This window comes from Pelobates fuscus, chromosome 3, assembly GCF_036172605.1.
Source record: "Pelobates fuscus isolate aPelFus1 chromosome 3, aPelFus1.pri, whole genome shotgun sequence".
Classification (NCBI taxonomy): domain Eukaryota; kingdom Metazoa; phylum Chordata; class Amphibia; order Anura; family Pelobatidae; genus Pelobates; species Pelobates fuscus.
Window position 1 is genome coordinate 77003416 of NC_086319.1, and position 72089 is coordinate 77075504.

The 72089-nt window shown below is 43.1% G+C and overlaps 1 protein-coding gene across 2 annotated transcripts; it reads right to left on the reverse strand.

The window, feature by feature from the left end:
* Positions 1-10901: 10901 nt before the first annotated feature.
* KDM3B (lysine demethylase 3B) lies at positions 10902-45353 on the reverse strand. 2 transcript variants are annotated; one of them, XM_063447244.1, is made up of 24 exons: positions 44937-45353; positions 39686-39853; positions 37666-37779; positions 37481-37589; positions 36003-36127; positions 34814-34888; positions 33261-33830; positions 31604-32801; positions 26310-26511; positions 21202-21416; positions 20776-20928; positions 20066-20170; positions 19848-19975; positions 17999-18272; positions 17085-17335; positions 16173-16436; positions 15887-16058; positions 14780-14870; positions 13877-14007; positions 13551-13670; positions 13305-13444; positions 13022-13198; positions 11547-11681; positions 10902-11389 (listed from the first exon to the last, which is right to left on the reverse strand). In XM_063447244.1, the coding sequence occupies exons 1-24, from the start codon at positions 45099-45101 to the stop codon at positions 11309-11311; spliced, it is 5163 nt and encodes a 1720-aa protein (XP_063303314.1). In that variant the 5' UTR covers positions 45102-45353; the 3' UTR covers positions 10902-11308. The 2 variants fall into 2 exon arrangements, with proteins under 2 accessions (XP_063303314.1, XP_063303315.1); XM_063447245.1 differs by having other exon boundaries at positions 17999-18233; positions 44937-45352.
* Between the last annotated feature and the right edge of the window lie 26736 nt (positions 45354-72089).

Genomic DNA, 72089 nt, shown 5'->3' on the forward strand with positions numbered 1-72089 from the left:
TTTCCCAGCAGGATAATGCACTGTGCTACAATGCAAATACTGTTCAGGAATGGTTGAGGAACATGCCATAGAAATCAAGGTGTTGCCTTGACCTCAAAATTCCCCAGATCTCAATCTGATTCAGCATTTGCGGGATGTACTGGAACAACAAATCCGATCCATGGATGCCCCTTGCAAAACTTGCAAAAACTAAAGAAGCTATAATACCCAATTGCTTAGTAATGTGAGAAATGATCAATCATTACCATAAATAATTTTTAAATATTGCACTATATATTTAGATGTTCTATCTATAAGTGTTTATACAGACGTGATCAATTGAGTCGCACTCTAGTCAAACAGGCGCTTACGTTGTAATCTATTGAAAGCATAGTTGATTGTTTCACTATCTAGAGGCCACTAGACCATATCTAGACAGACATGAGCAATTGAGTCGCTCCCTAGTCGAACAGGCACATGTGTTGAAATTTTATGGGATAGTACAGCTGTTTGTTTTACTATCAAGCCCATATCCCTTATTTGGAGGAGGTGGGGAGGAGACAACTAGATCAAGTTACAATCTGTGAACGGCTCAAACCCACCCCCGATTGGATACTTTCCATATAGGGGGCTGTTTTGATATTTTTTCACGGACCATCTCTGGAAGACCAAACCTTCTTACTAGCATCCTGAATGTTTGAGGATGAAGGGACCATTCTGTCTGTGTCCAGCGTTGCCTGATTAGATCGTCCGCCACTATGTTATCTGATCTTTTTATGTAAGTTTCTGAAATTGACTCCAATTCTACTTGAGCCCAAGACATGATCTGTGCCTAGAGCCTTTGGAGGGATTTTACCTTGGTACCAGCCTGAAGGTTTAGGTAAGAGACAGTTGTGAGATTGTCTGATTGGATCCTCACCAATTTATTTTAAATCTCCATTCTGAAAGCTAGAAGGGCATTTCCAAACAGCTTTCATTTCCCTGAAGTTTGAAGACTGAGCTGCTTCTTTTAGAGGCAATGTACCTTGACGAAAAAGAGATCCCAGATGCGCACCCCAACTTGTGACTGATGCATCTGTAGTGATGATGATCCAGTTTCTTTGTTTGAATGAGAGATCTGCTTTTATGAATCTTGATTGTTTTCACCAGTTCAGTTGATCTTTTACCCTTGCTGAAATGTGGATTTCTTTGTCCAGATCTTCTCTTTTTGACCATTTTGTATATAAATTCTTTATTTTTGGTGCATATAGTAAGTTTAACATATTCGCTAGCATTGCCCCAACGGCTTTTGCCTGCGCATCAATCAACATATAATAAAATTTGTTAGGAATGCATAACAGTGCACATTTTATATTTTGAAGAAAAAGACAGTAGTATGATGTAGTAACTTTAACGCTTGAAGTGTGTTACAGTGGGCTATGACCTATAAACTAGGATCCATGTCTTGTGTAGCTTGCTCTTATGTCGCTTTGTCATCTGGGGTGTGAAACCCCCTAATGAAAGTCGTCTGTGTATCTTAGGAGCTCGTCAGGTCATGTATTTTCCTCTTGGACGCTTAGTTATAATATAGGTTGTGGTTGACATTAAAAAATAAGGGGAGAGGAGAGTACTGGATTAGGGGACCTTAACGTTTGGTCTGGGCTATTAGTTGTCATCTGGTAGTTGAAGGTCTTGCGTAGTCCCTAGTCTTAATCTGTGGCTGAGGTGTGATTCCCTATGTCACTGCTCCATGTCCATGTCGGTGGACAAAGGGGGTGATGTTGTCGATATCCCATGTCCCACTGGTATCTTGGACCTTCCGCTCCTGCGGGGTGTCTCTGATGCCAAGCGCTGTCAGGAATGTGTTGACCTCCGCCGCATCGGTGGCCTTGAATTGGGTATCTTCTTTAATTACTGTGAGTGATCGAGGGGCAGTCCATCTATATGTTATCCCTGCCTCTTGCAGCCTTTGGGTGATGGGTTTCATAGTCTTTCTCCACAGTAGAGTGGTGCGTTGAAGGTCTTGGAAAGAGTGAAATCTTGTGGGTCTCAAAGTCCATAGGCGATTTATTATGGATTGGTCTCATCAAGGCTTGTTTGTCTTTCTCGTTCCGCATCGCAGTATAATGTCCCTGGGTGCTGCGAGCGGCGCCCTAGGGGATTTTGCGATACGGTATGCGCCGTCATGTGTGAATTGCTTCGCCTGTTTTGCTGGGAGCAATGTAGTTATTAGGCGTCTTATGAGTTGCGTTAATTCTTCCGTGGTTACTGCTTCTGCGACCCCCCTGATCTTTACATTCTTCTGGCGGGATCTTTCATCCAGTAAGTCTAGTCTCAGAGACATGTGGGAGTGTTGCTCTTGTAGTTTTGTTACGGTGTCTCTCACTGCTGCCAGGTTGCTTTGCAGATCGGATATGTTTGTGTCAGACGCCTGGATGCGGGCAGTGACCTTCCTCCCAGCATCTGACATCATCAGAGGAGGCCCAGCCGCGCTGTTACCGGGCCCACTCTGATGATGATATTCATTTCCATCGGGTGACCCTAACAGCATGGGCCACCCGATGGACCCTTTCACGTGCGGCCCCGGCAATAATAACGTGCGGCCGGAGCCGCAACACATGGCTGGCAGGCACCTGGTCACACGGGTCTGCAGGGCAGCCAGGCCCCCTTTAGTGACGCGCCCGGTCACAGCTGCGACCGCGTTATGTACGCCACTGGGTCAACCGAAGATTCTTGCCCAGCTGTTCTTCTGAATCTGCCTTCAGGAGCCAATCGTCTAAGTAAGGGATGATGCTGTTAATAGCAGAAGGATTTTTGTGAAAATGCGTGGAGCTGATGAAAGGCCAAATGGTAACGCCCTGAACTGAAAATGGAACAGCTTCTGTTTACTTGATTTTACTGCAAACCGGAGATACCTTCTTGAGCTTACAGCCATATGAACATGTTGATAAGCGTCTTTGAGATCTATCTTTGCCATGTGTTCTCCACATGGAAGAATATGGGTTACTGAAAGAATATTTTCCATACGGAAACGTTGGTATGGAATGCAGGAGTTTACTACTTTGAGATCCAGGATAAGATAAAAACTTTTGTCTGGTTTTGGGACAAGAAATATGTCGAGATTATACACCTTGGGATTCTTGGTGTTTTGGTACCTTTTCTATAACTCCTTTGTTTAAAAGAGTCAGGGAGGCTGTGAGAAGGGCTTTTGATTTCCTTTTTGAATGATATGTTGAAACCAGGAATGCTGAAGGTGGGGTCTCTGAAAACTTTATGCTGTAGCCTTCCGCTATAGGACGCAATATCCATTTGTTGGAAGTGGGCTCTTTCCATCTCTGAAAGAAAAATCTTAGATGGGCCCCCCACTCTTCTAGCGTCAATATTGCTGAGGGAACTCAAAGCTAAGAAAGCATATATAGTGCTCATACAAGAAACGCACTTCCCCAGGTCGGCCCCGGTTAGACTACAAAACAGGACATACACTAGGACTTATGAAGCACGTGCACTGAGAAAGAGAGCAGGGGTGGCCATTGTTGTCCATAGACAGGGCCCGCTACAGGTTGACCCAAAGGGTAGGTATGTGTCCCTGACAGGCACCTTAAACACCACTAAGACATACATAACAAATATTTTGGGGGACGCTTCAACGCAGTGCAGTGCCCGGCAGCCAACAGGAGCGCGAAACCCAGATCCCAAGGCAGGGGCACACAAGATAAACGCCTCGCTAACACCGGACTACTGGATGCGTGGCGGCTCCAGCATCCGGACATGCGGGATCATACATTCTACTCTGCACCACATGACACATACTCCAGGATAGACAATTTACTGCTAAATGGGCACAGGATGACCAAGGTCCTACAGTTGGACATACGTGGTCAGACCACACCAACATCTCCATCACTCTCGGTGGGCTCAAATACTCGACAAACTAGTCGTGCAAACTGAAAACACCCTCCTTGACGACAAAGAAATCTGCTGCAAGACTGACTTAATCATCAAGGATTACTTCACACTAAACGACACACCAGAGGTTAGCCCAACAGCAGTATGGGCAGCCCATAAAACAGTGGTGTGAGGGCACTTTAATAAAGAGGCCACATACCAGAAAAAGCAAACAACAGAACTCTTAACAAATCTACAAACAGCACAAATCTAACCCCACACACTCCAAACTCACTGAAATAAATGCACTTAGACATTCTATTTAAGAACTATCACTGGAGGGAGTTGTTCGCTTCCTCACATGGTCCAAATGTTTGTTCTACGAGAAGTGGAACAAAAGGGACACCCTAAGAACTCTTAGGCCCAGGGGCGGCTACAAGCCAATCACGAAAATTCGCACCCAGTGTGGCGAACTAGCCAACACACCACAACATATCAACAAAGTTTCTTTTACGGAATTTTACACAGTCCCCCCCACCTAAATAGCGACAATGTACACTATGTCAGGGAAGTGCATGACTTCCTGAAAAACTTGACCTTGCCGGGAGTGACGGGGGAAGATGCGGAAGGCCTTAAGGCACCCATAACACAAACCAAAGTAGACGTGGCTATTACATCACTTAAGGGGAATAAAGCCCCTGGACCTGATGGCTACAATGTCAGATATTACAAAACATTCCATAAAGTACTAAGCTAGAAAATTAAGCAGACCTCCCAGGAGCTAAATAGGGAGGCTCTGCAGCAAGAATGTATCCAGTACAGAAACAAGGCAAGACTAGAGATAGACACCAAACATGAAAAACAAGACAAAACTAGGAGAACCCTGAACCGGAGAAGGATAGGAAGCTAAACCCAGAACATGTACACAAGACACGAGGGAAACATGAACATAACATGGGCATGACTGGACAGGACTGTACATGGACTGGGTATACAAACTAACAAAGACAAGATAAGATAGGCAAAACAAGAGGAGAAATAACTAAGCACTATATGTGAAAATCATGGGGATTTAGTCACATTATATGATCATACATTGCATAAGCCTGCCAACAACGCCAATGTACCCCATATCTGGCAGGTCCTACTCTGCCTAATGCAAGCCAAACCACCCAAAGAAAACACATATAGTACTTACCTGCAAGAAAGGGCAGAAGACTTGAGCAGCTGCCTGCAGGAACAATGAAACAAAAGGAATGATGGAAAACAACGGATGTGGCAACATAAAACAAACATTTAAAGGAAACCTGGAGACTGGGAATTCCAGGGACGGATTACAGAAATGAACCCAGAAAAACCCAGCATAAAGAAAACCAGACATAGAATAGAAAACCAAAAAAACAAGAAAAACTAAACAAGAATTGAAAAAAAGGAGTACTGGATACCAGAAGCCATCACCAGACTGATCCACAGCTAGGAATAGCATGTGACACTCGGACATGAAGATATTCGCTAAAGTACTGGCGGTTAGACTAATGCCTCGGGTCCACCCGGATCAGGTGGGCTTTATACCAGGCAGACAACTATATGAAAACACCCATTGAGGGGCAGTGTTGACCTGGCGTATGTCGATAATTGGGGAGACCCTTTCTGGCGATCTCTTTGGACGCTGAGAAGACCATTGACAGGGTGCAATGGCTGTATCTGTTTGTAGTACTCCAGACCTTCGGTTTTCCGTAACCATTTATTACAGCAATAAGGGCCCTTTACACAAACATTCAGGCACAAACCATCATTATTGGGGCACAACCATCCCGTTGGGGAATGGCACAAGACATGGCTGCCTGCTATCCCCTTAACTCTTTGCACTCACATTGGAACCGCTGCTCCATGCCATCAGAGCCCGCCCACAGATCCAGGGAGTAACGATAGCAGACAAACAATATAAAGTAGCGGCATACATTGATGATGTTCTACTCACCCTTTCAGATCCCATAAGATCTATGGAACACCTAACAACGCTGCTAACCCGCTATGGCGATCTCTCGGCCCGGGTTAGAGAGTTAACCTACAAAAATCTATGGCCATGCCATTTAACCTCTCGGCCCCGGACACGGCACAACTAAGAAGCGCTTTTTTTTTTTTTAAATTATTTATTTTTCTTTGTGCAGGGAATAACAAGACGTTTGTCAATGCCACAACAGCATAATCAAAAGATTTAAACACAGTTGTTTTACATTCATGGCATGTGAATATCAGCACATTTTTATATGTTATGTTAAAAACAAGCTTTTCTGGTAGCGATGCCTATGAATTCAACCCGTGGGCCTGTCTCTTGTCCAGACCCACAGATGGCCTGACCAGGCATGAACAAAAATGACTATTTAGCTGCCCGCAGAGCCCTAACACAAAAATGGATGTGCCGGAGGTGCCCCCTTTCTCACTGGTCCTAAACAAGATCAGAGACAATTGCCTAATGGATAGGCTGACCTCAAATTTCCACAACTCCTCTAAAACCTACAAGGTGTGGGATCTGTGGGAACAATATGACACAGACTACAGGGCGGGGGGCGCGCCTAGTGTACGGGGACAGCAATACCAAGAAGCATAGTTTTAATTTTTGTTTATGTTAATTATGTTTAACTAACAAACTGAAAACCATTGACGATGTGCACCCTTTATACGATGCCATAGATTTCGATGTGCCACTGCAACATTTCTTTTCTGTAAACCGATATTTTCCAATGTTTGGCTTTTGCGTAAGCCAATGTATACAGCGACCACTCTCCATGCAAAAATAAAGAATATTATTTTTATTTTTTTTAAAGAGTGCATCTCTTTTTTAGATTTTTCTAATATTTCTGCAGAACACTGGTTCCTGCGTCCGTCCAGAAGAGGTACAGCGCATTCCATGCAGCAGAGGTTTCGCTTTGCATGAAGCCTTTCTGGGAACGGGTGCTGACATTTTTTCCTTGTCTGGGGATGCAGGACTGGGCATATCTGCAATTTAACCCCTTAGTGACCTTGGACGTATCAGGTACGTCCAACAAAAAACGGTTCCAGCAGCTCTAATGGTATTGCAGCGATGCGTCGATGTTGAGGTGGCCGGAGAATACCGGATCATCTCTCCCACAGAATCGATAACTTCCGAGTTGCTCCACATGGAGCCCGGCAGAGAGGCAGAGCATCGGAAGCCATCAGGCAGGCTACCGAGGCTCTGCCTGTACTGAGTGCCTCGAGGGGTCGAGGCACTCAGTAAATATAAAAAATAAATTAATACATAAATTAATGTAATTTAAAAAAAAAATTGCCAGATTAAAAAGTGAAATCAAGTCATCAGGATCAAAAGTCCTGAAAAGGACTGAAACGTTGATCCTACTTGATCTCACTTTTTAATCTTGCTAATAAAGAAGATATTTTTTTTTGAAGACCGTGAGTGCGCCCATTCCTCTCATATTTTTGGATAACCAAAGTCCCAGGCTGAGTACCTGGCAAGTATAGGACACTATAGCCTGAGTGCAAAGATTTTCTTATATATATATATATATATATATATACACACACACACACACATATTATATACACACGTATTATATGTGTGTGCATAATATATAATATAAATTGAAGAAAAAAAAAATAAATTTATAAAAACCAAATAAAAACGCTAACTTTGGCATTTGGCCAGCATTTGTGACGAAGTGTCTACTACAAAAGACTGGAAATAGCCCATTTGAAACATCATGGTTTATCTACATTTAAAAATGGTATGCCATGATGGGGTTATTTCACATTCCTGGCTACCATATGGTCTTAAAAGGCAACACAGACCAGTGGGAATCCAAATTTTTGTAGTGTTGCGAAGAGGAAGGGCCATAACAGTCTGTCAAAGGCTTTTTCGGCATCGAGGGAGAGGATTAGGGTGGGAATCAGTCGATGTTTTGCGTACCAGATGAGGTCGAATGTGCGCCTCGTGTTATTGCCAGCCTGTCTATTCGGAATGAACCCTACTTGGTCTGGGTGGATAAGTTTTGATCGGGGGGGGGGGGGGGGGGTTGAGTCTTTCTGCCATGACTTTTGTGAATAGCTTAACGCCTACATTGAGTAGAGAGATAGGCCTGAAGTGGCCGGGGTTTAACGAAAAAGTGTGTTTTAAAAGAATTTCCATCATATTTTATACTTTTATAGTAAAATTATATATATGATATGATAAAAATAATGGTATCTTTAGAAAGACCATTTAATGGCGAGAAAAACAGTATATAATGTGTGTGGGTACAGTAAATGAGTTAGACGAAAATTACAGCTAAACACACCACAGAAATGTATAAAGAGACCTGGTCGTTAACGGTAAGAAAATTGAAAAGCATAAAAATCCTTTCCACTTATGTTCCGTAACGTGTAGTGGAACGGTAACCATGCAGCGACTTATGACAGGAAAAAAGTGATTTATCAGACCAGGTAACAATTTTTCCTTACTCCATAGGCAAGTTCTGATGCTCATAGTCCTCATTGAATGTGCTTTCGGTGGTGGACCAGGGTCATCATGGGACCTGACTGGCCTGGGGCTATGCAGCACCATATGCTGCAAAAAATGATGCAGTGTGTTCTGACACCTTTCTATCACGGACAGCATTCCCTCCCCACGTGCATTAATGAGCCTCGGGCGCCCATGACCCTGAACCCAGTTCACCAGTTGTCCTTCGGTGCACCAGTTTTGGTAGTACAATCCATTTCGGGATCATCCCACAACACTTGTTTTTGAGATGCTCTGACCCAGTTGTCTAGTTATCAGTATTTGGCCCTTGTCCAACAAACTCAGATTTTTTCTTTTGCCAATTTTTCCTACTGACAACTATTATTATTTATATAGCACCAACTAATTCCGCAGCATATTACAATATTATGAAGGGTGGGGAAATTTACAATAAATGAGACCATTACACAGTGACACATGAACAATAGGTAGATGAGGGCCCTGCTCAAACAAGCTTACAGTCTAGAAGAGGTGGGGTACTAATACATAACAGGGCAGCAAGGGTGACAGCCATCAAACAAGGTGGAAAAGTAGCATAACTGGAGGTGAGAGTGGATTACATTAAATTCAATAACTGACTGTTCACTTGTTGCTGAATGTATCCCACCCCTTGACAGGTGCCATTGTAATGATATAATCAATGTTCTTCACTTCCCCTGTCAGTCAGTGTTCATTCTGACAGCAAGTTTCTATTTTGTTTTATTCAGTCTTGACTAAAAAGCCATTTTAGTTTTAGTCGTATTTTAGTATCTGAATTGTTTTAGTCAACAACTAAAATCTAATGGGTTTAGTTAAAGCCTCTGTCAATTTTGCCCCTTCTCCAATCCCTCTGTATCCTCCCAGCACCTCTAGGTATCTTTCTCCCAAGCCCTGGTATGTCTCGTTTGCTCCTTCCACGTGTTGGGATGGTAAGTGGATGAATGAGTGATCTGTACAAGGGAATATGTTTTGCAGAGCATGAGGTGCAAAGTGGGGTAAGGGGGTGAGTTATTATATTTCTTTAAAGTTCGATTTTATTTGTATACTCCGTAGTACCCAGAAAGATTTAGGTTGTGGATTATGAGAGCACAAGTGGGGAGTCTCGTTTAATTAAAGATAAAAAAAAAAAAAATATATCAAAGGAAAAGTAGAGTCACAGTGTCTGGTGCAGATTCTGGATTACAAATGTGGGCAAGTATGGTCTGAAGCACAGGAACCGTTTGCCTACTTAATGGGTGCATTTTGCAAAGGTTAGGATTGTAGACCAGGTGGTAACGGCACACTTGACAGGCTACATAAAAATCCAATTTTGCATTAGCTCCATATTTTTTGCATTTGGCCAAGTGTACCTAAACTAGTAAGCTTTTGATATATTATATATTTTTTTTGTTTTTGTGAAGATCAGAAAAATATTGGCTTATTCATTTCAAATAAATCTGACTCATGTTGAAGGTACCGAGAATCCATTAAAATATAGATAGAAAATAGTTGAACTGCTTATTTTATTTTTTTATTAATAATTTGTCAACATGAGTACATCAAATCTAAAAATAAATGCCGAACTCTCACACTTCATATTCACCACCACACATTGGTTAAGACTAAATTAGAGAGACAAAAATGTAGAAGAAGAAAAAAAAATTTCAAAACACAGATTTATTGTACTTTAATAAGAACATGGAAACCCTAGTCAGCCCTTCACAAAATTAAAATACAGGAAGTAAAATGTAACAGAGTCTACAATAAGACATAAAAATCTCGAGTAACTGAACACAAAAACATACCTGCAAGTGGCACAACTGTACAGGTGGGGAAATGATCACCCCTCCAAACAGCATTCTAGAAAGTGTTTGAATTTGAAATAATGATATTAAACTTAAAAAAATTTGCTTTAGACAACATTAAAAGAAAAGTAAAGACTAATTAAAAAGGTACAAATATCCCTTTTCTTTCATGTGTAAAATTTGAAAATGAAATGGAAAACGTGCCAGACATATTTTTTGCCAAAGCGTCGCATTAGCAACTGTGAACCTACACTTTTAATACCAGTGTTCTGAATAAGTGCCTAATAATGGCTTACTCTGTCAACACGAACACTTGTTCTGTTGTAGGGATCATTGACCCTTCTAGATTCCTATAGCCCACACTCATACGACTGAATCTACTTAAAAGTTGATTTAAAAGGAAGACTAACTGTAATGTGTGCCTTTTTTTTTTATAATGCAGGAAAAACAGCTGTGATATTTCAAAATTGTTAAAAATGTCTAATTCCATGAAAGAGTAACTGCTTTACTACAAACCTATATTTTTAAATAAATACACAATTTTTTTTTCAACCCTTTAGCACCCCAAGGAAAAGCATCAAATCCCCCCCCCCCCCCCCACCCCTCCCCAATTTTATTTAGTCGTAGCATATTGAACTATGCCATTGGTATTTACTAGAGTTTTGGAAACTTCACCTGATCTGTATTGCAAATAACTACTAGAACAAAGAGTATTGTTTCCAATGAATTAGATATTTCGGTGTACTATCGTTTTTCTCAGCTTTTTTTTTTTTCATTTTACACTTTTACTATGTTAGTCCATCTTGAATTATTTTCTCAGAAGACTTTAAAAGACCAGAAAACAAAGCACGATAGAGGCAAAACATGTGCTCTTCTACATTTCTAGTTCTGCATTATACTAGAAGCACTCTTGGCCAGTGCTAGTGTGGTGAGATTTCGAGAGGGCAACAACAACAAAAAAGTTGCCTTCCAATAAAATCCATAAGTTGAACTTCTTACTGGTACTTTCGATATGAGGCTGTAAGAAAATCGTGGCTTGCTTGCTTGTTTAATGGATTCACGCAGTTTATCTAAGAAAGCTTCTAGTCGTAGCAAGCACAAGTCCAGCTTCTGAATGTGTCACCATGGTTTCATTTTGTTTTTTTCTAAGTCAATAAAGCCACATTTACTATGATCTAACCAATTTTGATTCGTGAGCTTTCAGCGTTCCGACTGCATCTTTCACTGCATGGTAAATAATATTCTTCACCTGCACAAATTATTTGAAACATGAAAACAAGTTATTACATGAGGAAGCTTGTTACATATACATATGTAGATAAGATAGATATATATGAAAACTCTTAAAAGAACATAAAGTGGACCTGTTCTTCATCACTTGTACTCATAGTTAATAGTTTAATTACCTGTAGTTTGTCCTCATGATTTGTGTGTGTGTTTGAAAGGTGCCTGAACTCCTGTGTCAAGCGGAAGCAGTGTTTCACATGTTCTGGGGAGACAAAGTCTTCTGCAACCTTTATACAACTGTGTAAATTGTGAACCTAAATAAAAAACAACAGGGTGAAATTATACACATTAACACACTACAACTTAACTTTACAATTCATTCAGCAATTGCAAAGGAACAAAGCACATTCATTTCTTACTTTTGTACAACTCAATCTATCTAGCAAGTGTAGGACCGGGAAAGACTTTACTTGTACTGTTTGTATGAGTATGTTATTTCATTGATTCCTCCTACTTCTTCTCTCTATGCCTTTCCTATTTTCCTCTCCATTACTTCCCTGTGGTTACCAGTTGTTACCTGCCTTATTTCCCTCTCTTCACTTCATAATACTAGATTGCAGTCCTATTGAGGATTATATTACTCTGAAAGAAAAACCTTGCATTGGTTTTGCATGTTACTCCAACCATTGATCTGTGTATTACTTTTGTAAAAAACAAAACAAAAAAACAACTTTAATTGGATACTGTGTATTTTATGTACATATTCATGGATCTTACAACAATAAGGAGCTTAAAGGACCACTCTAGGCACCCAGACCACTTCAGCTTAATGAGGTGGTCTGGGTGCCAGGTCCTTCTAGGGTTAACCCATTTTTTCATAAACATAGCAGTTTCAGAGAAACTGCTATGTTTATGAATGGGTTAAGCCTTCCCCCTATGTCCTCTAGTGGCTGTCTCATTGACAGCCGCTAGAGGCGCTTGCGTGCTTCTCACTGTGATTTTCACAGTGAGAGCACGCCAGCGTCCATAGGAAAGCATTATGAATGCTTTCCTATGTGACCGGCTGAATGCGCGCACAGCTCTTGCCGCGCGTGCGCATTCAGCCGACGGGGAGGAGAAGAGGCGGATCGGAGGAGGAGAGCTCTCCGCCCAGCGCTGGAAAAAGGTAAGATTTAACCCCTTTCCCCTTTCCCGAGCCGGGCGGGAGGGGGTCCCTGAGGGTGGGGGCACCCTCAGGGCACTAGAGTGGTCCTTTAAAAGGCACATGTGCCACTTCGAGAAAACTGTATTGTTCAAAAACTTTAGGTTTGTATGAGCCAGCTGCCTCACTCTGCAGGATGAAAAAAGCAGCTACATATAATTTGAGGAGGAAGTGGGAAGCACTGATCTAACCAGTCCTATCCCTAGGAAATGCATAGTTATGCAGTCTGAGGACGTTTATTACATACTTCTCAAAGTTTTTCTTGTTTTATTTTGGTTTGTATATTTGTTTAAATGTGTTTGCATGCGGATTTAAAAAAAAAAAAAAATTGGCCAAGTGATGCATGTCCCTTTAAGATATAGATTCAAAGTTTAATTGTAGTGTGAAGCTTGGTTTCGGTCATACAGGTACTGGCTGTAATAACTCTGTTAAATCGAGTTTAATGTTAAATACCTGGTGAGGTGCTCCAGCAGGAATAAATACTGCATCTCCAAGAAACTGTACAATAGCCCAGCCTTGCACGCCATATTCATCATATAGACGTTTACGTAATGCCTGGTCTAAATACCAACTTTGGTCATGGATAGGGTCGTGATCTGATGGATTTTCTTGCCCTTGTTCATCTCCAACCTTAAAATCAAGGAAAAGGAAATGCAAAATGATCCAAGGCTGTCCAAACAGATAAATCACATGTAGTGGCATTATTAAGAAATATAGGAATTAAAAAAAAGGAAACCTTTCTGAGTAGTTCACGGATCTTCTCTGCGTCCTTGGCTGCATAAATATGCCATAAAGCACCAGGCTTTTCCTTTCCTTCATGAATACGCTTTTTAGTTACTTCATCAGCATCTCCCTCTTCAATTGTTTTTATAACCTCTATAAAATAAAATAAAGAATATTTTAAATGCAAAAACGATTATACAAAAAGCCAACCCAAAACAAAAAAGAAACCATACCTAAAACAAGCAATGGATATGCTTACCATCATCATATGCATGTTCTCCTGTAGGAATGCCAACGTATACCATAACATTTACCGCATCAGAGACATCCAGATGGAGGTTTGTGGTACCAACTCTTCTATCTTCAGCAGTAATTAAACCTGTCAGAACATGACAGTAAACATATCAGACAGCAATACTTGCATATAGAACAAAAGCACAAGGGAATATATAAATAGATGTCATTACAATAAAACGTAAAAGAAAAAATATTTAAAAAGTAGAGCTTTCAGTTACTACATTATAGTGATGCAGAGTTAAAATAAAAGATTGGTGATGCAGGGAACTATGAGAACCTGTTACGTACCATAGGCATTGTACATTTTAGGCCCCAGGTCTGGTCGCACAAAGTAGCTAGGCAGTCTAGAAGCCAAATTCAGTCTTCCATCTCTTTTTGTATATTCTGGGAGAGGAAGATTCTCCATCAAGTCTTCAAATCTTAAATATAAAACATGGATCCATAAGTTTTTTTATCTTACCTCAGAGGTGGTATGATTCAATGCATCCACTTGATTCCTTTATTTTATTTCCCTTTTAATTCAATCATTGTTCCATCTGTAGATTAGGGGTCATCAAACTAGTCACTAAGATAACTAATCATCTAGGATTGAGAGATTACTAAACTCCTTTTAAATGTGGAAAACACAGACACACACACACAAAACAAAAAAAAAAAGCAAACAGATGGTTCGTTTGGCACAAACAGGCCTCTGGTGCTGTCAAATGAAGAGGAATTTCAACCCCTTGTCATCTGTACACATAATGCATTAACTATTCAAACGATCTGACAAAAACTAAAATGGACTACACCAAAACATGCAGTGACCTGTGCAAAAAGGTATTTATGCTGCTTGAAGTGTTAACGTAACCTGGAATCTTGAAAAAAAATGACTTTTATATAAACTATGACTTTATATAATAAAGAAGTAGCATACACATTTTTTTTTTGTTTTTTTACAAGCAGTTCTTTCTCCTAGAACAGGGGTAGGCAACCTACGGCACTCCAGATGCTGTGGACTTAATTTCCCCTGATGTTTTCCCAGCATTATGACTAAAATAGTTTTATGGGAGATGTAGTCCACAACATCTTGTGTGCCAAAGTTTGCCTACTCCTGTTCTAGAATATTCTATGTAACTCCAGATGTGCATATCTTCTATTTTAAACACCAATAAATGTAACAAGAGGAACACAGGGGTTCGCTAATCTTACCGCGTTGGCATCATGTCTCTAAAATCTTCCCCAGGAGGCCAGTCCTTCAATTTAAGAACCATTGGAGAGCCCTCATCTGACTTCAATCTCTCTGTGGAATAAAATGGTTCTGTTAGCATTTTAAACAGAGCTTTATTGCTTACATAGAATTTAAGTGTACTAATGCTATGTATCTATTTTATTCAAATTAAGTTCAACACTGAAATGAGCACAAAAGGAAACAATACCAAGTAATATGTAAATGCCAAGAACCACTTCAGCCTACAATAAAACATGCAAGTTTGAGGCTCTTGTACGTTGTATGTCCTTGCCTCCGTAAAAAAAACAAAAAAAAAAAACAGAAAAATGCAAGTTCTATTCTCCAGTTGCCACAAATACTTTCATATGTAAGGGATATTCTGGGCACCAACACAATTTTAAGGCATTTGGGTCAGGTAGATTTTGGCCTTGTAAACCTTTTTTTTTTTTTTTTTTTTTGCATATGCAAATCTGTGTTAGTTTTGAAAATACATACATGTCCCATAAATCCAAAAAAAAAAAAAAAAAGACTTCCTTAGTGTCAGTGCTCAACTGAACTGCTGGAAGCCAAGCAGCATGCATTAGAAGATGAAGTCACCAAGGCAGACAGATAGTAGGTAAATAACTATATATATATATATATATATATATATATATATATATATATATATATATATATGTATGTATGTTTCAGTAGGTTTTCTGATCGTCTACAATTTGGCAATAGATTACACGCATAATAGAGAAATTATAAGTGTGAACATGGGTGAAACATTAATCCTCAAGGAAGGTTTACTGGACAAAACAAGCAGTGGGAGGAAATCCCATGGGTAATAAAATTTACAATAACATGGTAAGCTTCTAGAGAACGTCTTTTTCACTTTGTTTTTTGCCCCACAAAGACTTGCAAAACATATAGCATAATAGCAAGGCCAAATCTTTAAAAATGCTCTGGTTGAGTTGGTGCCTGTACTGTCCCTTTTAAACCCTATATCTTCAATAAATGTATTCCAACAAATGCCTTGAATTGTTTCATCTCAATTATCAGCAATGTAAACCAAGAGAAATTAGAAAAAGAAATGTGCTTACTTTCAATGACTTCAAATCCATCCCAGAAATCACGAACTTTCACATCGGAAATAATTGCACAGTTCCGGCAATTTACTAAATCCACATCTTGGTCTCCAAATTCTAAACTAAAAGCTTCAGGTTTCCAGAGCTCAGACTTTAACTTTTTTTGGACTCCAGAAACCAGCACAGGCTAAGAAAAACAAAATGAATAATAAGCAAGCAAAATAAACAAATAATTCTCCCTTCAGAAAAACAATGTATTAATAGACAAAATTTCTCAAGTGACTCGAGTCCTATGACTTACCTGACCTTGCTTCCAACATTCTCTAAATATCTTCCAGTTATTTTTGTTGCTGGGATCATGAAGACATAGAAGTCTTCCATCGCAGAGCCAGGAATGTGAGGTGTGTGGGTCGAGAACGTTTAAACCCATCACCATCTCTTTTCCCTCTTTAAGGGCTTCCGAAGATGTGCTTGCTCTTTTAGCAGCATCTGAAGTCTTTTTATTTTCTACCACAGAAGCAATAATGTGGTCCAGGAAATTTGGTAAGCTGGATTTCCCCTTTGCCTAAAATTTTTATATTTTTAAAAAATAGACAAACATTAAATCAATGTGTAAAATAACACTGACAATATAGGAATGAGCACATGGTAAAATAAATAAACTTGGATGTGACATTTAAACTGGCACTGTTTTGTTTGTTTGTTCTAAATAACAGTCTCTAATTTAATGCATGACAATGTCACATGAAATATAAGGCTATTTTATGTTCTACGGAGACTGATTTTTGCAATTAAAATTCACATTTAAATGAATACTCCACACACATAAAGCACTTCAGCTTCTGAATGAAACAAGAATTAAAGTCTGTGCTTTGGGGAAAAAGAGGAGGTACTTGCAAAGGCTGCAAACAATGCTCCCCTCCCCCAAACATACACTCAAAGAAAACACACACACTATAATAAAAAAAATGTATGCATGTTTGGAGTATGTCACCTAAACTTAAAAAACTGATCTGGAGAATGTTTCCAATTAGGCCTCTAAAACTCAATTTAAATTTGTGACAATTCAAACTTTGGTGAATAACCCTAAATATGTCTAAGAATTGAGACCAGTTTCAGGTGTACCTATGGAAACCAACAGCTAGAGATTTTTTACAAGGAATACATTAGTTGTCAGACATCAGTAATGCATATCACTTCTCGTACTACTCACGGTAGATGTGTTAAAGACAGGTGGAAATGGAATGCCTGCTTCTGTGTTTCCATGGGCAAGTTTTCCTGGGCCAGAGTGAAGAAGATCTCTTAGACTGGAACCCTCTGCCTTAGTGTTTCCAGCAGCTGGGCCCAGTAAAAGGCTATTAAAAAGCTTGGGTGAGGATGTCGTTTTTGCACTTGCATTAAAAGCATCAATGCCAAAAGATGAACTTGGCTCTTTGTTGAGTACTGTTTTCAAAGGACTAACGTCTGGAACAGATAAAAAAAAAGTATTGCAATTTCAAATTTTACTGATTTTATTCAAACCAAGTGTTCACTTTTTAGTTTTTTCACTATGGAATAAAACACACCATATTCAATACCAATAATATAAATGTTTTTCCCCAAAATATTATGGTATTATTACTCAAATAAATAAGGGGAAAAATATAAAGGAGCCATTTAAATAGCGTACAAGCAGGCATTCACTATTAATTGTAGTGTAAACAGCACATCTTTAGTCTGATTAATCCAGTCAATGCGCCATTATTTGATTATAAAAAAAAAAGTATGCTTGATGGTTTCACGCAATCACAAGTATGCAATACAACAACAAATATTATTCAAAACCAGGAATTTGCAAATGATAAAATATTTACAATCTTTAAATGTTATGTCAAAGTATTTGGTGTCAGTAGCTAGATCAGATTTCTGGAAGCTGTGGTTAAACTTATATAGAATTCTTTTTTCAAAAGCAAATGTAAATTAAAAAAATAATAAAATAAAATAAAAAGTCATGGGGCGTAAGCATTTCTCATAAAAGACAACTTTAAAATAAAATCCATCCCATTCAAGACAATTTTGGGTGCATCAGGTACAATATCCAATAAAAAAACCATGCAAAGTGTGTCAATAGATAACTGCATAATATACCTTTGGTTTCTTCCTTTGCTTTCTGAGCAGCCAGGTCTGCCAGCCAGTGCAGGGCAGAGGAGGGAGTGGATTCTGGACCCTGCGGTTTGCTTTTATTCTCTGTGCCAGCAGTGACACAATTATTAAGGTCACTCCTTGAAGCCTCATTGGATACATTATCCATACCTTCGGTTTTCAGAATTTCCTCAGGTTTAATATCCATGTCGTTACCTTCTCCAGTAGCGGATGAAGTGTTCTGCTCAACAGATGAAGCAGCGGTATTTACACTTGGCAGCTAAACAAACAATACAAATTAAGCTATTTTGTTTTTTTAAACATAGAGGGGATGCAGCCGATTAAATCTACACCTACTACTCTGAAAATTCTTAGGACAGCAATATTGGTGAGGTGCTCTTAGGTACTCATAATTAGTACTCGTTAACTATATTCTGACTAGCCAGCATGATCAACAAGCCAATAAAGAGAAACTGATGATGGACATTGGGAGTAAAATAACGAGCACCCAAAAATCATTCAAACATTTCTTTCCTCAACTCGAACAGTACATATTATTACTGGTATGTATACGTACACATGCTACAGAGGTGCCAGAATTAAAAATGTGTCCAGCCTTAAATGGGACATTGTAGGCACTAACAGTTGCACCTAATTGAAGTGCTTACAGTGTCTGTGGGCCCCTGGCCCTGTCCTTACAATCTGCATTAAAAAAAACAAGAAAAACTTGTATTTCTAGCATTAAAGCTCCCTAAAGTGTGCCCTTGCTAGCGTGACACCCCCGCAGCGCACAGCTATTCTCACCGATTTGGCTCCTTTTTCCCAGATGTCAGGGACCTAATGTACGAGTACGGTGAGAGCATTAGGACAGTCCCATTTACATCCACTAGAGTTAACTCTATAGTAATTATTGCAGTTTCTCAATAACTGTAATAAATTACTATTGCAAGGATAAGGATATTTATCTGAAGTGGAGAACATCTGTGTCTCTAGCTTAACTAATTGTGAGTTAGATAGAACTGACAATAAAGGAACACTATAGTCACCAGAACAAGAGCAGCTTAATGTAGTTGTTCTGGTGAGTATAGTATGTTACAGCGTTTTGCTGTAAACACTGCTTTTCAAAGAAAAAGCAGTGTTTACATTGCTGTTGGTAACATCTCCAGGGGCAGTCACTCAGACGGCAACTAGAGATGCTGGCATTCAGATCGAGATTGTTGATTAGACACCTCAAGTGGCATTAACTCAGATGTTCACTAGATGTGTTTCCTGGGTCACAACGTGCAGCACTGACATTCAGAGTATCCACGTTCTGCATGGAGACACTGAACTTTCCCCATAGAGATGCATTCATTCAATTAAACTCTATGCCGATTTGTTATGGTGGAGTTTGGCCCCGCCCACATCTCCTTGGCTGAGATATTCAGAGTTTTTTACCCTATTTAGGTGGGGGCAAGAGGACGACGGACATCTAAATAGGGTTTTTCACGCTCTAGATAAGGTATGAAAAACCTTAAAACGGTTAAATTCTTTCAGTGATTAACTTGAAAGAGCATAAAAATGTATATGTTGCAATAAAATAATTCTTGTTTGTTACAGGTGCACATCAAGGTTTCTAACTAAAAGCTGGATCCCTGTTAAATAATATGCTTTGTATTTGTAAAACACTTCGATCATAGGAAAATTTAAACCGTCAGAAGAAGAGAAAAAAAAACACTACCAAACTGTATACCTTACTGAACAGTTTATGCATACATGGTTTATTTTGTTGCATTCAAAAAAAATTGTTTTCATTGACACTTCAATAGTAGTAGTTAAATGAATACCAGCCACTTAATTTCATGTAAATACATACCTGGGATATTCCATTGGTGACCGCAGGCCTCAAAACTGTTTTATTATGCCTGCTAATACATGGACAGTTGGCCTTGATACCCCATTTTCCTCTTGCTGCATGAACCATGTCCCCAATGTTGTAAAGAGCTGCAAGTAAAATTTCCAGAAATATTAAGGCATTACATATGATTATAATTGAAACACAGAATCTGAACTTGTTAAAATTAAGGTATTTACCAGTGCCCGGAATAATCTGTGTTGGCATTAGATTCTCAGGTTCGTGAGGCTGACCTTTCGCACACTTTAACCAGGCAAAAACTTCTTCATCGCCAACATCGTCTTCTGAAAAAGTCAGACATGTATATATTTAACTGTTGGTATATAATTTTTAACCACCATCAGCAGACTACATCTTAGCCGGCATTTTACATGTCTATTCGCTCTATAAACAAGCTTTCGACACCACTATGACTCATTTTAATTCAAAGTATGAGTAAAGATTCCCAGTACAATTGCCACACATAATTTAATAGTGCCAATTACTGCAAGAACAGCAACACTACAGAACTCCCTCTGAAAGGTATGGACAAGTTGAGTGGTAAATCCAGGAATGCCAAATCACACCCTATGATATTTGCTGAAAAAAGTACACAATTATCCATAGTTGCATATTTATTTTATTTTTAAAAACACACTGTCTATACGGCACATTAAAATTGGTGATGGCAAATTTAGTCTGGAGTGTCCCTATAAATTAGCTAGAGGTTCAAAGGCCATGAGAACACACAAAAGCTGCAAGGAGTCTGCTTGGTGTTGTACACTGCAGCTACCTTGTCCTAGCTGAATTTAGCCATTAATCAATTTAACCTTTAATCAATTTATATATATATATATATATATATATATATTTTAATTTTTTTTTATTCAAAAAGAATAATCATCTTTACCTCTACGAGGGCGGATCTTTCGAAGTCGATAACAATCAAGACAGACGCCAAATCCACACTTGCGACATACCCAGTGAATGTTGAAGAGGGTGGTTTCGCACACATCGCACATTTCCCTAACACCTCTTACTGCTCGCTTCCATGCCACCTTTTCTGTAAAAGTTAAATTAGAAAAATGTATAAAAAACTTTTTATCAAATATTAATCAAAGTGTTCATAAACGCTCATAAACATCTTGGGAACAGCAATTTCTTATACATATACTCAAAAGTACATTTGGTGCTATGGATATGCAAGGAAATGTATCAACCAAGTAGACATCTCAGTTTAAGACAAAATAAATACAAATAGTACACTATCCATACATATGTCATTGAAGCCATAAAAGAGGGGAATTAATTCAATATTATTAAAAAATGTACTTACGTTGCGGCTCTACCATCATCATAGCTTCTTTCTCTGACATAACCAATTGACAGAACTGATCTCCAACATTCGCAAGAATATATTTTGATGTCTCTAAATCGATGCCTTCAGCTGGAACTGAGAATGGTACCCAGAGTCGCATAGCTTCTGAATCACTCTGCTGAGGACTTAGGAAACCTTCGACTCTGAGAATGCCTTTCCTTGTGAAAACCAGCCTAAAATAAAGCAAAATTTTTATTACTAAAGTTGAATTTTAATAAAAAACATCCATGAAATAGAATCTACTATTGAGATATTAAACATTTTGGATTTTATTTCAGTTAAACTATGGGTAAAGGGGCGGAGCCCAACCGGCAATCTGAACGGTCGCACACTGCATGAGCTCCTGTAGTGCAGGGTCAAAAATCGACGATTACCAAGAGACTACCTGCTGGAAACTACCCACAAATAGGCTACTTGAACAGATGAAGCAGCGACAGACCAGCTGACACTAATCATTCATGACACCCAACTCAACCGGGTACCGCAGCAGCTACATGAGGCCTAGCGGAGACACGGGGGCAGGACGGCCACCTTCCCACCAGATGCTTTCCGCACCAAACAAGCGACATGCACTCACCTCCCCCCCCCCCCCCCCCCCCAAGGACCGATGGGGGTTACCACGGTCCGCGCCAGACGGAGTACCCCGAGCACCGCAACAAGCGACAGGCACAATGGACACCCTACATGAAGCGGAGCAAGGGGCCACCAAGATGGCGGATCACTCTGACACGAGAGTGTCGGACAAGCGATGGCAACAGCATGCTAAAACAGAAACCGTCGACAACACAAAAGACTATCGCATTAATTTTTGACCACTTTTGGGCCAAGTTAGCGGCACACTTACAGCCTGACACACCAAACCAAAACACACCCGCGAAGGTCAGAGCCGTCGGCAGAAGGAGGACAGGGGATACTCACCAGGGCAACTCGATGGCCCCTATTCTAAACCCCCACGTCAAGGGAGCAACACTGGGCATGACCCAGAGGTGCCAGCCACACTGGCGGAGAGTGATACGGCGAATACGTAAGCGACCGGCTAAACACCTCCGAACCACCGCACAAGGGGCGAACCTGGGCCACACAGGCTCCCAGGCTCGTGGCCTACGAGCACCAGCCCCCACATGGTTCCGGGGCAAGAGAGGACCTCCACCCCCAGAACGGCAGGGCTCTACCCAGCGGAGACAGACTCCAGGCGCAAGACCCGAGCCCAGACTGTACCCGACACTCAGCGGTTACCAGACCCGCAGCAGCAGCACAGCACTCCGGGTGCATACCGGAGGAGGGCATCCTACCGCACATCGCATCTGCACGGCCAACCATCCACATGGACCGAGCATACAGAGGAGCCTCAGCCCAACGATGCCTCACCTGATCATGCTGGACCCGACCGAAGAAAGGTGCTCATACTGGTTGCGGGACTTTGTAAATCGAAGGGCGGGCATAGGTTGAAAATGCTGCAGCCGCAAGAACTTACAAGCCATCCACCTCACCCACAACAAGCGGGGGGGAATGGCATATAATCACAAATGGACGCTATATGTGTTGCAGCCGTTCACTCCAGACAGTAGATATGTGAATATACTCTCGAAATACATTAATCTTTATTGCATACTCTTTGCCTCATATCCTTATGCTTAGTGATACTTCACCGCACTTGTAGAGAGATGGGTCACTACACCATTAGAAATGCTTACCGTACACACCACGAGTGGCATTATCCCCGCTCATTCCTCACCCATGCACACATGTAACAACACGCTACCTGGCACATATGCATAGAGAGCAGCCTACTAGGTGATGACCTGTTACCTTAACACAGACAAGAATTCATTGAATATGGCACACCTGCCTCAGTCCACCCTAAGAATAACTAAACACCATACACAGCACTGCTGCCCTCGCACGCAAAGCTGAAGCCCAGAGCTGAGACCTCACTCCCATAACATTCATGCTCTCCACACAGCGCATCATGCACCACCTCAAACTGATAGAGCCTCCTACATCGCTTGTTAATTCATCTTAAACATACAAGTTGGCATGTTACACAACACGACTATAACTACTTCTTTATCTTGTAATACTTCTTGTTTAATTCATGTTCCTACTCGACAAAAAACAAAAACAAAAAGTGCAGCACCTCGTGACTATATATACCAATTGTTTGCAATAATATTGTATACTAAACATGTCACCGATTAAGCTTGTAATTATCTCTGCACTCAAAAATAAAGAATTAAAAAAAAAAAAAAATATGGGTAAAGGCTTTTTCAAGCAGAAGGTAAGAATGCTAAGAATACTACAAATTATAAGCACCAATTAACACAATGAGGGCTTGTGAATGTTGGGTCTCATAATTCTTAATTGAATTTGGGATTAGGTTGGTCAGTCAATAGGGTATACAGGGTATGTTTTGCTTTTACAGTTAAAACAGACAAATTAAGTGAACCGGTAATGACATGTAAGTTTTCCCTTTTCTAACCATCTGGCTTGGATCATGTTATACAATTAAGTGTATTTTAATTTATCTCCATTACCTTTCTCCTTCTGAGTGCATCAATTATATTCTCAGAGGGAGTTACACCTACTGTAAAAAACACTTCTTCTAGGTACCTCTGTTCGAGAAACACAAACTTGCTTCCCATCACAGGTTTAAAAGTCTCCAACATATTACAGTGGATTTGTGGTGGCAAATAAAACATATCTGTTCTCTCATTCCAATCATTCTCAGCAAAGCTACTGCAATAAGCAACTGGCTGTTTCTCTCCTTCCTGCTGCTGCTCTCACACAGAGCCTGCCCCTCCTACCCATCACCCCCTAGTGGCTTCAGTTTCCCTGACAAACATGCAGAGCACAGCCTTCTTATCTCTGCGCTCTGCATAGGTTCAGCATGGAGTGAACCTACTTGACAGGAAGGAGTGGAGCGGTTTTTAATCTCTCTTTTTAGAGAAGACTAAACATTTTCTAGCAATTCTACTATAACAATGTGTAGGTATATAAAAATGTGATTCTCTATCATTTAAGATTAAGTTGTAATTATCATGACAGGTACCCTTCAAGAATAATTTCCTAGTACTTCTAGAACAATGGTATGCTTAACGTAATCACAGATCTAAAATGTATACAAAATGCACTAATAGTAAAAGGACAGGGGAAAAAGTTACAGTGTGGTCAAAATCACAATTCTCTGCCATTTAGCAGTTACATCACTGTTTCTGTTTATGCAGCCATAGTCACACCTCCCCTGGCCTACACCTCCACAAAGCCTCCATGAAAAAAAAAAAAAGGTTTAATTTTCAGATGCTAACTTGCTTTAGAAGTTTTATCTTCTGCTCTTTAAATTGAACTTCAAAGTATACACAGGAGGCTCCTGCAGGGCCTAGAAGACCTAACAAAGCAGGAGATGAGAAATGTTAAATTACAAATAATGTGCAAAAAAGGAAGTGTAGATATTAGATGATTCTTTAAAGTAAGTGTTTAGGAAGACTGTGCAAGTCACATGCAGGGAGGTGTGATTAGGCTAGTATAAGCAAAGTGATAAGGGACACTAGTTACAGAATTACTACAGCTTATTGCAGTTGTTCTGGTGTCTATAGCCTATTCCTTTTTTGATTGTAGACACTGCCTTTTCAGAGAAAAAAAACGTGTTTACACTGCTGCTCGTAATATCTGCAGTGGCAGTCACTCAAGACGGCCACAAGAGATGCTGGCATTCCGAGTCTCTACGCTCGAATAGCCGAATTTTGCAGTTACTCTGAAAGGTACCTCAATCCAACCTAGCATTCCTCGTGGCCTGGTGTCTGGGGGACGCGGCCAATCCCCAATCCCCCGACCCGGGTCGAATTGTGACTATAGTGCCTTATACAGCCCCTCAGCACCCCCCCTCTGGACCGGTGGGGGATATCCCTGTCCCCGCTGGGGAAAGCCACATACTCCCCTCAGCATAAAGCCCTGCAGCAGCGTGGTAAGCTAGTGATGGCTCCACAACCCTCTCGGCATGGGGAGGACCCAGAGTGTCTCGCGCCTTGCACCACAAAGGGGACGACTGACACAAGGCTAGATGCGATATTCAAATCCTTTTGGCACAAACTGGCCCAACGTATGCAGCAATGCACACAGCAGAAAAGCCAGGGTGCATGTCAGCACAAAGTACCCACAAAGCCGGGGACTCCGCTCCAATCTAGCCGACCCCACAAAACTTCCTCATCTGCTAAACCTGGCTGGGACCCACGTAGCCTATGGGACTGCAGTCTGTTCTTTCGGGCCGAGGGCCCAATTGGTACCACCTACCACCCACGGTCCATACACTCAAAGGAGATACAGAGTCCCAGAATACCCGAGGGCCCATGGTCCTACTGCACGCAACAGGGGGACCCATGGACACAGGGCAATGGCTCTCCTCACAGCCTGGGCTCGAAGACCTGCACAAGTACGGCAATTTATCCCACAACAGGCTATCTGCCAGGAACGTCAATGTCCCTTGTTGGGTCCCGAGGTGGAAGGACATGGCACTATTTTTACCACGGAGAAGGACTCTCCTCCATGGCCGCTTAGTGGAGTGTGCTGAATGTTCGCAGAGGACGTTCCACAACCTTGCTACTCGACACTATAGAGAGTTATATTACTCCTTTACCTGTACAAATCACCCTATATCAGTACCCAGCGGTACACAAGTTGTTTAGCATGCTATCTAATAGTCTATTTTTATTTTTAATATCCGCATAGTCAGTCAATCCAGCTTGCTTCTCATACGTCTTTTTGCCCCACCTCTGATTATCTCTCCTACTTATATGCTATAAAAATGTGCAGTATATCTTAATGTCACATCAATGATTTAACAGTCAGTATTTACTATGCTTGTGATTGCTGTCGTGGCTCAACAAGCTTGTTGTTATTCTTTGCACAACATAAAGATACAAAAAAAACTGCTTCTTTAAGCTAAAGTTGCTTTGGTGCCTACAAAGTCCCTTTAAAATCCCACACGTAGAGTCTCAACAAAAAAAGGTACAAGCTGTAATTTAGAAAACAAAAGTATTACAAAATTGCTTTGACAGACTCCAATGCAATACCTTCGGAAATGAAAGAATCTGCAAGCCACAGTGGAATCGTCCTGATCCTGTTCTTTAAATTTGCGGTATCGTTCTAATCTGCACTCCCGACACTTATGCAAATGTGGTGCAACATTGATGCAAGAACCATCTTGGAGAAAAGGCTCTCCAGACTGCTTTAGTTTTCTTACTTTACTCATGTCCTTTAATATAGACTGTCCAACTGCATGGGAGAAAAAAAGCAAGATGTAATAGAGGATATAAATGCTAAAATTATTATATATAATAATATACACAAAACAGTTATATAAACTTACATACAGAGTAACTGCATAAACAGATATTGGCAAGATGCTATTGAATAAGGTGAGACAGGGAAAAAGACTGGTAAAGGGAAAGAATGTCTCTGAACTTACAATATCCTGATTTCAAGATGCAAAAGAGGGCTTCTTAAAGAGAGTATTTGTTCTGGTGAGTAGAATCACACAGTGACAAAAAGACCAAAAAAAAAAAAAGAGTGTTTACAGTACAGCCTAGTAACTCCACTGGCCAATCCTCAGATGGCTGCTAGAGGTGATCCTGGGGCAGTGCTGCACACTCTGCAGTACTGCCATTCAGTGTCTCCAATCTCTGCATGGAGAAACTGAACTTTCCTCATAGAAATGAATTTATTCAATTCATCTCAATGAGGAGATGCTGATTGGTCAGGACTGCCTGGCTTGTGCTGGCTCTGCCCCTGATCTGCCTGACAGTCTCAGTCAATCCTATGGGAAAGCATTGTGATTAACTCATCACTTCTGATGAGGTCAGCCAAGCAGGCAAATCAGGGGCAGAGGAAGCAGTTGCAGACTTGAATACAAGTAAGATAGTATTATATTTTGGGAGACAAGGTGGGGCAGATGGTGGTTTTGACACTATAAGGGCGCTCCTCACGGTCAGGGGGACTGCCTGTCTGCCCGGGCAGTCTCCCCTCGGCAGATCAGGACCCCGCGGCCATGTGATCACTCGATCACGTGGCCGCAATAGGTGCCTGTGTATCTGCTTGCAGGGGGACTGTCTGTGCTGACAGGCAGTCTCCCTACAAGTGAAAAATCAAAAATAAAAGTTAAAAAATAAAGCAATCAATGTAAAAAAAAAAAAAAAAAAAAAAAAAAGGATATATATATATATACACACACATATTATATCTATATATAATATATATATATATATATATATATATATACACACATACATATATATATATAAAATGTCATACTAAGTGTATTTTTATATTTATATATACTGTACATATAATATAAAAATGCACTTATATTTAAACATGTATATATACAATATATATAACTATATATATATATATATATATAATAAATATGTTAATAAAAATAAATAAAAAGTAAAAAAATTATATATATATATATATATATATATATATGTAATTTTATTCCAACAGTATTTTGATATTAATATAGATATATTTATATCAAAATACACTTAGAATGTAATTATATATCTATGTATAAATAAAAAAATACAAATAATACGAAATATACATGTCCATATACATAATTACATAAATATACACGTAGACGTCAAATATATAAATATGTATGTATGTATATATATATATATATATATATATATATATATATATATATATATATATATATATATATATATATATATTAAAATTCTACATGCATATTTATGTAATATTTTTACCTAATTAAGTAATTTTAATGATTGCAATTTGAGGGACCTACCTGCCAACCCAGACCGAAAGTCCAGAGAATTTAATTTGCTAGCACTGTGTTTAACCCTGTAACTTTCTATGACACCCTAAAACCTGTACATGGGGGGTACTGTTTTACTCGAGAGACTTTGCTGAACACAAATATTAGTGTTTCAAAACAGTAAAACATATCACAGCGGTGATATTGTCAGTGAAAGTGAAGTTTTTTGCATTTTTCACTGATAATATTGCTGTGATACATTTTACTGTTCTGATACACTAATATTTGTGTTCAGCGAAGTCTCCTGAATATAACAGTACCCCACATGTAGAGGTTTTATAGCGTTTGTGAAAGTTACAGGGTCAAATATAAGGCTTGATTTTACTTTTTTTTATTGAAATTTGTCAGATTGGTTAGGTTGCATATGGTAGCCCAGGAATGAGAATTAGCCCCATGATGGCATATCATTTGCAAAAGAAGACAACCCAAGGTATTGCAAATGGGGCATGTTCAGCCTTTTTTAGTAGCCACTTAGTCACAAACACTGGCCAAAGTTAGCGTTTTGTGCATTTTTAACACAGAAACAAATATAAATGCTAACTTTGGCCAGTGTTTATGACTAGGTGGCTACTAAAAAAGACTGGACATACCCCATTTTGAATACCTGGGATGTCTACTTTAAAAAAATATGTACATGTGAGGTGTGATTCGGGGATTCATGACAGATAACGGTGTTACAATGTCACTATTGATAAATTTAAAATATATATATTATATATATATATATATATATATATATATTGTAACAGCAATTTCCTACTTGTATTTATAGGCCTATAACTTGCAAAAAAAAAAGCAATAAAGCATGTAAACACTGGAAGTTTTTAAATTCGGGACAAAATTTTGAATCTATTTAGCAGTTTTTTTCATTACCGTAGCTTTTGTAGATAAGTAAAAGATTTTTCAAGTAAAAGTCCAAAAACATGTTTATTTTTTAATTTTTCACCATATTTTACTTTTTTTTTTAAAATAAAATATATGACATGATACAAATAATGGTATGTAACGAAAGCCCTTTTTGTCCTGAAAAAAACAATATATAACTTGTATGGGATCCGTAAATGAGAGAGAGGAAAATTACAGCTAAACACAAACACCACAAAAGTGTCAAAACTGCTCTGGTCCTTAACGTACAACATCGCAAAATAGAATATTCACCAGTAGTGAATTTTTACTCAACAGTGCTAACTTTTCTCTCTCCAATTTCCCGATATTCCGGGTAAACAGGAGATGGAGCCTCCAGGTTCGCAGTGGCGAGTAACTTTTTTGGGCCGTAGTGCAGGACATAGAATTATATATATATTCCTTACATATTAATATTTTCTCCTTCTCTGATGGTGTAACAGTTGGAGTGCGGATTGTGCTCTGCTTGCAGCAATTTTCACTCCTCTACACCAAGTGGGCAGTAGGACATCTTTAGATCTTCTAAGATCAATGGTGCAATGCATCAGATGCTTCTCCTTCCTGTCCCTTTCTTGCATTTTACCTCATGTTTTATTTCTTTGAAAATGTTGTATGTTTCTTTTATGCATTAGGGTTCTTCTCCTAAATCCACACTTTACAATTGTACCTTTAGGGGTATATTTTTACTTTCTAAGACCATCAAACAAGAAGACAGCACAAATATACTGAAAGACTGCATTTTCAGTCCAAAGAGCATAATTCTGAATCCAAACCACAATCCCTACAATGGCTACACGTAAATCCCTTATTAAAATGTACAGACTCCAAGCTCACCTACATGATCATTAATTCAGTATTATGCACTCAAATTCCAAGTTTCCATTGGACACTAAGTAGCTATATGAGCCACTCTCCAATCATCTTCTGTCCACTTCCTGTTTTACTATCCTATTTGTATATTTGTTCTCTGTGATGCACTCTTGACCATCTTATTTCTGTCTTTTGTAAACTGCAAAATTTACACAAAGAATTCTGGTATAAATAGGTAATTTAGTTACAAAAAAATATAGCCGTGACATCTAGAAGGTAGGTATAGCAATTAACTCATAATACTCTGGACCAGATTGTTATTAATCGTTATTAAAGCATGTATGTGTCATAAATACAAAATATTGTTCCCTAAACTGGAACAGTGATGGTTGATGTATGGGATGTTTTAACAGTCTCCATAGTGTTTTAACTGCTAACCAGATGCAGGTATGATAAAAGACTGCCCCTGGCACTGTTCCATGGCAAAATGCCAAACTATATATACATATTATAAACCGGGTCTAAAATTTGAATTCCTATGCTACTCGCCAGGCATTAAAAGTTACTTTTACTACAAGCCTTGGCCATATTTGCCTTTATAAAGCTTCCCTTAAGTATGTAAAATAAAAATGTAAAAGAAACATGGCTTATATAGTGTTGATGTATTGCATCTGCACCTAAAGGGACACAATAGTCACCAAAAGAGCTTTAGATTAATGAAGCAGTTTTGGTGTGTAGATCATGCCCCTGCAGTCTCGCTTCTCAATTCTCTGCCATTTATGAGTTAAATCACTTTGTTAATGCAGCCCTAGTCACACCTTCCTGCATGTGACTTGCAAAGTCTTTCTAAACACTTCCTAGAGCCACGTGACTTAAACAGCCTTCCTAGAGTCATCTAATGTTTACACTTCCTTTATTGCAAATTACCGGTATGTTTAATTTAAAATGTCTTGTCTCCTGCTCTGTTCGTAGCTTGCTAGACCCTGCAGTAGACTTCTGCATGTAATAAAATTTCAATTTACATAGCAGGGGATAAAAACTTTTAACCCCTTAAGGACCAAACTTCTGGAATTAAAGGGAATCATGACGTGTCACACATGTCATGTGTCCTTAAGGGGTTAAAGTAAGTAACATCTGATTAAAAAATGACACCAGGGGAAGTGTGGCTAGGACTGCCTAAACAGAAACAAAAGTAATTTAACTACTAAATGGCAGGGTATTGAGCAGTGAGACTTCAGATGCATGATCTATATACAAAAACTGCTTCATTAAGCGAATGTTGTTTGGGTGACTGTAGTATTCCTTCAAGTATTAAAAATAAAATACTGTGATCAGCACCTATAGCAAACATATCTGTAAAACTTTAATCCACGCAAAATCTTTACACAAGAACAAACCATTTGACATACAAAAACAAACAAAGAAAAAAAAGGTACTTGGGACACTATCCCGAATTCCTATGAACACTTAAATAAACAGATATATATTTTTTTTAATTCCATGTAAGCTCACCTGCCACATCAAGGCAAAACCTCTAAGGTGAGTGCTACACTAACATTTCACCTTGCCGTCTTCAGCAAACAGGTAAAAATCTTAAGAGACAGAGAGGGGTATTTTTCTAAATCTCTACACACCTATTAACCTTTAATAGGGAACACATGGGGTGGGTGGCAGCACTGTACAAACATACAAAATTAATACCTGCGCTTAAACGCCCACTACTCCCGGGCAGCAGCAATGACAAACACATCAGCCCCACTACATACCATAAGAACCCTTTAACATGTTTTCAATGTCTGAGCACCTTACCTTTTAGTGGAGCCGTTCTTGGTCTCCCTTTAGTAGCCTGTTTTCCTCTTCCTTTTCCCAAGAACAACTCAACACCACGTTCTCCATTATGCCCTAATCTTCCTACAAGATGTTCTGGGATTCCTCTGAAACCAGCTTTTGAGTTTAGTTGTTCCTCTGTATCACTGAGGTCACTCAAATCACTGTTGGTGCTAGAATCAGAATCCTGCTTTGATGTTCTGCTTCTTTCATCCAGAGTAAATCTGTTAACTGATTCAAAAGCAGCCTTGCTGTCATGAGAAAATTCAGAAGTGCCGAGTACTCCAGGCTGGAGTCTACTCGACAATGCAGTAAAGGTTCTCAGTAGTGGATTATCCAATTGATTAGATCCAATTGCTGGCTTATCCTCAGTTGGGCTCGATGATAAAGTTGGCATTTCAATGGGTTGATTTAAGTTACTTGCTGGTGAACTAGCACGTCCATTTCCCAAAAAGGCAGAAGTTTGAATAGCATCACTAACAGATGTACCTGAAGAGATTGGTAATCTTTTGGGTGAATCCATTGAGATAAACAACGGCTTTTTCTTAACCAAAGAACCGGAGTCCTCAGCCTTATTTTGCTCCTGCCAACTAGATAATGGGGGAGTATTAGTTATGGAACTTTGTATTGGCAAAGTTGAAAAGCTGAATGGTGAGTTGTCTTTTTTATCTGAAAAGGCCAAAAAAGGATTTGATGGTTCCTCTCTGGATAGTTTTGGAGGCTGCAAAAAGAGATTTTCATGACTTTCAGGAGGTCGAGTAGTTAAAACTTTTCCAGGAAAAGCAGGTGTAAGTTTTGGCATAGATTCAGAAAAGGACAGTTTTGCATTTCCTTTATTTTCAGTTGGAATAAGCGTTTTAGGTTTGCAAAGGGTAGAAGCAAGACCCTCCTTATTTTGCTTCAACATGTCTCCTCTATTTGGGGAGTCATCTGCCACACTCTCCGATATAGCAGTAAAATAATTACTTGGGGGGACATTTTGTGACATACACTGAAAAAACAAGTTTTTTGAAACATCAGTGTCCTTAGGTGCCTCTTCAATGCTACTTTTACCAAACTGAAACCCAATAGTTTTGTTCTCTGAAATTGTGCCATTTGATTGACTACGGTCCCCTCCAAATGTTGACTGGGGGAGAGACATGCCAAATCCACTCTTGGCCAGAAGAGATTTTCTTACATTCTGGAAAATATTAAAATAAACTGTAAATGACAAGTAGGCTCGATGAGATTCCAAAGCAATATATTTGTTATAGGAAGAAAATAAGGAAATAGGTGAAAGGGAAGGGAGGTGAGAAGGGAGGGGGAGGAGGGAGGAAAAGGAAGGAAAAGAGGGGAGGAGGGAGGAAAGGAAGGAAAAGAGGGGAGGAGGGAGGAAAGGAGAGAAGGAGGAAAGGAGGGAAGGAAGGGGTAGAAGGAGGAAGGGAGGGAAGGAGAGAAAGAGGAAGGGAGGGAAGAAGCGAAAGAGGAAGGGAGGGAAGGAGAGAAAGAGGAAGGGAGGGAAGGGAGAGAAGGAGGAAGGAAGAGAAGGGAGGAACAGAATACAATCAATGCTTAACAGTGTATATAGTGTCTCTAACATTCATGTAAAACATCACCATAGCAACCCATACAAGTTAAGGTTAATGACTGAATTTCACACCTCTCCAAGGGTCCAAGTGGGCATTTTGTCTTCTCCTTTCGCAGTGGATGTACTGGTATCACAGATTCTCACTGTTGTTGCTGTAACTCCACTTGAGGTCATACTTTCGACAGGATTTCCAGCATTTTCTGAAGACAAGATACTTTTGCTACCTGATCTAGCTGCTTCTGAGCTCATTGGCGTTTGGCTAGCTATTGCAGAGAAAGATGGAAAAGCTAGAGATGGGCTGTCACTCACAGGCTGGTCTTGAACAACTAATGTACGCCCGTTCTCTTTGGTGTAAGTTGCAAAGCGGATATTGCGATTAATCTGAGGGACGTAGTGTAGCATTTGTTTGGTTTGCGCATCTTTTGCTGGATCGACAATACTACTCCCTTTCCAGGCTGACCGGCTCACTTCATTGCCATCATTTCCATTACTTTCCACCTCCTTCTTTTCCCCTTTCTGCTTTTTAGAGGCTGTATCACCCTCAGGATCTGTGGTGATTTTTCTCCTGCGTCCATCCTTTCCATCAGTATTTTCTTTTTTTTTCTTCATTTTTGATGTTTTACTGCCCTTCACCAAAGTTTCCTAAAAGATGCAGATACAGCCTTTAGCCAATCATAGTATCCCAACCCTTAACAAAAAAAAAAACAGCTACATATGAAGATTTAGCAACCAGCTAAATCACAGTTGTAGAAAATAATTTGACTAAATGTGCACAGTTGTATAAGGAAAATGCAGAAACATTGTACATATTTTAAAAGGAACTATACAAAATGAAACAATGTAAAGTGCTGTTGTAAAAAAGTGATAACATTATTAAATCATGAAGATATTACTATGGCACAGTTATAAATTACCACAACATAAGCAGATTCCTGCATTACACATCTTGACTGCCAAACAGACCTCTTTGCACTAAAGCTTGTAGCAGAAGTGGATAAACAATAATGTAAAATGTAAAATGTCAGGAACATAATTGTCATAACTTGCTGTGGCTCTACTACTAAAAAAAACGTAGTGCATACAAAGTTTAACAGTTTTGATGTATAAAATTGTTTTAATGGATTAACATTAAAGCTTTGATAAAAGGTATATTTTTAAATGGAAAGTACGTTAATTTGGATGAGCTAGAGAAGAGACAAAGTTATCCAATTACCTGCTGTGCAGTACGAGGAAGGGCAGCCGCTGCTAGGCATGCACCATTTTCTCAATAGGTGCCCACTGATCGGATAAACCCGCCTATAAGTGGGCACCCAACTATCATTTCCTTGTACTGCCCAGCAAAATGGAATGGAAGAGAGGGAGGAAAGGCAGAAGCGCAAGGCACCTGAGCTCCACATTCAGAGTTAAACTTTTGCCAAATGAATATAAAGTAAATATGGTAAAAGGCATCTGTTCTTAGCCATATGACACAGAGAACAAACAAACAGCAGCTCAGAATAAATGTGAAGGAAAGGTTTATAAAATAAAAATGTAAGTAATTGAACCAGACTGAATTTACACACAGAAAGAAAAGAAAATGAATAATAAACAGCCAAAACAACCCGACCAATAATGACAGACTTTACCTCAGGCTGGAAAGCAGCATCATCAGTCAGCACCACATGTACCAATCTGGGATCCACAGACCTTGGCTCGCTTTCCTAAAACACAATGGCATTAAACAGGTAACCCTTAAACAGAATTTGTGATTTATTAATATTAACTATACTAGGAACTGTGGAGACTATTTTGGTCAACCTTATTTTGTACATTATGACCAATTAAGCTTTCATCTTATTGTTATGGGGGTCTCTTTGTGTAGTCCCTTGATGTATTGCTGGCCAGCACACTCAGACCTTTTGTGGGAGCACAGCGGAACAGATAGGCACTCTGTTAAGCGGGAAGAAAGTGACACAAACCCACACAGTGCTAGGATGCTTATCAAGACCTCAAAATCTATTCAACTTCAATAATTATACACTGATTGTAAAAAAGTAATTCCTATTTAAAAGACCACCACCTATGCCACATTCCAGGTCAATTAGCAAATGGCAAGCATTAAAACTTCTCATCTTAGATTACAGCATGGTTGTGGCCAGGTGTAAAGCATGTCATTTGACCTTATTGGCACCTGGTCAATAACATAAGTGGCAAACAAATTGGATTAATAAATAAATAAATTGAAGTGTCTATGTCAAGGCTATTGACACATTTATAAGGCTTTAAGTTTAATTTCCACTAAAAAGCAGTTTAAGTATCAAACTTTAAGATACTGTAATTTGCTAAATGAACACTATAGTATACAAAACTGTATTGTAACACCCTAGTGTCCCTCTGCAACCACCCCCACCTGTTCCTTACCTGAGTCGGGCTGCTCCTTTAGTTACGGCGATCTAAGAACGCAATGTGCATGCACAGCGTGCGTCATGCATGCCTTAGACCTTCCGCACAGGAAAGCATTGAATCAATGCTTTCCTATGGGGATTCTGAAGATGCTGGATGTCCTCATTCAAAGCAGGAAGCAGCTCTAGTTACTGTCTGGGAGACAGTCGCTAGAGCCAGTCTTAACTCTGCAATGTAAACATTGCAGTTTCTCTAAAACTACAATGTTTTACATTGCAGGGTTAAGGGGACAAGATTAATGAGATGAAATGGTCTAGTTGCCTATAGTGTCCCTTTAAGTAATTTAGAATGTAAAAATAAAGAAAAAAATACATATTTTTATGCCTGTTTAACCACAAGAATTAACTAAATGTAAAGACGTGTGCTATATACCTCATTTATGGCCACACTTATTATACGACTAATAGGATCTTGATGGGTCACAATTCCAGAAAACCACGACTCCTCTGCATCTGGCATGAAAACGCGGACTTCCTGACCCTGTATACTGCAAATACCTTAAAGACAAATAAACTTCAATTACACCACAATACATTCAGAAATTACACTTAATATTGAGAAAATATATTAAAGAATACTACCCTATTTTCTTATAAGAATAGAAAAAGCACCCAAATAGTTGGTTTTTTTTTTAATGTTAACAGGATTAATTTAAAAATCAGTTGACACTCTTTAGCCAATATATAAAGATTTTTTTAAGCAAATTGTCTGTCACTTCTGAAACTCAATTAAGGCCCGTAGGAGTGCCACTTTTTAAAAAGAAAAAAAGAAAAATAACGTTTGCTTATTTGAAGTTAACATATGATTGTTCTGCATAATGAATTGGGGCAGTTATTTTTCAGCAGTACTGATGGCAGAATGTTGCCAATTCATTTACTCGAGCAAGAGGAGTCTGCCAATGAGCAAACTTCTGCAGTGTGATGCTTTTAGATATAAATTAGCAGAGGTTACATAGATTATAGATTACCCCATCTGCACCAATTGCATTAAACAGAAGCAACAGACATTAAAAAAAACAACATACCATACGTCAAAGATTTACAACATTAGTAATGGGTCATTAAACCCTAGAAAGCCTGGGTTTTAATGCTGTTAGGGCATATTGCAGGGATAAATGCCTGCTCACAACAGAAGACCCCTCTGCCAGCTGGGGACATATTGGGCTAATGAAGTGTATGCAGCATTCAAAGTGAGTGGTACATACAGACCTTTAAATGGTTAATTTCCCAGGGAGACCCAGGTATCAATTGAGTGAACATTGCATACAGTCCGATTTTAGAAGGAAGCTATCTAATGTTACCCAAACGACAGCCATCACATTTGGCAGAATTCGCCAAAAGGTACTGAACAGACACAAAATTAACCCACCTCAGGAGGTTGAAAGAAAATTCAGTAGTATATATTAAAGGAACACTATAGGGTCAGGAACACGTATTCCTGACCCTACAGTGTTAAAACCACCATCTAGCACCCCTGGCCCACCCTTGCTTCCCTAAATATAGTAAAGTCTTACTTTTATTCAAGTCTGCAGCTGCTGCCTATGCCTCTGTCTGCTTGAGACCCGCCTTCTGACATTATCAGAAGTGGTGGTCTGAGACAATCACAATGCTTCGCCATAGGATTGGCTGAGACTGTCAAGGAGGCAGATCAGGGGCAGAACCAGCACAAGTCAAACACAGCCCTGGCCAATCGGCATCTCAGAGAAAATACAACCTTGAAAATACATACCAACTGTTGATGTGGCTTTAGTATATACTCTAGATGGAATCACATGCCTTGCCATCAAAGGAAAAGCATTAACATGCTCAGCTAAAATTATATACACATGTGAAGGTAGACCTACAGCATACCTCGTAAAATAATATCTTGGATTTTTCTTGAGTTGATCACAGCAGTTACTTCATCCTTCAATAATGGCTGTTCCTTCAAAACCAGCTTATGACTGTCCACTCCCATTTGCTGTAAATAACACAGAATGTCAGTCTGCTTCTAATACAAACTGTGAGACTAGAAACACATCAGACAACTGTTATACCTGATAAAGACGCAGGTTGCTGGCATCTGGTAGGAAATGCATTACTCCTTCTAAAAGAAATTCAATGGGAACTAGGGTTCCTAAACCTATCTTGTCCACCAAAGGAGTGAATGTCTGTAAATTAAGAAACATTTGTTAGTAGAGTCTGGCTAATCTCTTTTCAGTGGCAAGCTTCATCTATACATTAAACAGATAACACAATATTGCTGTATTTTTACAGTAAATTGTATCATATATAAAAGGCTAGCAATGTTTTACAGTGTAATATTGACACTGCCTAGTTTTGTTTGAAAACATTATACACAACAGATATAAGCAAAATTACAAAAAAAATAAATTTAGTTTTAACCCCTAAACGATGTTCTATGCCGTCCCGCATTAAGTGGGCTTTAAAGCTGTTGCTGCGACATAGAACGCCGTAACGGCTTTGAGCCCTGGATACTTATCTACCCGGCGCTCCGCTTTGGGAGGACTGCCTCACAGCCCAGGCAGCCCTCCCACGGCAAAAGAAGCCCCCGGGGGCCATGTGATTGCTCTCAAAGAGCGATCACATGGTCCCCTATAGCTGGCAGTGGATCTGCCAGCAGGGGGACTGTCTGAAATCTCAGACAGTCCCCCTGCTGGTGGGAAAGTAAAAAAAATATATATTAGACATGTTATAAAATAAATGTATTTATAAGTGGCTACTAAAAAAGACTAAACATACCCCACTTGCAATACCTTGGGTTGTCTACTTTTTCAAATAGTATGCCATTATGGGGGTAATTCTCATTCCTGGGCTACCACACCGTCTCAAAGGTAACATTACTAATCTGTCAAATTTCAATTTGAAAATGGAACGTTCTATATTTTACCCTGTAACTTTCCAAAACACCATAAAACCTGTTAATGGGGGGTACTGTTGTACTCGTGAGACATCGCTGATTACAAATATGTGCATTTTTTTGCAGTAAAACCTAACAATATTATGACATTCACAGCTAAAATGTCAGACGAAAATACAAATTTAAAAAAAAATTCTTATATTCTCAATTTTTTTTACATTTTATTCATAATAAATTATGTTCCATATATGAATTGTTAATGATAAATTAAAGCCCTGTTTCTCTTAAACAAAATTATATATATAATAAGTGTGGGTGCACTTAATGCGGTGAATTACAGTTCAACAGACAAATAGCGCAAATTCCAGTTTTTGTTTACGTTTTGTTTTGTTTTGATCAGAACGTGCACTATTGACTCCGTCCTGAAGGGGTTAATTAGCATTTGAAACTACAACTTTTTTTCAGAGCAAGTGCAGCTGTTTTAAGTCTATTTAATAATCTTATCTAGATAGTGTTTATCTATGATTTGTTGAATCACAGATGTACAATGAATGGAAAACTGAACTTTAGTAGAGAAAATCCCTCTAAGCAGCCCAAAATGTAACTTACTCTTTATCACATACCACAGACTGAACCTCTGAAACTTAAAAAAAAAGCCTAACTCCAGCATCTTGGCAGAGTGCTATGGTGCCTTTCCAAACAAGAGCAATATTAAAGTAATGTTGAAAATTAAATGTTTCAGAATAGTTGTATAGTTGGGCGGATATAGTGAGTCCTTATTGTTGAGTCAATGTAGTTTATTTCCAACATTGACATGAATGGTGCCAGAATATTTTGGCACTGGTGTTCCAGGTTGAGGGCATGCTTTTATGTTATGGTCGTATTCTACATTGTAGAGACCTTTGGCCCAAAAAAGCAACTCCACTCTGGTTAATCTATTCTGAAGCCATGCTTTTGCAGTGAACGAGAGACAGCCTTTGAAGCTAGAGTTGGTATACAGAAAACAGTTACAGCTCCCCTGTAAAAACTGTAGAGACTGCAACTCTTTGAGTTCATGTATCGTAGCCACTACAACAATCTGTTGTGCTTATGATACACAAAGATCCATTAACACAGAAAAATAAAAAACATTAAAACTGGAACATGTAGCAGACCAAACAACCAAAGACTGCCCATGTAAACAGATAGCTACTTACCAGCGCTGGCCAGTGTGTAGGGCAAACACGGCTACCCTCGATAATAATTGGTTCTTTTCGAGGTGACCAAACCAATGGTCCTTCAAGAAGTATCACCAAGACATCTTCCCCATGCACCTGAACCCAGGAGTGTTTTCTATAGCTTTTTTCATCAAACTCCACAAATACCTGCAAGAACATAATAAAAAAACATTAAAATCTTCTAAATTCTATAGACTTTGGAATAAAAATACCAAAACAGCATTTCTGACTTCAAAGAAGAAAAAATGTTATCGCTATGAGTATATAAGCATTATTGTGACACAGTCATTTTTATTTTATTTAGAAAAAACGTCAGTTTCTTTAGTAACATTTTTTTCTTTTTAATTCCATAATCTCTTTTGGCCTTTTCCCTCTGAATGTTTCAGTTTCTAAAGCTTACACTCCTTGCCTTGCTCCATTAAACATTCACACAGTTCAAAATATCATGTCTATGCCACTAGCCAGAACTAAAAGATCCTTGCCACTGCAAAAGATGCAATATGACCACTCTGAATGAATAAAGCAGCATGCACAGCTGCTTTGCCCCCAAATGGTTGGCATAGAATCTGACATATCCTACAATGTAGGTGCACAGTAGAAGTTGCAGGATGCCTTGCACAGCAGTCTGGATTCCATACTTGTAATCTCTACTTCCCTAATCTACGCTAAGAAAAACAAAACGGAAAAAATAATTTTCAAAAAGTGTGTGTGTGTAAGCAATGTTACTAGCACAAAGTATAGATAAAATTATGTAGTACAATATAAAAGTTGATCAAAATGAATTTATTTCAGACGGGCAGCCGCTGTCACATAAAGCTGCTGCTTTAAAACAATACTTAGAATCCTCAAAAAGGCAGTTGGGAGTCCATAGCAAGACTGTCAGATCTGAATTTCTACCTTGCCAATCGTTAGTAGAAACTTTATTCCCTGGCCCGCAATTGAAACTTATCTTTCATGGCAAGTTTACCTTAAAGCAGGGTTTAACAAATTTGCTTGGAATCTACGAGCCAGCTTTTTTTTTTTTTTATTTGTTTCTTAAAACTAGCGAAGTTTAATTTACAACAATATTCAATTCTTAAAGGGACACTACAGTCACCAAAACAACTACAACTTATTGAATTTGTTCTGGTGAGTAGAATCATTACCTTCAGCCTTTTTGCTGTAAACACTGTCTTTTCAGAGAAAATGCAGTGTTTACATTACAGCCTAGTGATAACTTCACTGGCCACTCCTCAGATGGCTGCTAGAGATCCTTCCTGGGTCATGGCTGCCTAAAATGCATCCAAACATTCAGTGTCTCCTCCCTCTGCATGCAGACACTGAACTTTCCTCATAGAGATTCATTGATTCAATTCATCTCTATGAGGAGATGCTGATTGTCCAGGGCTGTTTTTGAATCATGCTAGCTCTGCCCCTGCCCCTGATATGCCTCCATGTCAGTCTCAGCCAATCCTATGGAGAAGCCTTATACCCTATAACTTTCCAAGACACCATAAAACCTGTACATGGGGGGTACTTTTTTACTCGGGAGACTTCGCTGAACACAAATATTACAACGATGATATCGACAGTAAAAGTTACTTTTTTGCATTTTTCACGCACAAACAGCACTTACACGGACGATATTATTGCTGTGATACTTTTTACTGTTTTGAAACACAAATATTTGTGTTCAGCGAAGTCTCCCGAGTACAACAGTACCCCTCATGTACAGGTTTTATGGTGTTTTCAAAAGTTACAGTGTCAAATATAAGGCTTGTGTTTCATTTTTTTCACATTAAAATTCGCCAGATTGCTTACGTTGCCTTTGTGACCCTATGGTAGCCCTAGAATGAAAATTACCCCTATGATGGATGCATTTTACACATGAGACTTTACTGAATACAAATATGTGTATTTTATTGCAGTAAAAGCAAACAGTAGTATGACATTGACAGTTAAAATGTCATGTAGAACTAAAAAAATAACATTTCTTATTTTCTCCCATTTTTTTCATATTAAATTATGTTTCATAGCTAAATATTTGATATTAAATGAAAGCCCTGTTTCCCCTGAATAAAATGATATATAACAAGGGGGGTGCATTTAATATGAAAGAGGTGAATTACGGTTGGACAGACATATAGCGCAAATGCCAGGTTTTTGTTTACGTTTTGTTCTGTTCACAACGTGTACATTTGGCCAAGTCCTTAAGGGGTTAAGGAAATACACATTTAAAAAAAACTTGTTATATGTATGCATGGTAAGAATCAGAAATAAAACAAAAAAATAACACAATTTAACTACAATATTTAGTGCTTAGCAGAGACTGGAAGGTAAATGGCTATGTAAAAAGTGTCTAGTTTAGATATAAATACTTTTCTGTGAAAATGGGTTTCAGTGATTGTTATTAAAAAACTTAAAACATAATTCTAAAATCGTTCCAGATTAAAATTACATTTCACTCATTGTATTATTAAACTGATAATAAACTGAAATCATAGGTATCTTACATATCTGTAAATCAAGACTAATTCATGTTGAATTATTTTTTGTAAGCTGCACTAATTATGCACACATTGCTAAAACTGTGGGGGAAAAAAATCTTTTTTTTAATGAGAATTTATATATGTATATGTCACGAAATTAAAGCCTTTAAAAAAATGGTACAAGTGTTGATGCAATTAATTAAAAACATGTAACTTGTGGTTGAACACAAACACTGCAAAAATTGCTGTGGTTCTTAAGTAAAAAACAAGCAAACAAAGCTTAGTCCTTAAGGGGTTAAGATGTGTTGGATGAGAGAAGTACAGTAGTGTTATGTTGTGGTGGAATCAGAGGGTAGTGCAGGGTGTTATGTTGTACATACTGAGGACAGTATGGGGTGTCATGATGTGCATACAGTACATATAGAGGGAAGTGAGGGTGTCAAATCATACCTCTCTAAATTTCTAAAGGACAAAGAAGGGATCTTTAATTTTAGGGGTGTGGCCAGGGACGGGTTGTTCTGAGAAATTTTAGGTGACAACATATTTATGCAACTAAAAAGTATTTTAAAACAATGTATCTTACACGGTCTTATTTCTACATAAACATTACTGTGAGCATTACTGCTGTGCAGCTCTAGTATAAACATAGACAAATGAAAAATACAGAGCACCTCCAAAAAAAGGATATTAGGACAGATAAAACGGCCCAAAATAGGGACTCTCCCTCCTAAATAGGTACTCTTGTGAAGTATTTTGTTGATACAATGTTCGGTGTGTTATGATGTACACAAATTGTGCAGTGCGATATATAAACAAAATAGTTTGCGGGTTACACACAGTGTGCAGTGGGGTTATAATAAACAAATCTTTATATACAGTATGCAGTGTGGGGTGTTATGTTGAGGACACAGGGTGTAGTGTGAGGTATAATATATATATATATATATATATATATATATATATTTATATTTATTATAGTACTACACCCATATCTACCTTTGCCACAACCAGCACCGGGCACTACAAAAGTCTTCTTGGAGTGCAAGCTACTACAATTATATATATATATATATATATATATATATATACACACACACACACACACACACACAGTGTGCAGTGCAGGGACTTATGATGTACACAGTGTGCAGTGCGGGGTATGATGTTCATACATACCGAGCACCTACAAAAGAGGTATATTAATAGGTAAAAGGGCCCAAAATAGAGACACTCCCTCCTAAATAGAGACACTTGGGATGTATGTTATTTTGTTGATACAGTGTGCGGTGCAGGGTGTTATTCGTGATGTAAACACGGTAATATTTGTTGTAAGTGATATAAACACGGTAATATAGAGATGTAAACACTGTAATATGTGATGTGAGTGATGTAAACACGGTAATAGGGATGTAAACATGGTAATATGTGATGTGAGTGATGTAAACACGGTAATAGGGATGTAAACACGTAATATGTGATGTGAGTGATGTAAACACGGTAATAGGGATGTAAACACGTAATATGTGATGTGAGTGATGTAAACACGGTAATAGGGATGTAAACATGGTAATATCTGATGTGAGTGATGTAAACAGGTTAAAAGGAATGTAAACACGGTAATATCTGATGTGAGTGATGTAAACAGGGTAAAAGGAATGTAAACACGGTAATATCTGATGTGAGTGATGTAAACAGGTTAAAAGGAATGTAAACACGGTAATATCTGATGTGAGTGATGTAAACAGGGTAAAAGGAATGTAAACACTGTAATATCTGATGTGAGTGATGTAAACAGGGTAAAAGGAATGTAAACACGGTAATATGTGATGTGAGTGATGTAAACAGGGTAATAGGGATGTAAACACGGTAATATGTGATGTGAGTGATGTAAACACGGTAATAGGGATGTAAACACGTAATATGTGATGTGAGTGATGTAAACACGGTAATAGGGATGTAAACATGGTAATATCTGATGTGAGTGATGTAAACAGGTTAAAAGGAATGTAAACACGGTAATATCTGATGTGAGTGATGTAAACAGGTTAAAAGGAATGTAAACACGGTAATATGTGATGTGAGTGATGTAAACACGGTAATAGGGATGTAAACACGGTAATATCTGATGTGAGTGATGTAAACAGGGTAAAAGGAATGTAAACACGGTAATATGTGATGTGAGTGATGTAAACACGGTAATAGGGATGTAAACACGGTAATATGTGATGTGAGTGATGTAAACACGGTAATAGGGATGTAAACACGGTAATATGGAATGTAAACACGGTAATAGGGATGTAAACACGGTAATATGGGATGTAAACACGGTAATATGGGATGTAAACACGGTAATATGGGATGTAAACACGGTAATATGGGATGTAAACACGGTAATATGGGATGTAAACACGGTAATATGGGATGTAAACACGGTAATATGGGATGTAAACACGGTAATAGGGATGTAAACACGGTAATATGGGATGTAAACACGGTAATAGGGATGTAAACATGGTAATATTTGATGTAAACACGGTAATAGGGATGTAAACACGGTAATATGTGATGTGAGTGATGTAAACACGGTAATATGTGATGTGAGTGATGTAAACACGGTAATATCTGATGTGAGTGATGTGTACACGGTAATATTTGATGTGTACATGGTACGAGGCCCAGCCGATCCCCGGGCTGTAGTAAGGAGGACACCCTGGGGAAGGACAGTGCAGTCCGCTCGGAGAGCAGACTCGGCGCTCACTCACCGCCAGCTCCTCCGGTACCGCTCCCTTCAGGCCCCGCACGGTCCCGCCCTGCCAGGCCCGCTTTCCCAGCGGGGTAGACGGGTCGGCGCTCTCCTCCCGGCCGGAGGCCGTCTCGTCAAACAGGAGACGCAGTCGCTTCCCCACCGGGGACACCGTGGCTGCCATGTCCAGGTCTGCGGTCCGCCCGGGGTCACCGAGCGCACAGTGTGGGGCGGGAGAGCGGCCGAGAGAGAAAGAGGCCTCTGCAGCACCCGCGGGGACACAACGCGTTACACAACAACGCCGCCCAGCGGCCGGGAGCGAGCGTGCGGGGAGCGGAGAGCGCCCCCTCTGGCCAGGAGGAACGAGGCAAAACTCAGAGACCACACTGCCCCGCGCGTTGTGTAGAAATCCAGCACATCGCGGGGGCTCCGGCGCCCCCTGCTGGCTTGGAGGACACGTCACGGCATGGGCTGCTCTGTGCTGCAGCGCCCCGCGTGGTGCGGAGTACAACACGGCATGCGCCACAGCGCCCCAAGCGGCCTGGAGGACCAGCACGTGTTCGGTGGAGCTCGAGGCAGAACTAGTCTGTGACCTAGCTCCCACCATTTCACGTCTCATAGAGATGACCATGTGGGTTGTGTAGGGTACATAGGGGGTGGGGCAACCAGACACATTAAAAAAAGAAAAAGAAAAAAAACCTTTGTGATCCAATAGTGTTATAGAAGTCATCTAAACCATCATCTCAAAATAGGCACATATATTAATCAATGCAAGAAGTATGATAATAAATGGTGTGGAACTCTATGATACCGAAATATCTGAAGATTCTATAAAACATTGATTTAAGGGTAGGAAAGGGGAACATCGTTTTATGTTACCAAGAAGGACAATACTAAGAAGATTTCATCTTCTTTGAAGGGCTTGGTTCTTGGTTCTTTTGTCTAGCAGAGAAGCCAAGTGGGTCCCATTAGGTGTTACGTCTTATAAGAGAACATATTTTTAGGGATCCTATGTTTATATTCTCCTTCTTGAGAAGAATCATGGAAGTCCCCGTATAATTAAATACACCAGATACAATTTTCTCAAGTACCAATATGGCTACAATATTATTACAGTCTTAAGTTCCTTAACACACAAGCACATAGGTCCAACGTTTGAAGTTATATGCGTAAACAAATTAGCATATCTTATATTCTGAGCTCCTATAAAACATTTACTAATGGGTAGGAAAGGGGAACATGAATTTAGATTCCAAAGACAAAGAAGGACAATACTAAGAAGAGATCATCTTCTCTGAAGTGCTTGTTAAGATCTTGGTTATTTTGTCTAGCAGAGAAGTCAAGTGGGATCATGGACATTGGTCCTATTAGGTCTTCCCTCACATAGGATAACACGTTTTTAGGGATCCTATGTTTGTATTCTCCCTGTTGAGAGGCATCATGGAAGACCTCGTTGTAACAGAGCTCCCTGTACCCCTGGCTGGGTACCTCTGCCAGGGACCGCTTCCTAGCTGGAACAGTGGGAATGGGGAATTAGCTCTAGTCCTTACAAGGACTTTCCCCTTTGAATCCTCTGCAAGCTGGAACAGCAGACACAGTAGTAAATCTTCTTTCCTTCCAATGACAGGACGACACAAAGTTTTGGAGTGTAAGCTGGAATAGGATTTTAATAGAGGCACACTGGCCTTTTATGCAAGTTTACCAACAAGGGCGACATCCAGGTGGACCTGTTTGGGCACAGGGACACAAATTGAACAAACCAATAAAACAGAGTCATACAGTGAGACACTCCCATACACAAACAATAGAATCCCTCCTCTGTGCTTGGGAGATAATTGAATCAGGAACTGTACTAATCTGATTCAATTATCTCCACTGATAGCCCCAATCTGGGTGAACAGCATATCCAAAAATCACCCAGATTGGTTCAGGAATTTCCTGAAAGTCATAGTTTTGACCGACCACAAGCATGGCCCCATGCCCAAAACAGTTCCAGGGAAATCAATGCTAACAGTCGGTCAAGTTTGGTAGTCTTTTACAGATTTCGCTGCAGGGCCCATAGTCTGGCAGGAGGCTGGCAAGTAGGTTCCTCCAGGAGCTCGTGGCAACTCAGGTAAAAAGCGGAGTTTGCCACATATCTTCCCCTTCCCGGGGAGACTATCCAGACCCCAGACCTCCAATCTGTCTGGGTCTGTGATAGTCTGGTGGCCTTTCCCAAAAGGCGTAGTTGTTCAGATGGCCTCTTGCCACAAGTGCCCATTTGTAGATCCAGCGTCCGGCGGAGAAACAACCTGGACGCACTCCCCCCTGGTTGTACCAAGTACTCGCTGGGGATGGAGGGTGCAGTTTCCCTCATCCGTGCCTGGTTAGGCAGAGGCCAGCGGCACTCTGTCTCGTAGCCAGTGGTTCAGCTGGGTTGGTTGGTGGGTCGTCAGGCCCCAGCACAAAGGAGTAGGTAGGGCAGAGGCCAGCTGCGCTCTTCCCAGATGCCAGCACTTCTGCTGGAAGGAGGTCAGTATAGGCCGTAGTTCCCTCTCCTGCACCTGGACTATGGTTGGGAATGGGCAATTGGGGATCTGGCTAGCCTGCCCAGCATCCCTGTAGGGCTGGTGCAGAGACCTCTGTCCCATCTGCACCATCCATGCTAGGGGGCTTGCCTCTGGACGACAGCCCCAGCTGCTGGGGAGTGGGACCGACTGTCTCCACTCCCTGTAACACACACTGCCGCTGGGTAACAAGACCAGGTGTCTCTGTTCCCTGGACCTCATACTGCCGCTGGGGAGGAAGGACGACACACTCCGCTCCCTGTAACACACTCTGCCGCTGGGGAGAGAGACCGACCATCTCCTCTCCCAATAATACACTCTGCCGTTGGGGAGGAAGGACGACACAGTCCGCTCCCTGTAAAACACTCTGCCACTGGGGAGAGAGACTGACCATCTCCTCTCCCAATAATACACTTTGACGCTGAGGGGGAAGGGCGACACACTTCTCTCCCTGGAATACACACTGCCGCTGGGGAGTGAGACCGATTGTCTCCACTACCTGTAATACACTCGGCCGCTGGGGAGTGAGACCGGTTGTCTTCACACCTTGTAACACACTCAGCCGCTGGGGAAGAAGGGTGGCACACTCCATTCCCTGTGACACACTCTGCTGCTGGGGAGAGAGTCCGACTGTCTCTTCTCCCAATAACATATTCTGCCACTAGGGAGGAAGGATGACACACTCCGCTCCCTGTATCATCTCTATCTGGGGTTGGAGATCGGGGCCGGCTGCCCAGCATCCTTGTAGGGCCGGTGGAGAGATTTTGGTCCCATCTCCTCCTGCCAACTGGGGGTCTTCCCAGGACCAGTCGATAAGGTCTTCTATTTCTGGGGCTGGTTGGGAAGAAGGGGGTACAGTGCCCGGGTCTCCTTATGACAGGCTTAGTTGCTGGGGAGGAGGGACAAAACTCAACACTCGCAGTGGTATACAGTCCATAAGCCCCATCCAGTCAGAGACAGGCACCGTCACCCGGCTAAATAGGCGAGCATAGTCCTGCTCGAGCTCCCACTCACGGTTGGCCAGAAAAGTCAGATCCGGTTGCATTTCCACTATCTTCATGAGATCCAAGATGTCTTCCCGCTCATTTCGTATGCACCAGAAGCGGAAACTGTCTGGGTCTCCTAACACCATACCATCTTCAAAAACCTTCCACAAAAGACCAGGGCCATCGTAGTTCTCTCCCCCGATGCATTGGAGATTGACCCACCCTGGGTAGATAATGAATGTATGCCACTGCAAGGCCTGGTATGATTCATCCAACCATACTTCAGTCATGACAAGCCTCTCCAGTTCTCTTACCCATTCATCTGGTCTCCTGGAATGGCATCCTCAGCTGTAGCTGTTACGCTTGGCGCTGGTCGGTGGTCAGGATTTTCTTACTCCGGAAGGGTCGAATTTTATTGAGGTCCTCCTTCCAGAGATCTGTTCGAAGCGCCACCCTCCATTCTGTCTCTCTATCCTCTGGGATAGGGTACTCCATACTGTGCAGCACATCCCGTAGTCGCTGCTGGAGTATGGCGTCGAAGCCGGATACTGCCCGGCAGTACTTGCCTTCCATACTACAGTAGTGCTGGTTTTCCCAAGGCTAGGAAGCCAACCCGCCGCTTGCCACCAATGTAGCGGAGGTGGACCTTGTTGGGCACAGGGACACAAAGTGAACAAACCAATAAGAACAGAGTCATACAGTGAGACACTCCTATACACAAACAATAGAATCCCTCCTCTGTGCTTGGGAGATAATTGAATCAGGAACTGTACTAATCTGATTCCATTATCTCCAAGCACAGAAAACACATACAATTTTATGAAACCCCAAAAAGTACCTTAAAAACACACAAAACCCCATATAGGTTCAGGGGTTCAGGAATTTCCTGGAAGTCATAGTTTTGACCAACCGACCGACTGCATGCATGGCCCCATGCCCAAAACAATTCCAGGGAAATCAGTGCTAACAGTTGGTCAAGTTCGGTAGTCTTTTACAGGTTTCCCTGCAGGGCCCATAGTCTATGGGCAAGAGGCAGGCAAGCCTTGTGGCAAACTCAGGTAAAAAGGGGAGTTTGCCACACCCATATAATTATAATTTAAGGGACAGTGTAGTCACCAGAACAACTACAGCTTATTGTATTTGGTCTGGTGAGTAGAATCATTTCCTTTTGACTTTTTGCAGTAAACACAGTCTTTTCAGAGAAAATGCAGTGTTTACATTACAGCCTAGTGATACCTCCACTGGCCACTGATCAGATGACTGCAAGAGGTGCTTCCTGGGGCAGTGTTGCACATTTGACAGTTTCACCCAATTCTATAGGAAAGCATTGCGAAGAAAATAGACTGAGTTTCAGCATTTTCTTCTGTGTTCGTGCTTTTCTGCAACATTTAGTTTATTTTGGATTTATTGGTTCGGCAGTTTAAAACTACCGAACACCGACCACCCTCCTGGCTCATTAACTTCAAAAGAACCATCTATTAAGCGCTCTCCGGACGGCCATCTTGTTTGCATGAAAAGGAGGCAGCGGGACTTGGTCGTCGAGTGTCTGGAGCTAAAATCAGACACTCGACCTCCCGAACCACCGCTGAACAGGGCCGGACTGGCCCACCGGGATACAGGGAAATTTCCCGGTGGGCCGCGGCATCTGGGGCCTGTGCAGGTATGTGCCACCGGGTGGCCGGTCCGGTGACACACTTAGAGGGGGCCGGCCGTGTTCCACGCTGGAGCAGCCGGGCCGCAGCCTCGCCAGCACTCCTAATGCTGAGGACTGAAGGAGGAGGGAGCATGTCTCTCTACCATGCTCCCTCGCGGTTCCCACAATTCACAGCAGCTGCTGTGAATTGTGGGAACCGCGAGGGAGCTTGGTAGCGAGGCATGCTCCCTCCTCCTTAAGTCCTCAGCATGAAGAGTGTCACCGGACCGGTGAGGCTGCAGCCTGGCAGCTCCAGCGTGGAACACGGCCGGTCCCCTGACTCCTCTCAGGTAAATTGGGGGGGGGGATAGGAGAAAGGTGAGAAAGAGACACAGAAAGAGAGAGAGAAAGAGACACAGAAAGAGAGAGAGAAAAAGACACAGAAAGAGAGAGAGAAAGAGACACAAGAGAGAAAGAGACACAGAAAGAGAGAGAGAAAGCGACACAGAGAGAGAGAGACACACACAAGAGAGAGAGAAAGAGACACAAGAGAGAAAGAGACACAGAGAGAGAAAGAGACACAGAGAGAGAAAGAGACACAAGAGAGAAAGAGACAGAGAGAGAGAGAGAAAGAGACACAGAGAGAGAGAGAAAGAGACATGAGAGAGAGAGACAAGAGAGAGAGACAAGTGCTTTTCTGCAACATTTAGTTTATTTTGGATTTATTGGTTCGGCAGTTTAAAACTACCGAACACCGACCACCCTCCTGGCTCATTAACTTCAAAAGAACCATCTAATAAGCGCTCTCCGGACGGCCATCTTGTTTGCATGAAAAGGAGGCAGCGGGACTTGGTCGTCGAGTGTCTGGAGCTAAAATCAGACACTCGACCTCCCGAACCACCGCTGAACAGGGCCGGACTGGCCCACCGGGATACAGGGAAATTTCCCGGTGGGCCGCGGCATCTGGTGACACACTTAGAGGGGGCCGGCCGTGTTCCACGCTGGAGCAGCCGGGCCGCAGCCTCGCCAGCACTCCTAATGCTGAGGACTGAAGGAGGAGGGAGCATGTCTCTCTACCATGCTCCCTCGCGGTTCCCACAATTCACAGCAGCTGCTGTGAATTGTGGGAACCGCGAGGGAGCTTGGTAGCGAGGCATGCTCCCTCCTCCTTAAGTCCTCAGCATGAAGAGTGTCACCGGACCGGCGAGGCTGCAGCCTGGCAGCTCCAGCGTGGAACACGGCCGGTCCCCTGACTCCTCTCAGGTAAATTGGGGGGGGGGATAGGAGAAAGGTGAGAAAGAGACACAGAAAGAGAGAGAGAAAGAGACACAGAAAGAGAGAGAGAAAAAGACACAGAAAGAGAGAGAGAAAGAGACACAGAAAGAGAGAGAGAAAGAGACACAGAAAGAGAGAGAAAGAGACACAGAAAGAGAGAGAGAAAGAGACACAAGAGAGAAAGAGACACAGAAAGAGAGAGAGAAAGCGACACAGAGAGAGAGAGACACACACAAGAGAGAGAGAAAGAGACACAAGAGAGAAAGAGACACAGAGAGAGAAAGAGACACAGAGAGAGAAAGAGACACAAGAGAGAAAGAGACAGAGAGAGAGAGAGAAAGAGACACAGAGAGAGAGAGAAAGAGACATGAGAGAGAGAGACAAGAGAGAGAGACACGAGAGAGAGAGAGAGAAAGACACAAGAGAGAGAGAGAAAGAGACACAAGAGAGACAGAAAGATATATATATATATATATATATAAATAATTATGCCTTTAATATTTACACATATATTAATGTACATTTATATATGCATAACAAACAGAGTAATGTCATTAATATGTACCATATGTAATGAGCAGATATTGGCCGAGTCTTGTTGCTAGGTGCATACTCCAGCACAATAACATATTTAAAGTGAAGAGCGCACCCACAGGACTTCGAAATAAACAAGAGAACGTCAATTTTTCACAGTTGTGCCCTACATACATTCACCATTTCAGTCCCATTACCAAGATTCCCTTAATATGTCATGGTAGTTGGACTGAAACATTGATTACATGCAAAGGCACGTCTGCTTAAAATAAATCTGCACTCTTGTTTTTTTTTTAAGCTTATATGTGCTTTTTTTCCACGTTGGAGTAATAATTTTTAATTTTAAGTTATCTTTTCTAACTCTGTATCTGCACACTATGCTGGCGCAACGCATTATGGGGCTGGTAAATACTTTTTTTCCAGGGCTGCTTTTAATTCCCAGTCCGGCCCTGCCGCTGAAACATACGATCGCCTGCTTCCTTTAGTTGGCAAACTGCCAGGAGAACAAGGGGAGCAATCGCTCCTATGAGCCAGGAGGATCCATTCGGGACTTTATTCATTTTTATACCATTTACTGAATTGACCGACCGCACACGCTGAATTTGTGGAACTGTTTTGGACAGGAGACTCGTGTGTGGTCGGTAACTTATGACTTCCATACTTTTTGGGAACCCCTGAACCGATCTGGGTGAAATTTGAATATGTTGGTGCCCCAGATCGGGGCAATCAGGGGATATGTGGGGGATACCTGTTGTAAAAAGGGGTGTTCTAATTTTTGGGAAAGTTGTGTGCCCTCTGCCTGGAGATAATTGGGTTATTCCTCAACTTATCTCAATATCTCCCAGGCAGAGAGAGGGAGGGTGTTACTGTAAATCTGTATGCTGATTGGTTATTGTCGTTGTTTACTGTGGGAGGTCCTCTTGCAGGAGGATTCTCATAAAAGCCAGTGTGGCATCAATAAAAGTTATTCCTGTTACACCCTTCATGAAGTCTAGGCTCATGCTTGGGGAATATTCTACACTATTCCTCTACCTCCTGACTGCAGTTATAATCACTTATGCTCAGCTATTGGGAAAGGAATAGAAGACCGCAGTACCATAACCACTCCAGGTCTTAACAAGCATTGTGATTGGCTCAGAGAGTCACTTCGGGGGCTTTTGTATTCCTGGCCCTTTTAGTATCCCTTTAAATACATTTTGTTTCTGTTTATGCAACTCTAGTCACACCTCCCCTGGCTGTGACTCACAAAGCCTGCATGAAAACAAAATAGTTTTTATCTCCTGCTCTGTAAATTGTACTTTAATTACATAAAGGAGGCTCCTGCAGAGTCTAGCAAGCTATTAACAGAGCAGGCGATTAGAAATTCTAACTTAAACATAATTTGCAATAAAGGAAGTGTAAACATTAGATTACTCTTTACAGGAAGTGTTTAAGAAGGCTGTGTAAGTCACATTGACAGTGGTGAGCCTAGGGCTGCATACACAATATTTAACTCCTAAATGGCAGAGAATTTAGCAGTGAGACCTCAGGGCGATGATCTATACAGGACCGTCTTTCTGTATGGACACACTGGGCACTTGCCTGGGGGCTCCAAAAGCATAAAGGCCCCACAGTGTTGCCCATTTTTCCAAGAAGACAGGGGAGATCTTTTGATCTCCCCTGCCAGCTCACGGAGAGCCGGCCCTAATGACTTGCTTTGGGCCCACTCAGGCCGATGAGGAGATCAAAGATCTCCCTCACCGGCCCAAAGGTCCTTAGTTAGTTAGAGGGAGGTAGAGTGGGAAGAGTGAAGACAGTCTGCAACCAGAGGAGCTGCAGGATAAAGCACTATAGTATTCACCACCGGACCACCAGGGCTAGCAGTGTCCCAAAGGAAAGAAGGGGGGACCTGAAGCTTTTACATTTTTTTTAAATAAAAATAAGAAAAATCAAAAATCCCTTATTCCTTATGCACAACCCCCCCACACACAGCACCCCCCTTTCACACACACACACACACACACACTGCACCCCTTACATACACACTGAGCATCCCTCAAACACAGCAAACCTCTCACTCACACACACACACGGAACCCCTCACACACAGCACTCATCACACACACACAATGTACCCCTCAAACAAACACACCTCACTTCTGTCTGTGTGTATTCAGCAGTATGTGTGTTTGTCTTCTGCAGCATTTGTATGTATTCAGCAGCCTGTGCATATATTCATCCGTCATTGTGCATGTATTTATCCGTCTGCATGTGTGTGTATTATCAGGGGCGGACTGAGAACCCTCAGGGCCCCCGGGCAAAATAAATCAAGGGCCCCCTTACAGGCCCCACCTATACTCCGCAGCAAGCGCCACCCATGTCCCGCCTCCAGCCACACCCTACACAATCTTTAGACACAAGGAACAAAAGTGCAATAATCCCTTCAAGGCCCCAGTAGAGACTACAATTGAGGGCTAATGGGCCATGGAGGGGGGTCTTTCTAGCAGAGGCTATCTCAGTGTCCTTTAGAGTGTGTGTTAGAAAGAATCCCATCTGGCCCTATTAGAGACTACAATGGAGTCTAATAGGCTTGGAAGGGGGTCTTTCTAACAGAGGCCATCTCAGCGTCCCTGCTGGAAACAGTCGCCTCCACGCCCCAGTAGAGACTACAATTGAGGGCTAATGGGCCATGGAGGGGGGGGGGGAGCATTCTAGCAGAGGCTATCTCAGTGTCCTTTAGAGAGTGTGTTAGAAAGAATTTCCTCCAGGTCCCATTAGAGACTACAATGGAGTCTAATGGGGCCTGGAGGGGGGTCTCCAACACTCTGGTTCCTATTCACAATATAGCAACACAACATAGCTCGCTGATACCTAGGCCAAGTTGGCTCCTCTTACCTTAATTACTGTTGCTGGCAGTCTGTGGGCTTGCTGGAAGGCTGTGGGCTTACTGGCTGTGGCTGGCAGGCTGTGGGCTTGCTGGCTACTGCCGGCAGGCTGTGGGCTTGCTGGCTGCGACTGGCAGGCTGTGGGCTTGCTGGCTGCGGCTGGCAGGCTGTGGCTTGCTGGCTGTGGCTTGCTGGCTGGCAGGCTGTGGCTTGCTGGCTGCGGTTGGCAGGCTGTGGGCTTGCTGGCTGTAAGCCTAACTGGTGGCCTGTGGGCTGGCTGGCTGGCTACTGGCCAGCCTGTGGGCTGGCTGGCTGGCTGGCTGGCTGGCCTGTGGGCTGGCTGGCTTGCTGGCTACTGGGGCACTTGTAGATTATTTAAAGAAATAATCCATGCACAATAACCACTACTGCTCTGTGTAGTCGTTATGGTGCCAGGAGGGCCGGGCCCCCCTCCCAGAGTAAGTAGTCAAACCGTTTAAGAACAGTTTGACAACTTACCTGGGGTCTGCTGGGATATGAGGCTGTAGTAGGGTATAGGAGCAGTGGTGCAATGTGTAAGGGGTGCAGTGTGTGTGAAAGGTTCAGTGTGTGTGAGTGGGTGTAGTGTGTGAATGTGTAGGGTGTGTGGGGCAATGTGTGTATGAGGGGGCTGTGTATGTGTGTGGCAATGTTAGTATGGGGGGCTGTGTGTGTATGGGTGGGCAGTGTATGTGTGTGAGGCAATGTGTGTAAATGTGTATGGTGTGTGTGGGGGCAGTGTGTGTGTGTATGGGGGGCAGTGTGTGAATGTGTATGGTGTGTGGGGGCAGTGTGTTTATGGGGCTAGAGTTCACTCTCACCACTGCGACCACCAGGAATCCCTGGTGGTCACAGTGTTGAGAGTGAACTCTAGCCCGTAGCTCCAGGGCTAGAGTTTACTCTCGCAAGAGCCGTAACGTTGCCGTGGTAACCACGGCAACGATCTGTGCTCGCGCAAGAAGGACCCAGAGGAGCTGCAGGCTGAGCTCCCGGGTCCTCTCTTCCTCCCTCCCCTGCCGGCTGCCCGCACGGTGCCTGCGGACAGGGGAGGGGGCAATTGCCCTCCTCTTACTCCCCCCTCCCCCTCTTCTTACCCCCCTCCCCCTCTTCTTACCCCCCTTCTTACTCCCACCCTCTTCTTACTCACTCTCTTCTTACCCCCCTTCTTACTCACTCTCTTCTTACCCCCCTTCTTACTCCCCCCTCCCCCTCTTCTTACTCCCACCTCTTCTAACTCCTCCCTCTTCTTACTCCCCCTCCCCCTCTTCTTACCCCCCCTCCTCCTCTTCTTACCCCCTCTTCTTACCCCACTCCCCACTCTTCTTACTCCCCCCTTCCTCTTTTTACTCCCCCCTCCCCCTCTTCTTACTCCCCCCTCCCCCTCTTCTTACTCCCCCCTCTCTTCTTACCCCCCTCCCTCTCTTCTTACTCCCCCTCCCTCTCTTCTTACACCCCCCTCTTCTTACTCTTCTCTCCCCCTCTTCTTACCCCCTTCTTACTCCCCCTCTCTCTTCTTACCCCCTCCCCACTCTTGTTACTCCCCCTCCCTCTCTTCTTACTCCCCCTCCCTCTCTTCTTACTCCCCCTCCCTCTCTTTTTACCCTCCTCCCTCTCTCTTCTTACCAGCCCTCCCTCTCTCTTCTTATCCCCCTCCATCTCTTCTTACCCCCTCCCTCTCTTCTTACCCACCCTCCCTCTCTTCTTACCCCTCCCTCTCTCTTCTTACCCCCCTCCCTCTCTATTGTTACCCCCCTCTCTCTTTTTACCCCCTCTCTCTCTTTTTACCCCCTCTCTCTCTCTTTTTACCCCCTCCCTCTTTACCCCCTCCCTCTCTCTTTGTACCCCCCTCTCTTTTTACCCCCTCCCTCTTTACCCCCTCCCTCTCTCTTTTTACCCCCTCCCTCTTTACCCCCTTCCCTCTCTCTTTTTACACCCCCTCTCTCTTTTTAACCCCCTCCCACTCTCTTTTTACCCCTCTCCCACTCTCTTTTTACCCCCCCTCCCACTCTCTTTTTAACCCCCCACTCTCTTTTTAACCCCCCCACCCCACTCTTTTTAACCCCCCTCTCCTCCCACTCTCTTTTTAACCCCCCCTCCTCCCACTCTCTTTTTAACCTCCCTCCCACTCTCTTTTTAACCCCCCCTCCCACTCTCTTTTTAACCCCTCCCTCCCACTCTCCCACTCTCTTTTTAACCCCCCCACTCTCTTTTTAACCCCCCCTCCCACTCTCTTTTTAACACCCCCCCACTCTCTTTTTAACCCCCCCTCCCACTCTCTTTTTAACCCCCCACCCACTCTCTTTTTAACCCCCCTCCTCCCACTCTCTTTTTAACCCCCCTTCTCCCACTCTCTTTTTAACCCCCCCCACTCTCTTTTTAACACCCCCCCTCCCACTCTCTTTTTAACCCCCCCACTCTCACACTCTCTTTTTAACCCCCCCTTCCACTCTCCCACCCCACTCTCTTTTTAACACCCCCCCCTCCCACTCTCTTTTTAACCCCCCCACTCTCTTTTAAACCCCCCCTCCCATTCTCTTTTTAACACCCCCCACTCTCTTTTTAACCCCCCCTCCCACTCTCTTTTTAACCCCCCCTCCCACTCTCTTTTTAACACCCCCCACTCTCTTTTTAACCCCCCCTCCCACTGTCTTTTTAACCCCCCTCTCCTCCCACTCTCTTTTTAACCCCCCCTCCCACTCTCTTTTTAACCCCCCCTCCCACTCTCTTTTTAACCCCCCCTCCCACTCTCCCACTCTCTTTTTAACCCCCCCTCCCACTCTCCCACCCCACTCTCTTTTTAACACCCCCCCTCCTACTCTCTTTTTAACAGCCCCCCTCCCACTCTCCCACCCCACTCTCTTTTTAACACCCCCCCTCCCACTCTCTTTTTAACACCCCCCTCCCCCCCCTCCCACTCCCCCCCCTCCCACTCTCTTTTTACCCCCTCCCCTGTAGCGTGGCCGAGCTGCTGTGCGGTCCGCGGAGCCCGGCCGGAGTGATAGGAAGGTGCACACTGAGTGTGCACCTTCCTGTCAGTCCGGCCGGGTACAGGAAACAGAAACTCCTGTTCCGCGCGGAACAGAAGTTTCTGTTTCGTGTACCCGGCCGGACTAACAGGAAGGTGCACCGCGGACAGCACAGCTACAGGGGAGGGGAGGTGAGAAGCTGCAGCCGCCTGAGGCTCTTAAGAGAGCGCTCAGGCGGCTGCAGCATTTAAAGGGGCGGCCGTGCCCCCTGATGGCGGGCCCCCCTCCCGGCCGGGGCCCTCGGACCATGTCCGAAGTGCCCGACCGGTCAGTCCGCCCCTGTGTATTATGCAGTCTGTGTGTGTACTCTGCAGCCTGTCTGTATTCAGCAGTCTGTGACTGTATACAGCAGTCCGTGTGGGTGTGTATTCAGCAGTCCATGTGTTTGTATTGTATGAATGTATTGCATTTTTTTGGATGTACCAATAAATATAAGCTTAATTTTATCGATGATTTACATTTTTATTCCTGTGAGTGGTTGTGTGGGCAGGGCCCTAGTGCACTGCTTTGCCAGGGGCCCATAATACTGTTAAGATGGTACTGGATCTATACACTAAAACTGCTTTATTAAAGCGGCACTGTCATGCCGAATTCCGTTTTTTTTTAACCCCCCTCCCGCCTCAACTACATCCAATCGACCCCCTAGTCATCCCCAAATGCCCCTATGCCCCCCACATTACCTCTTTTTTATTCTTTATTTTCTGCCCCGATCTATATTCAGGGCGCCGCCATCTTTGTGTGGGTAGGTGAAGTCCCTGTGGGACACGTCATCTACCCACACTACACAGACTGTGAGATTCCCGCACATGCCCAGTGAAACATCTGGACATGCGAACGGGAATTTCATCTATTCATTCATTCATCAGACAGACGAATGAATGAATAGAAAAAATCAGACGAACAAACTAACACTGTGTATCAGTGTTCGTTTGTTTGTTCGGTTTATTACAAGGAGGGAGCTACCGGCGTGCAGCTCCCTCCTTGCAATATGTAAAGACAGAAGCGGCAGGGAGCAGTGCTCCCCACCACTTCATTAGCCCCCCAGGTCCTCCCCTCACTCTATGGGGGTCTATATGACCCCAATAATAGCACAAGGGAGATTCAAATCTCCCCAATGCCCCTACTCGCTATATCGCGAGTAGGGGCATGTCCACTAAACAGTGAGCAGCCTCTGGCTGCTCACTGTAAAAAAAAAAAAAAAAAAAAAGGGTAATAAGGGGGGGACGGGGGACCTACTGTCCTCCCCCGCCGGCCCCCACCCCTGGACGGCGGGTGGGGGCCATAATGGGAATGAGGGGGGACCTACTGTCCTCCCCTCAGGCCCCCACCCCTGGGCGGCGGGTGGGGGCCATAATAGTAATAAGGGGGGGGGACCTACTGTCCTCCCCTCAGGCCCCCACCCCTGGGCGGCGGGTGGGGGCCATAATAGTAATAAGGGGGGGGGGGGACCTACTGTCCCCCCCCCCCGGCCCCCACCCCTGGGCGGCGGGTGGGGGCCATAATAGTAATAGGGGGGGGGAACCTACTGTCCCCCCCCCGGCCCCCACCCCTGGGAGCCGGGTGGGGGCCATAATAGTAATAAGGGGGGGGGGACGGGACCTACTGTCCTCCCCCCCCGGCCCCCACCCCTGGGCGGCGGGTGGGGGCCATAACGATAATGGGGGGGGACCTACTGTCCTCCCCCCGCCCCCACCCCTGGGCGGCGAGTGGGGGCACTAAGTAAATCCCCCCCCCCCCCCCATCAAGGTGACTAGGGGTGCCCAAGCCCCTAGTCACCCACCCCCCACCCAAATAAAAAATGCCCCTACCTACCCCCCTCACCCTAAAAAATAGTGAGGGGGGAATAAAATTGCTAACCTGTAAAGTAAAATTAAACTTACCATTCGACGTCTTCTTTTTCTAAAATCTTCATTTTTCAGCCCCAAAAAAGGCCAAATAAAAAATCATCATAGCCGTCGAACTAAAAATAAAATAAAAAACCCGAGCGCAAAAAAAAAACCCGACGAAAAAGAAAAAACCCGAGCGCACAAAAAAAATAATCCATCTTCACCCATGGAGGGCTCCGCGCAGACTGAGCTCCGCAGGGCGGGGCAAGGCTTATAAAGCCTTGCCCCGCCCTGCAATTAGCCTAAGAACACTCTGATTGGTGGGTTTAAGCCAATCAGAGTGCTCTTTGTCATTTTACAAGCGTGGGAAAGTTCTTTGGAATTTTCCCACGCTTGTAAAATGACACAGAGCACTGTGATTGGATGGCTTGAAATCCATCCAATCACAGTGCTCTGTGTCATTTTACAAGCGTGGGAAAGTTCTTTGGAACTTTCCCACGCTTGTAAAATGACACAGAGCACTGTGATTGGATGGCTTGAAATCCATCCAATCACAGTGCTCTGTGTCATTTTACAAGCGTGGGAAAATTCCAAAGAACTTTCCCACGCTTGTAAAATGACACAGCGCACTGTGATTGGATGGATTTCAAGCCATCCAATCACAGTGCTCTGTGTCATTTTACAAGCGTGGGAAAATTCCAAAGAACTTTCCCACGCTTGTAAAATGACACAGAGCACTGTGATTGGATGGATTTCAAGCCATCCAATCACAGTGCTCTGTGTCATTTTACAAGCGTGGGAAAGTTCCAAAGAATTTTCCCACGCTTGTAAAATGACACAGAGCACTGTGATTGGATGGCTTGAAATCCATCCAATCACAGTGCTCTGTGTCATTTTACAAGCGTGGGAAAGTTCTTTGGAATTTTCCCACGCTTGTAAAATGACACAGAGCACTGTGATTGGATGGATTTCAAGCCATCCAATCACAGTGCTCTGTGTCATTTTACAAGCGTGGGAAAATTCTTTGGAACTTTCCCACGCTTGTAAAATGACAAAGAGCACTCTGATTGGCTTAAACCCACCAATCAGAGTGTTCTTAGGCTAATTGCAGGGCGGGGCAAGGCTTTATAAGCCTTGCCCCGCCCTGTGGAGCTCAGTCTGCGCGGAGCCCTCCATGGGTGAAGATGGATTATTTTTTTGTGCGCTCGGGTTTTTTCTTTTTCGTCAGGTTTTTTTTTTTGCGCTCGGTTTTTTATTTTATTTTTCGTTCGACGGCTATGATGGTTTTTTATTTGGCCTTTTTTGGGGCTGAAAAATGAAGATTTTAGAAAAAAGAAGACGTCGAATGGTAAGTTTAATTTTACTTTACAGGTTAGCAATTTTATTCCCCCCTCACTATTTTTTAGGGTGAGGGGGGTAGGTAGGGGCATTTTTTATTTGGGTGGGGGGTGGGTGACTAGGGGCTTGGGCACCCCTAGTCACCTTGATGGGGGGGGGGATTTACTTAGTGCCCCCACCCGCCGCCCAGGGGTGGGGGCCGGGGGGGGGGCAGTAGGCCCCCCCCCTTATTACTATGATGGCCCCCACCCGCCGCCCAGGGGTGGGGGCCGGGGGGGGGAGGACAGTAGGTCCCCCCCCCCCTACTACTATTATGGCCCCCACCCGCCGCCCAGGGGTGGGGGCCTGGGTGGGGGAGGACAGTAGGTCCCCGCCCCCCCTATTACTATTATGGCCCCCACCCGCCGGCCAGGGGTGGGGGCCGGGGGGGAGGACAGTAGGTCCCCCCCCCCTACTACTATTATGGCCCCCACCCGCCGCCCAGGGGTGGGGGCCGGGGGGGGGAGGACAGTAGGTCCCCCCCCCTCTTATTACCATTATGGCCCCCACCCGCCGGCCAGGGGTGGGGGCCGGGGGGGAGGACAGTAGGTCCCCCCCCCCTACTACTATTATGGCCCCCACCCGCCGCCCAGGGGTGGGGGCCGGGGGGGAGGACAGTAGGTCCCCCCCCCCTTTATTAACATTATGGCCCCCACCCGCCGCCCAGGGGTGGGGGCCGGGGGGAGGACAGTAGGTCCCCCCCCTCATTATCTTTATGGCCCCCACCCACCGCTCAGGGGTGGGGGCCGGGGGGGGGGGGGGACAATAGGTCTCCCTCCCTTATTTTACTTAACGGCCCCCACCCGTCATTTAGGGGTGGGGGGCAATATTTTTTTTTTTTTTTCTACAGTGAGCAGCCACAGGCTGCTCACTGCTTACTAGACATGCCCCTACTCGCGGTATAGCGAGTAGGGGCATATTATTTACTAATACCAAGTCATTTTTACTTGGTGTTAGTAAATTTGGCTGAAAGACCAATTTAGGTCTTTCAGCCTTTTAGTAGATAGCTCCCTGATATCGTGGGAATTAGGGAGTTATCTACTAAGCGGCTGCAAGATGCAGCCACAGCAATGAATAGGATCGGAGTTTCATTCATTAGAATGAAATTCCGATACGATCAAAGTACCGAATTGCATCCTAACACCAATGGAGAAACAGTGCTCATTCTGTTAGGATGCAATTCGGCAGTTTTGCCGGCGTTCTGTCTAAGTGACAGAACGTTCGGCAATACTGACAGGAAGCATTGTGGGAACAGGGAGGAAAGCTAGGGATCATGGGAAAATTGCTCTGACCAGCGGAAATGAAGCACACTTTGCTCCTCCGCTGGTCAGAGCTGGTCAAGCGGAGGAATCCTCCATAAGACAGAGTCCCTACTTTGTCTTATGATTTTAAAGAAAACTAAAGAAGAATGGAAGAAATGAATAACAGATCCCGAGAGAGGGTGAGAAGAGGAAGAGATTGAGGAAAGGTAAGTTCGGCATGACAGTGCCGCTTTAAGCTAAAGTTCTTTCGGTGAATATAGTGTCCCTTTAAATACGTTATTAAAACACACAAAAATATAAATTAATAAATAGGAGCAGGGTCTCAGATAGGAAAAAAAAAATCCTCCACCTTATCATATAAATAGTTACAAAAGCTTAAATTGGACTGTCCTAAAGGTATGTTTTTTTTTCTGTTTTTTCTTACTTATACTTAATTTAAAATAAATAAATACATTTTCTCGCGACCATAAGGTGGGATCCTCACAATCACATGGCTTGAATAGCCGGCTTGTGCAGTGCCTCTCAGACAGTCCCCCTAATGCCTGTAAAAAAAAGTTGAATAAATTAAATAAAAGTACTTATGTATGCATATATCTATCACTTAATATTACTATATTTTTTTTATTTCTGTTTTACGTACATATCTCTGTTGAGAATCTGCTGCTATATAAACCAATAGAGTGGGAACCCCTGTACACCTAAGTTTGTGGACAACCTTATTACTAGTGATGTACCGAACGGTTCGGCGGCGAATAGTTCCTGGCAAACATAGCGTGTTCGCGTTCGCCACGGTGGGCGAACATATGCGCGGTTCGATCCACCCCCTATTCGTCATCATTGAGTAAACTTTGACCCTGTGCCTCACAGTCAGGAGACACATTCCAGCCAATCAGCAGCAGACCCTCCCTTCCAGACCCACCCACCTCCTACACAGCATCCATTTTAGATTCATTCTGAAGCTGCATTCTTAGTGAGAGGAGGGAAAGTGTAGCTGCTGTTGATTTGTTATAGATTGAATAGCAGTTAGTTGTCTTCAAGCGTGTGTGTCAGGCCTACAGCGTCTACTCTGCCAACCTCTGCCAGTGCACAGTGCCACTCATATCTGGTGTCACAATAGCGTGCATTCAAAAACAAAAAAATGTTTTTCACTGTAATAGATTGAATAGCAGTTAGTTGTCTGTAGCGTCTATGTGTCAGGCCAACAGCGTGTACTCTGCCAACCTCTGCCAGTGCACAGTGCAACTCTTATCTGGTGTCACAATAGCGTGCATTTAAAAACAAAAAAATGTTTTCACTGTTATAGATTGAATAGCAGTTAGTTGTCTTCAAGTGGGTGTGTCAGGCCTACAGCGTCTACTCTGCCAACCTCTGCCAGTGCACAGTGCCACTCATATCTGGTGTCACAATAGCTTGCATTTAAAAACAAAAACGTTTTTGACTGTAATCTAATAGCAGTCAGTGTCCTTCAAGCGGGTGTCAGGCCTACAGCATGTACTCTGCCAACCTCTGCCAGTGCACAGTGCCACTCATATCTGGTGTCACAATAGCTTGCATTTAAAAACAAAAACGTTTTTGACTGTAATCTAATAGCAGTCAGTGTCCTTCAAGCGGGTGTCAGGCCTACAGCGTGTACTCTGCCAACCTCTGCCAGTGCACAGTGCCACTCATATCTGGTGTCACAATAGCTTGCATTTAAAAACAAAAAAGGTTTTGACTGTAATATAATAGCAGTCCGTGTCCTTCATAAGTGTGTGTCAGGCCTACAGCGTGTACTCTGCCAACCTCTGCCAGTGCACAGTGCCACTCATATCTGGTGTCACAATAGCGTGCATTTAAAAACAAAAACGTTTTTGACTGTAATATAATAGCAGTCAGTGTCCTTCATAAGTGTGTGTCAGGCCTACAGCGTGTACTCTGCCAACCTCTGCCAGTGCACAGTGCCACTCTTATCTGGTGTCATAATAGCGTGCATTTAAAAACAAACAAAGTTTTTTCACTGTTATAGATTGAATAGCAGTTAGTTGTCTTCAAGTGGGTGTGTCAGGCCTACAGCGTCTACTCTGCCAAACTCTGCCAGTGCACAGTGCCACTCATATCTGGTGTCACAATAGCTTGCATTTAAAAACAAAAAAGTTTTTGACTGTAATCTAATAGCAGTCAGTGTCCTTCAAGCGGGTGTCAGGCCTACAGCGTGTACTCTGCCAACCTCTGCCAGTGCACAGTGCCACTCATATCTGGTGTCACAATAGCTTGCATTTAAAAAAAAAAGTTTTTGACTGTAATATAATAGCAGTCCGTGTCCTTCATAAGTGTGTGTCAGGCCTACAGCGTGTACTCTGCCAACCTCTGCCAGTGCACAGTGCCACTCATATCTGGTGTCACAATAGCGTGCATTTAAAAACAAAAAAGTTTTTGACTGTAATATAATAGCAGTCAGTGTCCTTCATAGGTGTGTGTCAGGCCTACAGCGTGTACTCTGCCAACCTCTGCCAGTGCACAGTGCCACTCATATCTGGTGTCACAGTAGCTTGCATTTAAAAACAAAAAAACTTTTTGACTGTAATCTAATAGCAGTCAGTGTCCTTCATAAGTGTGTGTCAGGCCTACAGCGTGTACTCTGCCAACCTCTGCCAGTGCACAGTGCCACTCTTATCTGGTGTCGCAATAGATTGCATTTAAAAACCCCAAAAACTTTTTTCACTGTTATAGATTGAATAGCAGTTAGTTGTCTGCAAGTGGGTGTCAGGCCTACAGCGTGTACTCTGCCAACCTCTGCCAGTGCACAGTGCCACTCATATCTGGTGTCACAATAGCTTGCATTTAAAAACAAAAAAAACTTTTTGACTGTAATATAATAGCAGTCAGTGTCCTTCATAAGTGTGTGTCAGGCCTACAGCGTGTACTCTGCCAACCTCTGCCAGTGCACAGTGCCACTCTTATCTGGTGTCACAATAGCGTGCATTTAAAAACAAACAAAGTTTTTTCACTGTTATAGATTGAATAGCAGTTAGTTGTCTTCAAGCGGGTGTGTCAGGCCTACAGCGTGTACTCTGCCAACCTCTGCCAGTGCACAGTGCCACTCATATCTGGTGTCACAATAGCTTGCATTTAAAAACAAAAAAAAGTTTTGACTGTAATATAATAGCAGTCCGTGTCCTTCATAAGTGTGTGTCAGGCCTACAGCGTGTACTCTGCCAACCTCTGCCAGTGCACAGTGCCACTCATATCTGGTGTCACAATAGCGTGCATTTAAAAACAAAAAAGTTTTTGACTGTAATATAATAGCAGTCAGTGTCCTTCATAAGTGTGTGTCAGGCCTACAGCGTGTACTCTGCCAACCTCTGCCAGTGCACAGTGCCACTCATATCTGGTGTCACAATAGCTTGCATTTAAAAACAAAAAAACTGTTTGACTGTAATCTAATAGCAGTCAGTGTCCTTCAAGCGGGTGTCAGGCCTACAGCGTGTACTCTGCCAACCTCTGCCAGTGCACAGTGCCACTCATATCTGGTGTCACAATAGCTTGCATTTAAAAACAAAAAAAGTTTTTGACTGTTAAATAATAGCAGTCAGTGTCCTTCATAAGTGTGTGTCAGGCCTACAGCGTGTACTCTGCCAACCTCTGCCAGTGCACAGTGCCACTCTTATCTGGTGTCGCAATAGATTGCATTTAAAAACCCCAAAAACTTTTTTCACTGTTATAGATTGAATAGCAGTTAGTTGTCTGCAAGTGGGTGTCAGGCCTACAGCGTGTACTCTGCCAACCTCTGCCAGTGCACAGTGCCACTCATATCTGGTGTCACAATAGCTTGCATTTAAAAACAAAAAAAACTTTTTGACTGTAATATAATAGCAGTCAGTGTCCTTCATAAGTGTGTGTCAGGCCTACAGCGTGTACTCTGCCAACCTCTGCCAGTGCACAGTGCCACTCATATCTGGTGTCACAATAGCGTGCATTTAAAAACAAAAAAAGTTTTTGACTGTAATAAAATAGCAGTCAGTGTCCTTCATAGGTGTGTGTCAGGCCTACAGCGTGTACTCTGCCAACATCTGCCAGTGCACAGTGCCACTCATATCTGGTGTCACAGTAGCTTGCATTTAAAAACAAAAAAACTTTTTGACTGTAATCTAATAGCAGTCAGTGTCCTTCATAAGTGTGTGTCAGGCCTACAGCGTGTACTCTGCCAACCTCTGCCAGTGCACAGTGCCACTCTTATCTGGTGTCACAATAGCGTGCATTTAAAAACCCCAAAACTTTTTTCACTGTTATAGATTCAATAGCAGTTAGTTGTCTTCAAGCGGGTGTGTCAGGCCTACAGCGTGTACTCTGCCAACCTCTGCCAGTGCACAGTGCCACTCATATCTGGTGTCACAATAGCGTGCATTTAAAAACAAAAAAGTTTTTGACTGTAATCTAATAGCAGTCAGTGTCCTTCAAACAGGTGTCAGGCCTACAGCGTGTACTCTGCCAACCTCTGCCAGTGCACAGTGCCACTCATATCTGGTGTCACAATAGCTTGCATTTAAAAACAAAAAAGTTTTTGACTGTAATATAATAGCAGTCAGTGTCCTTCATAAGTGTGTGTCAGGCCTACAGCGTGTACTCTGCCAACCTCTGCCAGTGCACAGTGCCACTCATATCTGGTGTCACAATAGCGTGCATTTAAAAACAAAAAAGTTTTTGACTGTAATATAATAGCAGTCAGTGTCCTTCATAAGTGTGTGTCAGGCCTACAGCGTGTACTCTGCCAACCTCTGCCAGTGCACAGTGCCACTCATATCTGGTGTCACAATAGCTTGCATTTAAAAACAAAAAAACTGTTTGACTGTAATCTAATAGCAGTCAGTGTCCTTCAAGCGGGTGTCAGGCCTACAGCGTGTACTCTGCCAACCTCTGCCAGTGCACAGTGCCACTCATATCTGGTGTCACAATAGCGTGCATTTAAAAACAAAAACGTTTTTGACTGTAATATAATAGCAGTCAGTGTCCTTCATAAGTGTGTGTCAGGCCTACAGCGTGTACTCTGCTAACCTCTGCCAGTGCACAGTGCCACTCATATCTGGTGTCACAATAGCGTGCATTTAAAAACACATTTTTTTTTCACTGTTATAGATTGAATAGCAGTTAGTTGTCTTCAAGCGGGTGTGTCAGGCCTACAGCGTGTACTCTGCCAACCTCTGCCACTGCACAGTGCCACTCATATCTGGTCTCACAGTAGCTTGCACGCATAGTACCACTAATACAAAAAAAATGACAGGCAGAGGCAGGCCACCCCACAGGGGCCGTCGTGGTCGTGGTGCTGTGATTCCCTTTTGCACAGTTTTCAGAGGCCACGTACCCTGAACTTGAAAAGTTCTGAGGACATAGTTGACTGGCTAACACAGGACACCCAATCTTCTACAGCTTCCGCTCGGAACCTTGACGCACCATCCTCCTCCAGCTTAGCTTTGGGCACCTCTCAAGATACCACTCACCCGCCTGCCGCCAGCAACAACACTAGCACCACAGCCGCTTCACTTTATCTGTCAGAGGAGTTATTTACAAATCCGTTTGAAGAAAAGAGTGATGCGCAACCATTATTGCCAGAGGATGTAGATAACAGGGATATGTCTCAGTCAGGCAGCATTACACACATGAACGTACGGTGTGATGATGATGATGTTGTACCCGCTGCTGCTTCCTTTGCTGAGTTGTCAGATACAAATGAAGCGGTTGATGATGACGATGCGTCCATGGATGTCACGTGGGTGCCCGCCTGGCAAGAAGAAGAACAGGGTGAAAGTTCAAATGGGGAGACAGAGAGGAGGAGGAGACGAGTTGGAAGCAGTGGGAGGTCGTCGCAAGGAGCTAGTGGCACAGTCAGACAGCATGCATCGGCACCCGGGGTCAGCCCGACAGCACGCCAATCAACGCATGTTGTGTCCACCACCAGAATGCCGTCAATGCAGAGCTCAGCAGTGTGGAATTGTTTTTGCGTGTCTGCCTCTGACAACAGCGATGCCATTTACAACCTGTGCCAAAAGAAACTGAGTCGTGGGAAGTCCAACACCCACCTAGGTACAACTGCTTTGCGTAGGCACATGATCGCACATCACAAACGCCTATGGGATCAACACATGAGTACAGGCAGCGCACAAACTCAAAGCCGCCATCCTCCTCCTGGTCCAGCATCTTCAGCCACATCAACCACTGCTGTCCTCCTTGCCCCCTCTCAACCATCCGCCACTCCGTCTCTCGCCTTGAGCAGTTCCCGCTCATCTGCCCACAGTCAGGTGTCTGTCACGGACATGTTTGAGCGTAAGAAGCCAATGTCAGAAAGTCACCTCCTTGCCCGGCGTCTGACAGCTGGCTTGTCTGAACTATTAGCCCGCCAGCTTTTACCATACAAGCTGGTGGAGTCTGAGGCGTTCAAAAAATTTGTAGCTATTGGGACACCGCAGTGGAAGGTACCCGGACACAATTTCTTTTCACAAAAGGCAATCCCCAACCTGTACTCGATTGTGCAAAAGGAAGTAATGGCATGTCTGGCACACAGTGTTGGGGCAAGGGTCCATCTGACCACTAATACCTGGTCTGCAAAGCATGGTCAGGGCAGGTATATCACCTACACTGTGCATTGGGTAAACCTGCTGACGGCTGCCAAGCATGAAATGCGTGGCTCTGCAGAGGAGTTGGTGACACCGCCACGACTTGCAGGCAGGCCTGCTGCCACCTCCTCTACTCCTCCTACTCCATCCTCTTCCATAACCTCCTCGGCTGAGTCCCCTTCTGCTGCTGCGTCTTGCTCCACATCAACGGCACCCCCCCCAGCTCCCCAGGTACTATTCCACATCCCGGATATGGCAGTGTCACGCCGTCTTGGGTTTGACTTGCGTGAAAGCAGAGAGTCACACCGGACAAGCACTCCTGTTCGCCCTGAACGCACAGGTGGAAAAGTGGCTGACTCCGCAGCAACTGGAGATCGGCAAATTGGTTTGTGACAATGGAACAAATTTGTTGGCGGCATTGAAGTTGGGCAAGTTTACACATGTACCGTGGATGGCACATGTGTGTAATCCGATCGTACAACGCTTTGTGCATAAGTACACAGGCTTACAGGACGTCCTGAAGCAGGCCAGGAAGGTGTGTGGCCATTTCAGGCGTTCCTACACGGCCATGGCGCACTTTGCAGATATCCAGCGGCGAAACAACATGCCAGTGAGGCGCTTGATTTGCGACAGCCCGACATGTTGGAATTCAACACTCCTAATGTTCGACCGCCTGTTCCAACAAGAAAAAGCCGGTAATGAATATTTGTATGACCGGGGTGCTAGGACAGCCTCTGGGGAGCTGGGAATTTTTTTGCCACGTTACTGGACGCTCATGCGCAATGCCTTTAGGCTCGTGCGTCCTTTTGAGGTGACAAACCTAGTCAGTCACACCGAAGGCACCATCAGCGACATCATACCATTTGTTTTCTTCCTGGAGCGTGCCCTGCGAAGAGTGCTGGATCAGGCCGTAGATGAGTGTGAAGAGGAAGAGGAAGAGTTGTGGTCACCATCACCACCAGAAACAGCCTTATCAGCATTGCATGCTGGACCTGCGGCAACGCTGGAAGAGGATTGTGAGGAGTCAGAGGAGGAATGTGGCTTTGAGGAGGAGGAGGAAGACCAACCACAACAGGCATCCCAGGGTGCTCGTTGTCACCTATCTGGTACCCGTGGTGTTGTACGTGGCTGGGGGGAAGAGCATACCTTCATTGAGATCACTGAGGAGAAGGAACAGGAAATGAGTAGCTCGGCATCCAACCTTGTGCAAATGGGGTCTTTCATGCTGTCGTGCCTTTTGAGGAACCCTCGTATAAAAAGGCTGAAGGAGAACGACCTGTACTGGGCGTCCACGCTACTAGACCCCCGGTATAAGCAGAAAGTGTCTGAAATGTTACCAAATTACAACAAGTCGGAAAGGATGCAGCATTTGCAAAATAAATTAAAAAGTATGCTTTACACAGCGTATAAGGGTGATGTCACAGCACAACGGGAATCTAACAGGGGAAGAGGTGAAAGTAATCCTCCTCCTCCCACTACCACGCCGGCAAGGAAAGGACGCTTTACAGACGTGTTGTTGATGGAGGACATGGAGAGCCTTTTAAGTCCTACGCATCGCCACAGCCCTTCGGGATCCACCCTCAGAGAACGACTCGACCGACAGGTAGCAGACTACCTCGCCTTAACTGCAGATATCGACACTCTGAGGAGCGATGAACCCCTTCACTACTGGGTGTGCAGGCTTGACCTGTGGCCTGAGCTATCCCAATTTGCGATAGAACTTCTGGCCTGCCCCACTTCAAGTGTCCTGTCAGAAAGGACCTTCAGTGCAGCAGGAGGTATTGTCACTGAGAAGAGAAGTCGCCTAGGTCAAAAAAGTCTAGATTACCTCCCTTTTATTAAGATGAATGAGGGATGGATCCCGAAGGGACTGACAGTCGGCGATACATTCGACTAAAAAAGGCCTGATGAGATGAGCTGCCTTGGGCTAAAAATGGTCCACACGCTGCTGTATTTTAGTTCTGAATGCCGGTTGACTTGCGTGACTTATCCGCCACCAACTACGGTTCAAGCCGCAATGTTTTAGGGCACTTTCTGCCTGGGAAACAAACATCAATTTTTCTGGCCGCTGCTACAGCAGCGGCTGCAACAATACCTAATTTTTCAGGCATGTGTACATGCCTAATTTTGTCGGACCTCTGGTGCTGCACTGTGGCTTCAAAAACCAAGCCAAAAAAAAGGCACATAACAGGGATTAAACTGATAGGAATTGTACTACTTAACACACCACTCCTATCTGGTGGCACATTAGATTGCACGCGCAGTGCCCCAAATTTGAAGTAGGAAGACCGACCAAGCATCTTTTTCCATCTCCCGCTTCCTAAAATCGATGCCATATACACGTCCCCTGATAGGGCGCCAGCTCGTTATTCTCTTGGGCGCCAGCTCGTTATTCTCTTTTTCACTTCACTAGGGACACTTTACTGCACTATGGGCACTTAGACCCACTCTTTGTCTTGCACAGTGTTATTCCTAGCCAGCATCTGTGATGGGAAATCAGGCAGTCATCTAAACGTTTAGATTGAGCTTTAGCTTAGAACACCCTTGAAGGTGTTTAACCCCTTAAGGACCAAACTTCTGGAATAAAAGGGAGTCATTACATGTCACACATGTCATGTGTCCTTAAGGGGTTAAAGGGACACTCCAGGCACCCAGACCACTTCTGCTCATTGGAGTGGTCTGGGTGCCAACTCCCACTACCCTTAACCCTGCAAGTGTAATTATTGCACTTTTTTTTAAACTGCAATAATTACCTTGCAGGGTTAAGTCCTCCCCTAGTGGCTGTCTATTAGACAGCCACTAGAGGGAACTTCCTGCTCTTTAGCACACGCTGTGTGAGGACCTCCAGCGTCGCTCTATTCCCCATAGGGAAGCATTGAAATTCATTTTCAATGCTTTCCTATGGGGTGCGCTAATGCGCATGCGCGGCATTGCCGCGCATGCGCATTAGGTCTCCTCGGCCGGCGGGCGGGATCAGTCTCGCCCACCGGCCGACGTAAGCAGAAGGAGGAGCGGCGGGGGAGGAGGAAGCAGCGACGTGGGACGTCGCTGCCTCTGGTAAGTCACTGAAGGGGTTTTCACCCCTTCAGCAACTGGGGATTGGGGGGTGGGAGGGAGAGGGACCCTCCAGTGCCAAGAAAACGGATTGTTTTCCTGACACTGGAGTTTCCCTTTAAGGAGATTAGGGCTAGTTTAGAGGATTCTTCTTAGACCTCTCTGAGTCTTTATATCCCTTCTA

Bases quoted from the DNA above. Each gene is read 5' to 3' on its own strand.
- KDM3B (XM_063447244.1), bottom strand. From the start codon at position 45,101: ATGGCAGCCACGGTGTCCCCGGTGGGGAAGCGACTGCGTCTCCTGTTT. The intron at 21,417-26,309 runs GTATTGCATTGG...GCTTTATTTTAG, and splicing joins AGATTCTTTCATTTCCGAAG to GCTGGTTTTCACAAGGAAAG. The intron at 18,273-19,847 runs GTATGTATTTAC...TTGTTTGTTTAG, and splicing joins TCACCAATGGAATATCCCAG to CTGCCAAGTGTAAATACCGC.